General features: G+C 41.7%; 1 protein-coding gene across 1 annotated transcript; it reads left to right on the top strand.

Moving 5' to 3' along the window:
• The first annotated feature begins 26,580 nt into the window (after positions 1 to 26,580).
• Positions 26,581 to 47,730, top strand: yipf5 (Yip1 domain family, member 5). Its single transcript, XM_072263891.1, has 6 exons — positions 26,581 to 26,701; positions 31,590 to 31,711; positions 34,440 to 34,600; positions 38,788 to 38,933; positions 43,471 to 43,652; positions 46,786 to 47,730. Exons 2-6 carry the CDS (start codon positions 31,602 to 31,604, stop codon positions 46,946 to 46,948), a joined length of 762 nt encoding a protein of 253 aa, XP_072119992.1. The 5' UTR covers positions 26,581 to 26,701; positions 31,590 to 31,601; the 3' UTR covers positions 46,949 to 47,730.
• The last annotated feature ends 24,359 nt before the right edge of the window (positions 47,731 to 72,089 follow it).

Here is a 72,089-nt window from a genome sequence, read left to right on the forward strand (position 1 = left end):
CAGAGTGCATTAATATTCAGCAAGAAGAGGACAGGTGACACAGTAAAATCTTCTCACATCCTGTCATACAGATCCCCATTAATCTCTGAGTCATTGCTGTAATTACTTAAATGGTTCATTGCAACACCTTCTTATTCTGGCTTCTGCCTCTTCCTTTCCAGTCCTGATGAAGTGTCTCAGTCCTACGCATTGACCGTCTATGCCCTCTATAGATGCTGCCTGACTTGCTGAGTTCTCCCAGCATTTTGTTTGTGCTGCTCATTATAGCATTTTGTTATGTCCCAGAGAATGGCACTTCATTCATTAAACTCAGACTTCCTTATGAAGTCCATTTGTCAATGAGGTCTCCTGTTTGTAGGTCTCAATTATGTAAGATCATCTGACACATCTTATGCGTACATGAAATTTCTTCCAGCATTTCTCCACTAAATGACATTCTGGGATGAGAAGACTGTACCCATCAACTATTGGAGTCACATTATATGGGCTAGTATGTCTCCATGTTAACCTGCCATTTATCCAATTGACGAGGACATGCATGCCCCTCTGAGCAATTGTGGGCCCTTTATCCTTTTTATTTGCAAGCTCTGTTTCTTATGGAGAAGTCAGTATAAATATAGTTGCTGTGGGAAACATGCCTTAAAGGAATGCCACTCTTTTCTGCTTGCTTCACGAAGTCCAAAGTATATTTATTATCAAAGTATGTAAGTTATATACAACCTTGAGATTGTCTCCTTACAGGCAGCCACAAAATGAAGAAACCCAACAGAACCCACTAAAAAGAGAAGATTGTCAAACACCCAGTCTGCAAAAACCTGAAACAAATCATGCAAACAGTAAGTAAGCAAATAACCTTCAGAAATAAAGTTCAAGAAAGTGAATTCACAGCCACGAAGCCAGGCACAGCCAATCCAGGAGTCAATAGTTGCACAGGCCACAGCCTCAGCTCAGTGGAGAGTTGAGTAAACCTTGCTGTACACTGGCCCGACCATTGCCTCTGACTCTGACACCCTCACCTTTTCGAACTGGTCTGGTGCTTAAACTGGCCAAGCCTCAGCTTGTTCCTCACTCTCAGAGCCGGGACCTGCCACTTCGATACACTCTTTGGCCTGGGTCCCACTGCCTTGATTCAGCTCATACCCAACCACTCCAATCTGGTCCAGCGCTTCTGTCAGTGAGACAGCAGGCCATTCTTCACTCTCAGGCCCAGGCCCAGGCCCCACCACTTTGATTCGGCCTGAACGCACCACACTGCAACTGTTCTGCACCTTCCCATCACAAAAATGCCAGGTCGTACAGGTGGTTCAACAGTCCACCTCCGAAATGGAAGTTACAGGCTATTGGTTGTAGTGATTGTTTGCCAGAAAAAGTGTGATTAATAAAGTAGTTGGTAGTTTGGTTTGCTGCCCATATGTCATCGCTGTGTTTCACCAGAACCATCTTAAACTGGAAACAGTTTAATGACTCAAGAGAATCAGGAGCCATTTTGTCCCATTTCACAATGATTTGATGGGTGAAGCCCATTGGGTCATGCAGGTCCTGTTTTAGTCATTTTTGGGTAGAAATCATTTTATATTTGAATATTGTACAATACTAGATCTAAACACACTTGTCAGAACTTGTTCTTAACTTGAAAAGCTTCTCTTTTAACTCCACCCAATTTCTTCAAAACAAAGGTGTGCCCATGGGCCCAAGCTACACCCTAATCTACACCTATCTCTTCATGGGCTTCATGGAATAGCCCTTGTTCAGCATGACAGGGTGACAGTGGTGTAGCAGTTAGCAAAATGCTAATACAGTGCCAGCTGGAAGATCAGGGGTCAATTCCATCTGCCGTTTGTAAGGTGTATATTCTCCTCATGACTGCTAGGGTTTCCTCTAGGTGTTTTGGCATCTTCCCATATTCCAAAGATGTACGGTTTGAGTTAGTGAATTTTGAGCATGCTCTGTTTTCATGGCAACCCTTGTTGCGCTACCCAGCACAATCCTCGCTGATTGGATTTGACCATAAAAATATAGGCCCATCCATTTCACCATGGCTGATCCATTTTCCCTCTCAAAACTACTCTCCTGCCTTCTCCCTGTAACCTTTCATGCTCTGACTTATCAACGAACTATCAACCTCCCCCTTAAATACACCTAATGACCTGCCTCCATAGCCGCCTGCAGCAACAAATTCCACAGACTCACCACCTTCTGGCTAATAAAATTCCTCCTCATCTCCATTCTTAATGGATGTCCCTCTATTCTGAAGTTGAACACTCTGGTCCTAGAATCCCCCACCATAAGAAACATCCTCTCCACATCCAGTCTAGGCCTTTCAATGTTCCAGTAGGTTGCAATGAGATCCCCTCTTATTCTTCTAAGTTCCGGCAGGTACAGGCCCAGAGCCACCAAGCACTCCTCTGAACCCTCTCCAACATTCTTTCTTAGATAAGGGGTGCAAAACTACTCAAAATACTCCAAGGGAGGCCTCACCTGTGCCTTATAAAGCCTCAACATTATATCCTTGCTTTTATATTCCAGTCGTTTTGAAGTCACAAAAACTCCCGAGTCTTTTGCAACTCAAATTTTTAAATTTCCTACCTGTTAAGAAAATTGTCTACACTTTTGTTCCTTCTATCAAAGTGCATGACTGTACACTTCCCAACACTGTATTCTATCTGCCACCCCTTCGCCTTTTCTCCTCATCTGTCCAAGCCCTTCTGCAGATTCCCTGCTTCCTCAACCTTACCTGCTCCTCCACCTATCTTTGTATTGTCTGCAAAACTGGCTACAAAACCACCAATTCCATCATCCAAATCATTGACACATAACGTAAAAATAATCGGTCCCAACACTGACCCCTGCAGAACACCACTAGTCACGAGCAAGCCTCCCTTTATTCCCACTCTTTGCCTCCTGTCAATCAGCCAGTCCGCTCTCCATGCTAGTATCTTTCACAGTTCAAAATACATTTATTATCAAAGTATATATGCAGTATCCAATCCTCTGATTCATCTCCCCACAGACAGCCTCAAAACAAGGAAACACCATAGAACCCATTCAAAGAAAATATCAAACACCCATTATGCAAAAAAGGGAACAAATAGTGCAAATGGCAAAAAACATGCAAAAAAACACACAGCATATTAAACATTAATTTGTAGAGTCCTTGAAATAGTCTAGGAATGCTTGGAGTAGTTCAGTTCAGTTCAGCTTAGTGCTGTGTAGTTCATTGACTGCAGGCTGAAGAGACAGTTGAAGTGTTCTGATCAAAATTGCACAAAATAGCAAAAAAGATGTAACCAGAAACCAGAAACACATATAACATTAAACGCAGAGTCCTCAAAAATCAAGCCCAATCCACAAAGCATGCTTACCAAACCTTGCCCAAGACCCAAGATTCCTGTACCTTCCTCTGGCAGTGAGCAAGAGGAAGAAGGAGATTGGCCAAATGCAGGCACAGAACACATGCTTGCTTTTTGCTCACATACTCATTGATTTCAATCTTGCTCAACGCTTCAATCAGCAAGATCAGTGAATAAAATCCAAGAGCAGAACATCCACCTTTTGTCCATCCTGTCTGTTATTTCCTCAAAGAATTCTTCCAACAGATTTGTCAGTCAAGATATTCCCTTAAGGAAACCATGGCGAATTTGGCCTGATTTTATCATGTGCCTCCAAGTACCCTGAGACCTCATCCTTAACAATCAACTCCAACATCTTCCCAGCCACTGAGGCCAGGCTAATTGGCTTATATTTACCTTTCTTCTACCTTAGTCCCTCTTGAAGAGTGGAGTGACATTTGCAATATTCCAGTCCTCCAGAACCATGCCAGAATCTAGTGATTCTCGAAAGGTTATTTCCAATGCCTTCACAGTTTCATCAGTCACCTCTTTCAGAACCCTGGGTTGTAGTCCAAGTGGTCTATGTGACTTAATCACTTCCAGACCTTTCAGCTTCTCAAGCACCTTCTCCCTAGTAATGTCAATTGCATTCATTTCTGCCCCCTAACACTCTTGAATTTCTAGCATGCTGCTAGTGTCTTCCACAGTGAAGATGGGTGCAGAATACTTAATCAGTTTGTCCACCGTTTCCTTCTCCCCCATTACTACTTGTCTAGTATCATTTGCCAGCATTCTGATATCTACTCTTGCCTCTCTTTTACTCCTTATATATCTGAAAATAACTTTTGGTATCCTCTTTGTTATTATTGGCAAGCTTACTTCATATTTAATCTTTTCCTTCCTTATGGCTTTTTAACTTTCCTTCTGTTGATTTTTAAAAGTTTCCCAATCTTCTAATTTCTCACTGATTTCTGCTCTATTATATACCCATGCCCTCTCTTTTGCTTTTATGCTGTTTTTTGACTTCCTTTGTCAGCCATAGTTATGTCAATCTTCCCTTGGAATACATCTTCTTCTTTGGGATGTATCTATCTTGTGTCTTCTAAATTGTCCTCAAAAACTCTAGCCATTTCTGCTCTGCTGTCATCCCTGCTAGTGTCTCCTTCCATTCAATTTTGGCCAAGTCCTCTCTTGTTCCTCTGTAATTTCCTTTACTCTACTGTAATACTGATACATCTGACTTTAGCTTCTCTCTTTCAAATTGCAGGGTGAATTTTTATCATATTATGATCACTGCATCTTAAAGGTTCCTCTACCTTAAACTCCTTAATCTAATGCAGTTCATTAGAAAACACCCAATCCAGAATAGCCTTCCCCTAGTGAACTCAACCACAAGCTGATCTAAACTTTGTAAACATTCTACAAATTCTCCTTCTTGGGATCTAGCATCAATCTGATTTTCTTATCTACCTGCATATTGAAATCCCCCATGACTATGTTACATTGCCCTTTTATATGCATTTTCTATCTCCCTTTGTAATTTGTGGCCCACGTCCTGGCTACTGTTCAGAGGCCTATATATAACTCACATCAGGGTCTTTTTACTCTAGCAGTTTCTTAACTCTACCCATAAGGATTCTACATCTTCCAATCCTATGTCAACTCTTTCTAAGGATTTGATTTCATTTTTTTATCAATACAGACTACCTGCCTGTCCCTTCAATACGATGTGCATCCTTGGATGTTTATCTTTCAGCTACACTTCAGTGATGCCCACAGCATCATACCTACCAATCTCTGACTGCACTACAAGATCATCTACCTTATTCCATATACTGTGTGCAGTCAAATATAGCACCTTCAGTCCAGAATTTGTTCCCCTTTTAGACTTTGTCCTCATGTTACACTGCAACTCATCACACTGACAGCAATTTTGCCCTATCATCTGCCTTTTGTTCTTGACAATCTCACCACACACTGCATCTAGTTGTGTACCAACAGCCCCATTCTCAGCCCTGTAATTCTGGTTCCCAACCCGCTGCCAATTTAGTTTAAAACCTCCCCAGCAGCTCCAGTGAACCTGCCAGAAAGGATATTGGACCCCCTCAAGCTCAGGTGCAACCTATCCCTTTTGTACAGGTCATACCTTTCCGAGAATTGATCCCAATGATCCAGAGACCTGAAGCTGTACCCCAGCATCAGTTCCTTGGCTTTGTCAGCCAAATCCTCCTACTCTTACCCTCACTGGCATGTAACACAGGCAGCAATCTAGAGATTACTGCCTTGGAAGTACTGATTTTCAGCTTTCTAGCTAACTCCCTAAATTTTCTCTTCAGAACCTCCTCTCTTTCCCTACCTACTATGTCACTGGTGCCAATATGTACGAAGATTTCTGGCTGCTCACCCTTCCCCTTTAGAATTCCATGGACCCGATCTGAGACATCCCTGACCATGGCACCTGGGAGGCAACATACAAATGTTGCATTTCACTATATGTTTTGATGTATATGTGATTTAAAAAAGCTAATCAATGTTTTCTCTGTTACATCAATGACTGCTTCCTGTACCCATGTAGAACTCATCAACTTTATCACCCTCACTCTTAGGTTCCACCTTGCTCTCAAGTTCAGTTGGACCATTTCTGATGTTTCTCTCCATTTTCTGGATTTCTCAGTCTCCTTCCGAGGAGATATTTATTATCATTCCACTGACTCCCACAGGTTCCTAGATAAAAAAACTCTTCCAACCCTGTATCCTGTAAGGATTGCACCCCTCTTTCCCAGTTTCCCTGCCTCCATCCTATCTGCTCTCTAGATGAGGCTTTCCATTTCATAAATCCACGTGGCTTCTATTGTGGTTGATATCCTCTATTTCCCCAGCTTCTGTTTTCACTCTACCTCCCTCCAAACAGAACAGAGATCAAGTTTTCCACCACCTCACCTTTAACCCTGCTAGTCTCCACATCCAGCACATCATCCATTGTTGTTTCTGTGAGCTGCAACAAGATCCCACCACTAACCACATCTTCTTCCCAACCCTTTCTGCAGGGACCTGTACCCCTGGTGACTTCCTGGTCTGCTTATCCCTCCACATCTCTGATACTTTCACAGGAGGTGTAACCCTTGTTTTTACACCTCCTCCCCCAGGGTCGTAAATAGCCAAACATTTACATTCACCTCCTCCAACCTCATCTACTGCATTTGCTACTTCTGAGGTGGGCTCCTCTGCATCGGCGAGACCAATTGCAGACAAACTGGTCAATTTGCAGAGCACCTGTGATCTGCCTGCAGTGACCATCCTGAGCTCTCAGTTGTCTGTCTTTTCAACTCACCTTCATATTTCCATACCAGTCTGTCCACTTCCAGGGTGCAACCCAATGTGTACTAGAGGACCAACACTACATATTCTGCCTGGGTTTGCTACAACTTAATTTTCGGAACATTGCATTTTTCAGTTTACAGATATATTACCTCCTTCATTTCTTTCCCCTTTCCCCCCTCTCTCTCTCTGGAATCTCTTGGCAATCTGCCTATATATTGGCTTTACAGCAGTGAAGTAAGTGGCAGACAGCAGCTCCTCCTAGAATATGCACTGGCATTTTAACCATGTTAAGAACACTGCCAGCATCTAATTTAACTGGTTTTGCAAGTTTTACAGAGTGGGTTGATTCTCTGGACCATGAAAAATCCAGCATCTGATGAAATATAAAGCACTTTTGAGAGGGTGGAGGTGCTACATCAGCATACCTGCACAGCTAATAGGAGAAAAAAAAAATTCAAAGTTCAAAGTACATACACAGAATACAATTCTGAAATTCATTCTCCCGCAAGCTGCCACAAAACAAAGAAACTTCATGGAACCTGGATCCAGAAAACATCAAACACTCAACGTGCAAAGAAAAAGAACAAATTGCACAAATGGCAAACAGTGAGTGAACAACACATAGGATATCAATCATCAAACTAGGAGTTCAATAGTATTCAGTTTAGTTCAGTTCAGCATTGTGCCGCTAGCCAATGCAGTCCACAGGGACATTCTTCATCGAAACACCCCAGTCCACATCGATCATCCCGATCAAATGGCTCAAAAACAGTAAAAGAAAGAGTAACCAGAATCCAGGAACACATGCAACATCAACCTCAAGGTCCCCCAAACCAAGTCCACTGCCTGGCCGATCAATCCTGGTAAAGTGGATATCAAGACTCTTGCATTTTCCTCCAATAGCAGCTGGCAAGAGGGTGAGGAAGACTGATCGAATGCGGGCAGGTGACATCGAACATCTGCCTGTCCTCCGCTCTCATCCTCATCAACTGCAACCTTGCTCAATGCCTCGATTGGCAAGAATTTATCCACTTTTGAATTAGAAGTTCCACCCCACAATGGTTTTGTGGGTCTTAAAACCAGGAGCAGGTCATTTGGCTCCTCGTGCCTGCTCCAACATTGTATAAGTTCCTGGCTGCTCTGGTTGCAACTCACTGTCATATTCTATGGTTCCTTCTCAGCTGCTTGCATACTAAAAATCTGCTAAACTCTGCCTTAGATATTTTCAAACAATTTGTCTAAGATCCTTTGAGGAAGTGAGATTCAAAGATTCAGAGAGAAAGAAAATGCCTTGTTTCTGTCTTAAATGTGTGCCCTGAGACCACCCCTCCTCCAACCTTTGAGACAGGACTTCCAGGGACCTCAACCAGATGTCTACATATCAACAGTTGGAGCACCTGCAGGGTTTCAACATGGCATGTGGACAATTCTATCCAAAATCCTGAGCTCTACAAACATAGCCTAGTAAATATTGACAGCATCAACAATGTTTAATTGTAGAAGACATTAGCTGTGAGGGTTTGAGGTACTTGGAGACTAAAATAAATCAAAGTCAGCATGGTTTCTATGAAGGGAAATCTTGCCTGACAAATCTGTTGGGGTTCTTTGAGGAAGTAACAAGCAGAGTGGACAAGAGAGAGGCAGTAGATGTCATTAACTTGGATTTTTAAAAGGTGTTTGATAAGGTGCAACACATGAGGCTGCTTAACAAAATAAAATCCTATGGCTTCACAAGAAAGATACTGGCTGGAGAGTGGAACAGTTGACAGGCAGGAGGCAGCGGGTGGGAATAAAAGGGGCCTTTTCTGGTTGGCTGCCGGTGACTAGTGGTGTTCCACAGGGGTTAGTATTGGGACCGCAGCTTTTCACATTGTTTGTCCATGATAATGGAGTTGATGGCTTTGTGGCAAGGCTTGCGGATGATAAAAAGATAGGTGGAGGAGTAGGTAGTGCTGAGGAAGCAACGCGATTGTAGTAAGACTTCGACATTGGAAGAATGGGCAAAAAGTGGCAGATGGAACACAGTATTGGGATATGTAAGATAATGTATTTTGGTAAAAGGAACAATAATGTGGGCTATTTTCTAAATGGGAAGAAGGTTCAAACATCAGAGGTGCAGAGGGACTGAGGAATCCTTGTGCAAGACTCCCAGAGGGTTAATTTACAAGTTAAGTCTGTGGTAAAGAAGACAAATTCAATGTTGTCATTTATTTCAAGGGTGATAGAAAATAATAGCAAGGAGATAATGCTGAGCCTTTATAAGACACTAGTCAGGCTGCACTTGGAGTACTGTCAACAGCTTGGGGTCCTATAACTCAGAAAGGATGTGTTGTTATTGGAGAGAATCCAGAGAAGGTTTACAAGGACATTTCTGGGAATGAAGGTGTTAATATATGAGAAACGTTTGGCAGCTTTAGGCCTGCACTCACTGGAATTTAGAAGAATGCATGAGGATCTCATTGAAACCTACCGAATGTTGAAAGGACTAGACAGGGTGGATGTGGGGAGGATTATTTCTATGGTGGGAGGGATCCAGAACTAGAAAGCACAGTTTCAAAATTGAGGGTGCCTTTTTAGGACAGAGGTAAGGAGGAATTTTTTTAGCCAGAGAGTAGTAAATTGGTGGAATGCTCTACCACAGACTGCAGTGGAAACCAAGTCCTTAGGTATATCTAAGACGGAAGTTAATCATTTCCTGATCGGTCAGGACATCAAAGGATATGACAAGAAGGCAGATGTATGGGGTTGAGTGGGATTCAGGATCAGCCATGATAGAATGGCAGAGCAGACCCAGTGAGCTGAAGGGCCCATTTCTGCTCCTATGTCTTATGATCTTAAAGCCCCCTACCAGAAGGTGATGTTTTCCCCCATTGAATCACCCTAGAAAAATAAACAGTTAGTACTTTACCAAGTAGAGTTGAGTAGGGTCATAAAGCCCCAGCTGTCTAAAAGGAATGACAGGAATTCTAATAAGGAATGACATTTTGTAGTGTAATCATGTCCTGATTAGTACATTCAATAGAAACTGCCAGTAATGACCAAAAATGCAGCATTTCATTGTTATTTGCATACAGGGACTACAATAGCCATACACAGCAAGCTGGATACTTTCATCCAACTGGACCACAACAAATGTACACAGGACTGATCTATCAGCCAACACCAACCTTCACCCAAGCTCTTCACAGTCCATATATAGTAGCAGTTTTGAAGATGAGGCTCCATTATTGGAAGGTAAAAATGTGTTTTGCACTTATTGAGAACTGCCAAAGAGTTTTGGCCTGAAATGTCAACTATACTTTTTTCCCCATCAATGCTGCCTGGCTTGCTGAGTTCCTCTCTCCAGCATTTTATGTGTGTTTCTTGGATTTCCAGCATCTGCAGATTTTCTTGTTTGCTATTGAGTGTTAATCATTTCAACTGCAACAGGAGGTCTGCATAGAATACTGAAGTTAAGATTATAAATGTGTGTGCGTTTGTATTTCTGAACCTTTGTATTTAACTTAAGATGTTATCTTAATTAAATCTGAAGAGTAATGAACCTTAAGAAAATGAAAAGGAGGTCGTAGCCTTGCAGACACAATTTTTTTGGCTGAATAGTTTAAAAACATCTAAATGATTCCTAAAAATTATGCATATTTCCCTATCTACACACTTTTGATTTTTGGAGATGTATAAATCTGTGTCTTTGCCGTTGCCCACCCTGTCATTCTTTAAAGGCTAGGAAAGGAATTGTATCCATTAGTGTTTGTCACAGTTGGATGCCAACATAGTGTATGTTCGGGTGAGTTGAGTTTCAAAACCTAAGTAACACACTGAGCCAAAAGAATTGTGCACCAGAGCCAGGAATCAAACCTGTTACCTTCCATATTTTGTGGACCAGTAACGTAATAGCAGGGCCATTAACATTACCATTTGAAATCAGGTCTATTAATTCTCGACAAGCTTCAGGGAAAAATCTGGACATAAAGGATGTAAAATCAACATTTCAGAGACAAATGCTATGAATTGAATTGTAACGTACATTAATAATTTCCAAATCAAAATATGGAGCATGAAATCAACATAAGAAATATTTCCGTTCAGAACTTCCTTTTACAATATACGTACTGTCTTTTGAGGGAGTAGACAAATTATTTAGCAACTGTTTATAAATATTGCTGAATAGTAATTCAATACTTTCAATTCTCTGTAACTTTTTAGAACTGGATATTAACTTTGATCACATCTGGCAGAAGACACTAACTGTTCTCCATTCCTCAAAGCAGCAGATGGAACTGTTATGAATGAGACTGATCCGGCTGGACCCATGGTATTCTGCTTAGCGTTTGGAGCTACATTACTATTGGTATGTAATGTTGAATATTTTGCTAATATACCAATTTAAAATTGTCTATGTTTGGTTTCTGAATATATGAATTGCTGGTTGTCTGGTATCCATTACTGATGAAGAAAAATTGACTACATTTAGATGCCTGACCCACACTCTATGGGACATTCTGGATCTATCTCCCTGCCCTCAGACTAAAGCTAAACTATACTGTTCACAACCTATTCGGTATGCCCAGATTCTGAACTTGACCATGCTATCATTATAGGCCTCCATTTCTTCCAGCATGTGGCAATAGCAAAGACACTTGTTTTGTCTACTTCCATTGTCTTCGTCTCATACAGTTAGTTGTTTTGCAGGATTTTTAATTCCTTCATGGCCAATTGTGCCAGCTGACATCAATCTCATTAAACGCTCCATCTCCGCTCTTGTCTGCCAATGTCCAAAAATGTACCCATGCCACTGTTGCCTCGAGATTATCCTTTTGTAGTGCAACACCAACAGAAAATGTCTTTCACAAATTGAAAGGTCAAAATTTGACCATGTATTCTAGGTCCCACTATCCAATTTACCTAGCTGCTTAATCTAATTTGATACCTCATTTAAAATACAATGTATTAAAATAAAATTAGTCACAGGTTGTATTGAATAAATAGCACAACAATATAGAACACAGTGGATGCCTATCGTACCTATGGCATATTAACAGGGACTTAAGAAATTATTTTCAAAACTGCATAAGAAAAAGGAACAGAAGTAAGACATATGACCCATCAGCTCACTCTACCATCCATTATCATGGCTGACCGGTCCCTGGCCTTCAATTCTCAATTCTTTCCTGAAGTTGATTATCGTTTACTCCCTTACAATACAAAAATCTATCTCAGCCTCAGATAGAGTTATTGACTCAGTCTAAACAGCTCTTTGGGAAAGAACTCCAAATGTTCAAGATACTCAGGGAAAAAAATTCTCCTGTCTTAAATGGGAAAGCTCTAGGTCAGACTTTGCCCCCTTTGTTCTCTGTTCCCCACGCAGGGGAACTGAATCCACAGCATCTATTCTGTCAAACCATTTGCAAATTTTACTAATTAACTTGCACTGCTCTATTTAAAAATAAAAATGTGGAGATTCAGTTTTATCCTTTTTTGTCACTATTGCCCATTTTAGTCTCAAAAAGACCCAATGATGTGGTTTAATGATTGCTTCTTATTCCTCAATATCTTGTTGTTTCATGATCCCTTTGAAATGTAAACAATGTTTGCTTATGATTAATATCTAACATGGCTCTTGGAAACTAAGCTCATTGTCAGGGAAGCACAAACCTGGTCGTGTTGAGATGGGAGAAGTCTTGAAGGTCTTTCCCGTTATTAGAATCACTAATGAACATTACATGCTGATAACAGCTCGCCACACAGTTGTTGCAGTCGATTTAGATTATGAAGACATGCAGTCCTCTTTTATTGTCATTTAGTAATGCATGCATTAAGAAATGATACAATATTTCCTCTGGTGTGATATCACAAAACACAGGACAGACCAAGACTGAAAAAAACTAACAAAACCACATAATTATAACATATAGTTACAACAGTGCAACAATACCATAACTTGATGAAGAAGTTCATGAGCACAGTAAAAAGTTCAAAGTCTCTCAAATGTTCCACATCTCACGCAGACAGGAGAAGGAAGAAAAACTCTCCCTGCCATGCCGACCACAGTCAGACTCTGAGTCATCTGAAAACTTCCGAGCCTCCGATCAGCTCTCTGACACCCAGTACTGAGCGCCATCTCTGTCTGAATGATTCGACCTCAATCTCGGTCGCCAACAGCAGGCAAAGCCGGAGATTTTGAGGCCTTCCCTCTGGAAGTTTCCCGACCGTGCAGTAACAACAGCAGCGAACTGGCATTTCAGAAATTTCTCCAGATGTTCCTCTGTGCTTTCACGTCCATCTCCATCAAATCAGAATTGTCTACGGCTCCTATTTAACGGATACGATATCATTTTTCACCGGAGGGCTGCGCACGCGCAGCGCGCTGCTCTCTCTCCTCCCGTCTTATTATTGATACAAAGCAGAACTTAAGTTTGCAAGGCCTTATCCAGTCTAATCCAGGAATAACTGCCTCAACAAAATGAATTCACGTACCTTGATAAAGAATCTAAATAAACTTACATGCTGAATACTTAAACAAACCATTACAGTTTTGCAGCATTATTTTAATTCTGAGAACTTCCAGAAAAGAGAAAATCTGCAAATGCTGGAAATCAAAGTAATACACACAGGATGTTGGAGGAACTCAGGAGATCAGACAGCATCTATAAATGTTTCGGGCTGAGACCCTTCATCAGGACTGGAAAAAAAGAGATGAGAAGTCAGAGTAAGAAGTGGGGGGAGGGGGAGAGGGGAACGAAAACATACAAGGTAGTGGTGATAGGTGAAATGTGGTGAGGGGAAGGCATGAAGAGCCAGGAAGTTGATTGGAGAAAGAGATAAAGGGCTGAAGAAGGGAGGATCTAATAGGAGATGACAGAAGGCCATGGAAGCAAGAGAAGGGGGAGGAACATTAGAGGGAGGTGATGGGCAGGTAAGGAGATAAGGGGAGAGAGGGAAATGAGAATGGCAAAGGCTGGATGCGGCGGGGGGGGGGGGGGTCACAATTACCAGAGGTTTGAGAAATTGATGTTCATGCCATCAGGTTGGAGGCTACACAGACAGAATATAAGGTGTTGGTTCTCCAACCCGAGTGAGGTCCCATTGCAGCAGTAGATGAGGCTGGGTACTGACATGTTGGAATGGGAATGGGAAGTAGAATTGATATAGGTGGCCACCGGGAAATCCCTTTTTTTCTGGTGGGCTGAGAGTAGGTGCTTAGTGGGTCTCATCGATATACAGGAGGCCTCACCAGGAGCACCAGATGCAGTAGGTGACCCCATCAGACTTACATGTGAAGAGTCACCTCATCTGGAAGGACTGTTTGGGACCCTGAATGGTAGTAATTTATTTCATTAGTTTGGGACAGAATTCCAACAAGATACCAGTAAAATAACTGAAAGACAATTGCAGAGTACCTTTAATATAATAAAACTTCCAAAATGCCTTCCAGGAGAGTTAACAATATTTACATCCATCATCCAACAACCCCACCAGCTAGGCCATGCTCTCTTCTCACTATCATCCAGCAGGAAGAACAGAAGCCTTAGGTCCCACACTACCAGGTTCAGGAACAGTTATTACTCTACAACCTGAACCAGCATGGATAAGATCACTCACCGCAATTCTGGACAAATTCTCTGATCTACAGACTCACTTTTAAGGACTCTTTACAACTCATGTTCTTAGTATTTTTTTATTTGCAGTTGTTCTTCTTTTGCACATTAGTTGTTTGACAGGTTGGTGTACGCATGGATAGATTGCGAACATTTTCCTGGTTTCAGTGCTGGGCATCAGACCACAAATTCACACAGGGTAGAATGAGGCAAGCCAGCCAACAGATTGATGAAGTATTCTAGTCTACTGATGGATGATTTGTGCCACTCCGCGTTTTGTTGAGCAAGAGCTGCACCTTCATTCAACTTCTCCGGAAACATTAAGAAATTGCATCATTCCACTGCCAGAATGAATTACACTCACTGCATATAGATGGATGACATTGAACATTGAGAATATTTTGATGAGGTATAGATACCTCAAATCTCACTTATGCTTTCCAGCTCCGATGAATGAACAACCAAACTTGGTGGAGCCAGAATCCACAATGTTCCTTATTTTAACTATTTTTCATCTTTAGTCTTAATGAAGGCTGAACTATCAATTATTAATTTTCATCTATAGGTGCTGGCTGGCCTGTTGAGTTCCTACCAGCATTTTGTGTGAGCTCCAGATTTCCAGCATCTGCAGTCTCTCTTGAGTCAACATTTTTAACTGTTTGCTTTTGTTTTTCTTTTTCTTAATATAATCTTACTCTTTATTACATTTACCATACCAAATTTAATTCTAATTTATCAATTCCCATCTCCTATTTCTCTGCTTCTTTCCCCTCACACAATTTTCATTGGTCTAGAAGATAGTCTGTTGAGCCCAAAGTCCTAGATATTCTGTTAAAATGCAGCAGTTCCAGTAATTTGTGATGCAAAAATAAATGAAGCTGAAGGATCAGGCAAAACAGTCTTACAATCAGGTCATTAGTGAGTTGTCTCAGTCATTGAGAACTGAGCAATGCAAACTCGTGTCATGTGGTAAATTGCCAGAAGATGGCAGTGTAAGCGTGCACAGAGGAGCAGATAGGCTACAGTTTTGGACTGATTTTAGAGCACATTTTCTCAGTGCGAGGTTTTTGTATTCTTTCCCTCCTGAAGAGGATTGCTTATATAACTCCTTCAAGATCAAATCATGGCTGGAAATTCAAACAGGCATTTCCAGTTGAGATCCAGACATCTTCCAAGCAAAATGCTTTTGGGAACCTTGTGAGGGAAACTGTTTTTAGGCATTCCTAGGCACACAGAATTTCACAATCTGCTACAGAATTGGACCCTCTTTAAAACAAATCCAATTGTTTTGATCCCTTTACATTAAAAAAAGGCATTTGGAGAATTGTTCTATCCAGAGAGGCTAAATGGGTTGGGTTTGTATTCTTTGGAATTTAGAATAAGGAGTGATAGATGTTTTGATATTTTCATTCGTGGGAGAGTCTCAAATGAGGGAACACAGTTTCAAGTTAAAGAGTCAGTCATACAGTTAAAGAGTAATACAAAATGGAAGCATACCCTTTGGCTCAAACTGCCCATGTCAACCAAGATGACAATTTAAGATAGCTTTATTTGCCTATGTTTGACCCATATCCTACTGAACATTATCCATGTACCTTTTCGAGTGTCTTTGTACACCACTATAACACTCTTTCTCCTGTACTCCAATGAATAAAATCCTAGCCTGCTCAACCTCAATCATTTGAGTCCTTGCAATGCTCTTGTAAGTCTCCTTTGCGCTCTTTCCATCTTACTTAAAAGATCAGAAATCCTGATTCGGGTTTAGTTTGGAGAAGGAAGTCTGAGAATTGGAGTGGGAGTGTGGCAGAAGCCATTTTGATTTTTTATTTTTCTCATCGGAGTTAAGAGAGGCGGGACTGCACAGGCGTGTGACGTCGGGCAGTGAAGCGCGGAAGATTTAAAAAGTACACAGCCCTATACAGCGGGCAGCATCATTTTGCAGGCTGCGGAGTGAGCCGGGAGCAGAGTGAAGGCTTAAGGGCTTTGGCTCAACGGGCTTAGGCGGAAACGGGCGAGGCAAAGTAGGTTTGGTTTTCAATTTTCCCTGTTATTTGAGGAAAGGAGGAAGTATGAGTGTGAGGGCAGCTTGCTGTTCTCGGTGTTGGAAGTGGGAGGTCCTGAAGTCTACTTGCCTCCCGGACGTCCACATTTGTGCCAGGTGCACCGAGCTGCAGCTCCTAAAGGACCATGTTAGGGAACTGGAGCTGCAGCTCGATGACCTTCGTCTGGTCAGGGAGAGCGAGGAGTTGATAGAGAGGAGTTACAGGCAGGTGGTCACACCGGGGCCATGGGAGGCAGACAAGTGGGTCACGGTTAGGAGGGGGAAGGGGAAGTGTCAGGTACTAGAGAGTACCCTAGTGGCTGTGCCCCTTGACAATAAGTACTCCTGTTTGAGTACTGTTGGGGGGGGGGGCAGCTTACCTGGGGGAAGCAACAGTGGCCATGCTTCCAGCACAGAGTCCGGCCCTGTAGCTCAGAAGGGTAGAGAAAGGAAGAGGAGGGGAGTAGTAATAGGGGACTCTATACTGTAGTTAGGGGGTCAGATAGGCAATTCTGTGGACGCAGTCAGGAAACCCGGACGGCAGTTTGCCTCCCTGGTGCCAGGGTCTGGGATGCTTCTGATCATGTCCAAGATATCCTGAAGTGGGAGGGTGAGGAGCCAGAAGTTGTGGTACCTATAGGTACCAATGACATAGGTAGGAAAAGGGAAGAGGTCTTGAAAGGAGAATATAGTGAGTTAGGAAGGGAGTTCAGAAGGAGGACTGCAAAGGTAGTAATCTCAGGATTACTGCCTGTGCTACACGACAGTGAGAGTAGGAATGGAATGAGGTGGAGGATAAATGTGCAGCTGAGGGATTGGAGCGGGGGGCAGGGATTCAAGTTTCTGGATCATTGGGACCTCTTTTAGCACAGGTGTGACCTGTACAAAAAGGACGGGTTGCACTTGAATCCTAGGGGGACCAATATCCTGGCAGGGAGATTTGCGAAGGCTACTGGGGAGACTTTAAACTGGAATGGTTGGGGGGTGGGAATCAAATTGAAGAGACTAGGAGAGAGGAGGTTACTCCACAAATAGAGAAAGCTAGTAAACAGTGTGTGAGGGAGGATAGGCAGGGGACAGAGAACGGGAGCACTCAGTCCGAAGATGTAGGGGAGAAGGAAGAAAAAGATAACAAAGTTGTTTGCACCATCAGGCATAAACAGAGAATAAGAGGTGGAGAGTTTCTTAAATGCATCTATTTTAATGCTAGGAGCATTGTAAGAAAGGTGGATGAGCTTAGAGCATGGATTGATACCTGTAAATATGATGTTGTAGCTATTAGTGAAACATGATTGCAGGAGGAGTGTAATTGGCAACTAAATATTCCTGGATTTTATTGCTTCAGGTGTGATAGAATCGGAGGGGCAAGAGGGGGAGGTGTTGCATTGCTTGTCAGAGAAAATATTACAGTGGTGCTTTGGCAGGATAGATTAGAGGACTCGTCTAGGGAGGCTATTTGGGTGGAATTGAGGAATGGGAAAGGTGTAGTAACGCTTATAGGGGTGTATTATAGACCGCCTAATGGGGAACGAGAATTGGAAGAGCAAATTTGTAAGGAGATAGCAGAGCAAGCACAAGGTTGTGATTGTGGGAGATTTTAATTTTCCACACATAGACTGGGAAACCCATTCTGTAAAAGGGCTGGATGGTTTGGAGTTTGTAAAATGTGTGCAGGGTAGTTTTTTGCAGCAATATATAGAGGTACCAACTAGAGAAGGGGTAGTGTTGGATCTCCTGTTAGGGAATGAGATAGATCAGGTGACAGAGGTATGCGCTGGGGAGCACTTCGGGTCCAGTGATCACAATGCCATTAGTTTCAATATAATTATGGAGAAGGATAGGACTGGACCCAGGGTTGAGATTTTTGATTGGAGAAAGGTTAACTTTGAGGAGATGCGAAAGGATTTAGAAGGAGTGGATTGGGACAATTTGTTTTATGGGAAGGATGTAATAGAGAAATGAAGGTCATTTAAAGGTGAAATTTTGAGGGTACAGAATCTTTATGTTCCTGTTAGGTTGAAAGGAAAGGTTAAAAGTTTGAGAGAGCCATGGTTTTCAAGGGATATTGGAAACATGGTTTGGAAAAAGAGAGAGATCTACAATAAATATACAAACAACAGGAATTCTGCAGATGCTGGAAATTCAAGCAACACACATAAAAGCTGCTGGTGAACGCAGCAGGCCAGGCAGCATCTCTAGGAAGAGGTGCAGTCGACGTTTCAGGCCGAGACCCTTCTTCAGGACTAACTGAAGGAAGAGTGAGTAAGGGATTTGAAAGTTGGAGGGTGAGGGGGAGATCCAAAATGATAGAAGACAGGAGGGGGAGGGATGGAGCCAAGAGCTGGACAGGGGACTTGATAGAGGTTTTTATGAGGGGGATAGACAGAGTTGACGTGGATAGGCTTTTTCCATTGAGAGTGGGGGCGATTCAAACAAGAGGACATGAGTTGACAGTTAAAGGGCAAAAGTTTAGGGGTAACATGAGGGGGAACTTCTTTACTCAGAGAGTGGTAGCTGTGTGGAACCAGCTTTCAGCAGTAGTGGTTGAGGCAGGTTCGATGTTGTCATTTAAAGTTAAATTGGATAGCTATATGGACAGGAAAGGAATGGAGGGTTATGGGCTGAGTGCAGGTAGATGGGACTAGGTGAGAGTAAGCGTTCGGCACGGACTAGAAGGGCCGAGATGGCCTGTTTCCGTGCTGTAATTATTATATGGTTATATATATATATACCTTCCCCATAATAGGATAAGCAAAACTGTACACTACACTCCAGTTGCAGACTCATTGACGTACTGAATAACTGCAACAAAATGTTCCAACTCCTATATTGAGTGCCCTGAATGATGAAGGCCAGCTTGCTAAATGCCTTCTTCACCACTCTGTCTACCTGTGACATTCTACAATACCCCCAGGGCCCAGTCGCTCACTGTGAAAACCCTACTCTGGTTTGCCCTCCCAAACTGCCATTTGCTATTCCTCAGTCCATTTACCCAAAGATCAAGATCCCCTATAATTTTTGATAACCTGCTTCATTTAAAACTGAACTACATAGAAATTTCTCAGAAATCTCTGAAATTCTGTACCTCAGGGAGCTGTGAAGGTTAGGTCATTAGAAGTAATTCAAAAAGGCACAGATACATTGTTGAAACATCTGGCAGTGGAGGGCTTCACAAAGGAGGTGCTGAGGCTGTGGCACATCATTTTGAATGGCAAACATGCTTGAGAGGTCAAGCACTCTCGCTCCTATTTTCTTAATTTCTTATGAAACAACATCTGTCCTATACCTCCACAACCACCCTCCACACTCTGATCTTGCTCCCAATATCCCACAACAGCCACAGTCCATGATAGATGGCCAAGTCACTACCCTTCAACTTCTCCCACGCCACACTACCTGATAATAACTCCCAGCTATCTGACCATTAACTAATTGTCCTGAACCCCTATTTTGGCTTCAAGATTACACCATCCCCCAATCACCAGCAAGTTAACCAGTTTGATATATAATATGGAGCTCCAATCTTCAGACTGTAGTTGCAAGGCTTTTCTCCTACTTAATTATAGAAATAAACCCACTGGTGTGCTGCATCAATCTTTTACATTCTGTTCACTCCATTTCACACTTTCAGCACATCTATCCACTCCTTGCGATGGATTCTATTTGTCCCAACCATTTCAGATGCTAGTCAGTTACACATCCTGTGTAAATGAATTTTTCTTCATTTTCCTACTGGATTAATTAGGAGCTAGCTTGCATTTACCATGCTCAGTCTTAATTTTCAAGCACCCATCCTCATTTATCCGGGCCAACTCTTTCAGAAATTTAGACATATAACAGGTTTTTAAATATTGACTGCCAAGTACAAGTCATTCTGTAAGTCTTTCATCCATAATTATGATTCTATATCCTATTGACAGTAGGGAGACTAGAATGGTGCATTGCATTCCAAATGTAGTCTCATCTGCTTACATACAGCTTAGTTCTGCATTCTGAACCTCTGGAAATAAATTACATTATTTTAACACCTTTAGTTAATTTGCTAACCTACAATACTGATTTCAATACCATATATTCTCAGTCATCTAACAATCCATGGGGGATGAAGGTGCCAGTAGCATGAATTTGCCAATTGCATGAGAATTGTTCAAAACATTATTAAAAATCACACACACTAATATTCAACATATAAATTATTGAATAAATTCTACATCTTATCCTTTTAAATATTTTACACTGGATATTTTAAGAGTAAATCAGATTCAAGCTTATTCTCAATGTCTCATAAGATGTGAAATTTATGTACTGCAGCAGCAATACAGTGCAAAGGCATAACATTACTATAAATAAAATAAATAAATAAATAGTGCAAAAATTGATGAGGAAGTGTTCATGGATTGTTCAGAAGTCTGATGATGGAGGGTAAGAAGCTGGTGTAGTGGGGGTCCTTAGTGGTGGATGCCTTCTTAAGGCACTGCCTCTCAAAGGGGTCTCAGTAATGGGGAGGGTTGTGCCTGTGATGGAACTAGCCATCTACAACCTTCTGCAGCCTCTTGTGATCCTGTGGCTCTATATTTGGCTGTGAGGCAACTTGCCAGAATGCTCTCCACCTTACATAGAAACCTCCACGTCTTTGGTGAAACACCAAATCTCCTCAACTCTCAATGAAGTAGAGCCACTAGTATCCTTATTTGTGATTCCATCTATTTGTTAGACCTTGGAACTTTTGCTAGTTGCAAAAGAACTGTAGGTGGACAACAACCATATAAATGCATAAGAGTTTACTGTAATGTATTCAAATGCACATTCAATCACTTTCCTCTTTATCCCCATTCAGAAAATTACTTACTGAGGTGAAAGTGCTAATTCTTTTTCTAACCAAGTTGTATCATCACATTTTTCTGCAGCTTTTCTGTTTTATGCTATGTTCTTTCTCATATTTATGTATAGCTCCAAATTTATACTGTATCTGAATGTTGATGTATTTTACATCATACACTAGTATTCTATACATGCACAGTTTGTAAGATATTTATGTAAAATTGATTTCTTTGACCATAAATTCAAATTATTTACTAAATAATAGAGACCCAACTATTTAACCTCTCTGGACAGAATAATCCTCTCATTCTAGGAAATGAAATATGTAAGTTGTGGGTCCTGCATTGATTAGTTTGGAATTCTACATTATATTTTTATTTAATAAGTATTACTTTCCTTTACTTTTACTGACTTCAATTTGTTATTTATTGTTAACTGTCCCTGACTTAAAAAGCCCTAACCTTTATGAGACAATCATGCCGTACCCAACAAAGGTCTTTATAAAAAACAAAATTAAATGTCATGACCATGGTACTAATTTGTCCATTTTTTCTAATGCCTTTTAAAAGAAGGCTATCAGGTTAACAAAACCTAATATGTGGTTCAGAATCCATGTATTTTTTTTCATGGTTTTCTCCAATAACATGTTCTGTTAACAGTTCCCTCTATATAAATACTTCCCATGTATTTTTTTTTACTACCAATGCAGAGCCTGTGGTTCCATAACATTGTTATAGCTGGGGATGGTGGTGGGGATAAGCTCATACTATCTATTAAATGCTCTCAATGGCATGCCTCTCAAATAGCCTCTGATCCAAGTCCAGCTCCTGGCCTTCACGTATGGTTTAGCACTAAGCCTGGCCGAACAGTTTTTACTGACAGGAGAAGGGGCAAAGGTGGGTTACTGATGCCTTAAAACCAGTCATTTCAGGCAGAAGGGGCTTGTTAGCCATCGTTGGCAACTCATATAGGAAAAGAAAATCTCTAATCTAAAACCTCCCCGCTGTCTTGTAGCTATACCCACTCATGGGGAAGGCTATGGGAGTAAACTTCAAGGAAAAATCCAAAGGTGGAGTCTCTAAGGCAGTCCTGCTTTGAATCCAATGCCTGCTGGCAACTCCTGTGATGCTGCCGGTGCCAAATCGTATTGGCCTCTGCTGTTCCCTTGGATTCATTCGTTGCGTGGAGAGGTGGAGCCTACACATGGGAAACAGCTTGCCCTCCATATCATGCTACTCTGGCTTGTGTATCATGGCGATAGCTGGGATGCACATCCATTGTTGACCCCGACTAAAGGTGGGCCTGAAGGCATGAAACTTATTTAAAAGAACAGAAAAATGCTCTCAGTACTTTGGGAATAATAGAATGAAGCACATATAGAAATGCTGAGGAGTGGAGAGAGCAAAGTGGAAGCTTCTGATAGTGTAGAAACACAGTACTGAAAAAGGCTCGTGGCAGCTGAGATAGGGTGGTAAAAGCTTGAAATACATATTATTTGTCTGAAGTAGATTTTAAAACATGACCATAGCATTTATCTCTTCGAATGACATAAATCATTTCTCCCTGTCTACTCTCTTGGTTTCCATCAATATCTTACAATCTTCAGCTTAAATTTTTAACTTCCAGAGACTACAAGCCCTGATCTTGAGTCTCTCTTCAAAAGTTAATACTATGAGACCAAATCGTTCACCTGTGTATGTATAGATCACTTCTTCTTAGGCTTCACCCTTAAGGTGTGATGCCTAGAACAGCTCTCAGTACTTTAGGTATAGTTTCACCTGGACTTTGTAGTAGAGAGTGGCCATCAGTAGTGCAGTCAATTACTGTAACTGTACTTATATTGTGGAAATGATGCAACTTCCTCATAATACAACAAATTATCTAATGCTTGTTAATTGCACACATACGCTTTACCCCAGGGTCGTGACTGTTCAGTTCTACCAATTAAAACCAAAGCTTTGTTCCCCACATTCTTGTAAAGATTTTTTTCTCTGATCCCATAAAGGCAAAAAAAAAACCCTAACAGCCTCAACTTGATACTGTGAGCATCTGAACTAGTTTGATCTTTTACTCTAGTAGACAAATAGCTACCCAGGCTCACCTTCTAATTACTTACTTATTTACTATGACACAGGAGTTATTCAGCCCATCAGTTCTATGCTAGCTTCCAGCTGAGGAATAACCCTTCAATCACATTCCATGTACCTCAGTAACCTATTTGCTTTCACATGGCCATCAAGGTTCATTTGAGTCTTTTGCCATTACAGTAAGGGATAATTTACAGTAGCCAATTAATCCATCTGTTCATCTTTGGGAAGTGGGAGGAAATTTGACCACATGGGGAAAATGCATCATCACAGAGAGAACATGCAAACTCCACAAAGGAAGTACATAATCACAATCAGAATTAGGTTTAATATCACCAACACCTCATGAAATTTGTTAACTTTGTAGCAGCAGTACAATGCAATACACGATAAATATACAGAAAAAAAACTATTATAGTAAGTATATAGATGTATATTAAACAGTTAAATCCAGATAAGTAGTCCAAAACCTGAAATTAAAAATAAAAGTAGTGTGGTAGTGTTCATAGATTCAATGCCCATTTAGAAATCAGATAGCAGAGGGGAAGAAGCTGTTGCTGAATTGCTGAGAGTGTGCCTTCAGGCTTCTGTACCTCCTAGTTGATGGTAACAATGAGAAGAGGGCATGTCCTGGGTGGTGAGGGTTCCTGATGAATGGAAGCTGTTTTTCTGAGGTACCGCTCCTTGAAGATGTCTTGGATACAATGGATAGTACGTATTATGGAACTGACTAATTTTACAACTCTCTGCAGCTTACCGTGAACCCAGATTCCTACAGCTGCTAGGTGATAGCACTCACTGCTGTGCTACAGCACTGTCTCGTCATTGCACTCCAAAATCAGCCTCTCACTTGCCATCTGTCCTTTCCTCTGCCATTAATCAGCTTTGCAATGGAAGTTGAAAGCCATCTCGAAGGTTCAGTCCCAGTTCTCTTCATTCAACTAATTATCAGTGAAAATTCTATCATAGTGGAATATGAAATGACAAAGGCAGGATTAGCATTAGGACTGGAAATACCTAGACACTACTCCCAATGTTTACAATAACAATCTTGCTATTGATAAGGATTGCAGCAAAGTAAACTTTGAAAAATAAGTAAGAGAGCACTGGAAGAGGTAATGTTAAAGAAACTTAAAAAACCCCAAAGATCAGTCCTCCACTAAAATTTTGAGAAAAATTGGGTAACATAGATATGACAAGACAAACAATAATTATGTTTATTGAATATGATAAATAGTTACCCAAATTATCCCCTCAGTTTGGAACTTACTTCTGTATGGTGTATGAGATGCAAAAATACAGCGATCATTTAATACATAGAACAGAAATCTACAGTGCATTACATGCTCTTTGGCTCACAATGCCTGCCAACCACATAACCTACTCTAGAAGCTGCCTAGAATTACTCTACTGCATAGCCCTCTATTTTTCTAAGCTCCATGTACATATCTAAGAATCTCTTAAAAGATGCTATTGTATCCACCTCCACCACCGTCACCAGCAGTACATTCGAAGCACCCACCACTCTGTGTGAAAAACTTACCCTTGCCATCGCCTCTGTACCTACTTCCAAGCACCTTAAAACTGCGCCCTCTCCTGTTAGCCATTTCAGCCCTTGGAAAAAGCCTCTGGCTATCCAAACGATCAACGCCTCTCATCATCTTATACACCTCTATCAGGTCACCTCTCATCCTCTGTCACTCCAAGGAAAAAAGGCCAAGTTCACTCAACCTATTCTCATAAGGCATGCTCTCCAATCCAGGCAATATCCTCTGCACTCTTTCTATAGTATCCACATCCTTCCTGTAGTAAGGTGACCAGAACTGAACACAGTACTTTAAGTGGGGTCTGACCAAGGTCTTATATAGCTGTAAGATTACCTCACGGTTCTTGAACTCAATCTCACGGTTGATGAATGCCAACACACCATACACCTTCTTAACAACACTGTCAGCCTGCACAGCAGCTTTGAGTGTCCTATGGACACGGACCCCAAGATCTCTCTGATGCCAATGGCCTTACCATTAGTACTATATTCTGTCTTCAAATTTGACCTACCAAAATGAACCACTTCACACTTACCTGGGTTGAACTCAGCTCGGTTCTGCATCCTATCCATGTCCTGCTGTAACCTGACAACCCTCCAGATTATCCACAACACACCCCCGACTTTTGTGTCATCAGCAAACTTGCTAACCCACCCTTCTGCTTCTTCATTCAGCTCATTTATAAAAATCACAAAGATACATCTACCATTTGCTGACTGCCAGGGAAAGAAACAAAAGAGTTGGGGACATACTAAATAGATCAGGCAGTATTCATGGAAAAGGAATTCCAAGTAAATGATTCAGGACTATCATTAAGAATCTCCACAGAAGATGATGTTTAAGCAGCTGCGTATTTACAGTATTTAGAAATCTGGCATCTGAAGTTTTTCACTTTGATTTTATACTGCAAAGTTTGAGCAGGCCAAAAACATTAATCTATTTAAAAACAAATTTTATCCATAATAAAAATATACACAACTACAAAGTAAGTGCACAGTTCTACATTCCTGGCATCTTTCAGCCTATAGATACAGAGTTAATGGTTCTAAACATTAGTAATGCATGCGCCCGACTGCATAAATAACATCCAACAGTGGGGGCCCTCTCACCGCCAGTGACAGTCCCACCTGAACGGAAGGAGCCGACATTGGGGCCACTCTCACCGCCAGCGAAACGTCAATATCGTCAGAGTTAAGACTGTCTCGTCATGTCATCTTCACGTTACTACCATAGGGAGAAGGTACAGCTGCCTGAAAAACTTCCCCTCCACCAAGATTTCTGAACCCCTTCCATGTACACGAACTCATGATTAGTCTTTTGTTATTTAGATTTTGTAATTAGTTAGTAATTCTAATGTCTTACACCGTACTGTTGCCACAAAACAACACATTTCACGACATAATGTCAATGATAATGAACCTGATTCTGGGTGCTGGTTAGTAAAGTCTGGCGATGAAACATTCTGCCAGACTGTTTGGACGCAACACTCAGTTGGAAAATAGCATATCTGGAAACAGGCGTCAATTGGGTATTTTCAGTAAAATACTCCATAACTGCCCCCCTCCCCACGACCCTCCGGCCAGGCAAGGCCACATCATTCCCACCACGCCCACAGAGTCCTCTCTCCTGTCGGCACCTCAGCGCTCTGGGCCGCCCGCTCTTTTACTGTGTACCGGGAGGATATTTGAACCTGGAAGTCAAATCCACTTGAGGCCAAAAGTTTCTTCCCCCCATATCTCCCCGCCCCCGCCTCCCAAACTTCAGCCACCCGTTACTTCGCAACACGCTGCTCGAAGCTAACGTCCTTGGGCGGAGCTGCCACCTCCTGTGCGCAGGCGCGTGTACACGGAAGTGATGTGGTAGCCTTGGTGGCAGCGTTCGGTCGGCTTCCTGTCAGCTCCGACGCTTTGTGTCGGTTTGGGGGTCCGGAGCCTGAGCCCGAACCCGAACTCGAGCCCAGGTAGGAGATCCCTCTCGGCAGTAGGAACCGGTGTTTGGCCTGCTGGACCTCGGTGGCCGAGGCGACTGCTCCGTTGTTTCTGTCACCTTTCTGTCATTGGTGGCTGGCACTGAAATAGGCCTTTGGGGTCCACGTAGCTGGTTTTAATGGAAGACCAGCTGGTGTAGCCTCCCTTGCCCCCCCCTTCTCTCCTCCTCTCTTATTTCTCTTCTCCCCCTTATCTCCCTTCCTACCCCCTTCTTTCCCCTCCAGCACCTTCTCCCTACCCCACCACTCACAACTCTTCTCTTCTACCCCCTCTTCAACTGATCTCCTGTATGTGGGCACCTCAAGTCCTTGCAATGTTCACTATATCTTTTACTCTGCACATTCTTGTTTGCAAGTTTGATATGCTTAGATTTGCAAGACTGCCAATATAATGCAAGTACTGACTGCATTTGTAAATATGTCATGTTTCTCAGGTTTCAGACAGGCTATGCTACAGATGGTTTAAAAAATGTTCGTGTATAGGAAAATTGCGTAATGTGTTGTCTTCGTTTGTAAGGTGAACATGATATACTGTAATTTTATTGTATTCTATGCCATACTGTTTATTTCTGGAAGTTTTCCTCAATTTTATTTTCAGATGTACATTGAACTCGAAATTAAACTTAACTGTTGGGCGTGATGTACGTTGGGTGTGGTCATAATAGTTTACAGATAGAAGATGGCGACATAAGGTCCCCTTCTTCGATGGTGTACTACAATATGTGAATGTTAAAAATGAAGTTGAAGTATTCACAAACAAGAGAGAATCTGCAGATGCGGAAAATCCAAGCAATACACACAAAATGTTGGAACTCAGCAGGCCAAGCAACATCTATGTACAGTTAAGCAACACATCAAAGTTGCTGGTGAACGCAGCAGGCCAGGCAGCATCTCTAGGAAGAGGTACAGTCGATGTTTCAGGCCGAGACCCTTCATCAGGACTAACTGAAGTCCTGACGAAGGGTCTCGGCCTGAAATTTGACTGTACCTCTTCCTAGAGATGCTGCCTGGCCTGCTGCGTCACCAGCAACTTTGATGTGTGTTGCTTGAATTTCCAACATCTGCAGGATTCCTGTTGTTATCTATGTACAGTTGACGTTTCGGGCAGAGTCCTGGTCTCGACTGTACTTTTTTCCGTAGATGCTGCTGAGTTCCTCCAGCATTTTGTGTATTGTGCTTGAAGTATTCTCAACCATGTTCTGCCTGAAGCTTAGAAGAAATTATCCATCTTGGCTTTCTCCTGAGAAAAGCAGCATCTGAAGTTGGTCTCTAACCAATTTAGTGAAAACATTAGATGCAGCAAAGGCTTTGTGACCAGACAACATCCCATCTATAGTTGTATGGTACTACAGCACAAACAGGCCCCTTAGCCCATAGTTACTTGAATCCCAAAACTAGCTGTTGCTTCAGAAAAATTACAGTACTGGCATCTACCTGACAATGTGTAAAGTTGCCCAGGCAAATGCTATTCACAAATGGCAGGACAAATCCAGTCTAGCTAAATACCATCCAACTATCAGCAAAAGAATGGAAAATTCATAGCAAATGGCACCTACACACCAGTTACTTGCTTTGATGGCTCGTTTGGATTCTGCTAGGATCACTTGGCCCTAATGTGAAATAAAAAGTTGAACTTAACTAACCATGATTTTGAGGCATCATTTGACCTAGCATGGCATCGGGGAGTCCTATTAAACACACATTTATGGGAATCATACTTACAATTGATGTATCACATAAATTTATTTTGTGACAGCAGTACAGTGCAAATACACAGGCATCTATAAATTACATCAATATTGCAATAGTGTGCATTAGTTCATGGACCATTCAGAAGTCTGATGGAGGCAAAGATGTTTCTAAATTGTTGAGCGTATGTCTTTTAGAACAGAGGTAAGGAGGATTTTTTTTAAGCTAGAGTAGAATATTTGGCCACAGACTGCAGGGGAGGCCAAGTCCATGGGTATATTTAAGGCGGAAGTTGATAGTTTCCTGATCGATCCAGGCATCAAAGGATATTGGCAAGAAGGCAGGTGTATGGGGTTGAGTGGGATCCAGGATCAACCATGATAGATAGATAGATATACTTTATTAATCCCGAGGGAAATTTAGTTTTGTTAGAGCCGCACCAACCAAGAATAGAGCGTAAGTATAGGAATACAAAACCCCCCAACAATCAAACAACAAAATGCAAACTATGCCAGATGGAAAATAAGTCCAGTCCAGGAAAATAAGTCTATTGGCTCAGGGTGTCTTACCCTCCATGGGAGGAGCTGCACGTTCGATGGCCACAGGCAGGAACGACCTCCCGTGCTGCCAAGTGTTGTATCACGGTGTAATGTGGCCGAAGTCCAACAGTAAAAAGTTCAATATCCAGTCTGCAAACACATTCCTTGATCGTAATATGCCCCGGATTGCACCATCCGTTGTTAACCAGAACAGTAAGCACCGAACTCCTTTACGCTTACCACTCTCAGTGCACTTCCAGTCAGCCCCAACAGTATTACCCACCAAACTCCTATTCTCCAAAAGTCTCTGTTGTCTCGACCCGGTCCTCTTTCCTCGGCTTTGTGATCCCCCCCCGCATCCTCTGTTTTCCTCCGGATTTCAGCAGGGGTGTCCGCTGCTCTGTTCGCTAAACCGGCCAGTATTTGCTGTTCCGTGGAGTACACAATGCGACCTTGCTTCTGTCCCGCGTGTCGGGATGTAACCATTTCCAGCGCTAAAGAAAACCCAAATAAAACTCTCTCTACCAGCATGCTAGAGAGGGTGCAGCTTTGACGTGTTACCGTGAGAAAAAAAAATACAAAAAATAACGTAAATTAAAAAGTAAGAAGAAGAAAGTAAGAATAGATTGGAACGGCTGTACCAGGCTGCATGCACGACCGGCGCATGCGCACTAAGGAATGACGGAGCAGACTCGATGGGCTGAATGGCTTAATTCTGCTCCTATGTCTTATGGTCTTTAAACTTCTGTTCCTCCTGTTTGATAATAAAGAGAAGGGAGATATCCTTGATATTGAGGGTCCTTAATAATGGATGCTGCCTTCTTGTGGGGGAGGGTTTTGCCCACAATGTCCAGAACACTCTGCAGCTTCTTGCGATCCTGTACGTTAGAGGTTCTGTATCAGGCTGTGATGTAACCAGTCAAAATTGCTCCTCAACGGTATATTGAAATATGCAAGAGTCTTTGGTGACATACAAATATCCTCAAACTCCTAATGAAGTGGAGCTGCTGGTATGTCATCGTTGTGATTGTATCGATGTGTTTGGCCCAGGACAGATCCTCTTGAGATGTAATGCCTAGGAACTTAAAGCTGCTCACCATTTCTACTGCTGACCTCTTGGAGTTCTCCTGACTACTTTTTCCTGAAGTTCACAATCAGTTCCTTGGGCTTACTGACTGTGAGTATAAGGTTGATATAGCAACTCCACTCAATCTGTCTCAGCTTTGTCATCATCTGAGATTCTACCATCAACATTGGTGTCATTGGCAAATTTATAGAAGGTGTTTGAGCTGCTTTTAGCCACATAGTGTAGAAAGTGGAGCAGTGTGCTAGAGCTGTGCAAGGAAAGCATTCCGGTAATTTCATTATCGCTTGCAGGAAGGAAGATAATTTTAGTTGTTGGAGGTTAATCCCTGTGATACTATTGTTGGGTTTCATCAGACATTGTTCTCTGCCTGACTATCCTCAGTTGCTTTGTCAATTCTTTTCACTCAATCATAAGATCATAGGTGGGAAGATAGATTGATGACACAAATAATTAGTTCCACTCTCAACTTCTTAGCCAATGAAACAGGCCATACTTACATGCAGCAAGGCCTATACAAATCTAAACATGGGCTGGTAAGTGGTAGGTATTGTTTGTGCCAGTTTTTTATCATCTCACTACAGAGAGGCTAAGCCATCTACCCTTAACATTTTGTATTATTACTATCATGGAATCAGCTATCAATATCTTGAAGGCCATCTTTGACCACAAACTAAACTGGGCACAGATACTGTCAGTACAGAATTAGGTCAGTGGGTCAGTATATTGTAGTCAGTGACTTATGTTCTGACATACTGAGGAATGAAAGAACAAAGTACAAGTTAGGAATGTTGCAAAGTACTCTTTTTTTTTTCCCTGGTGACGCAGCTCCAAAAATACGTAAATGCTTGACTCCATCCAGGCCAAAGCAACCTGCTTGATGTGGGCTACCCCATTCACCATTCTTAAGCACTCATCCCTTCTCACCATTGCAAAGGGGCTTGACTGTTTACATCTACAAAATGCATCGCAAAAGTTCACCCCAGCCACCCTGACAGCATCTTTCAAAGATGTACTGCTATCAAGACCAGGGATAAAGGCAGTAGTTGTCTGACAGTAGTAGTACTGTCACCTGCAAGTTCCTCTCCAAGTACAGGTAATGTATTTTTAAAATCAGGGTGGTGCGAATCCTGTGAACTTCATTGTTGCTCGGCCCATGCCCTGGGATGTTTACTCCACAGCACTGTAGGAACCTTCACTAGAAGGACTGTCGCATTTCAGGAAGTCAGTTTACCATCATGTCAAGTGGATACGGGATGGGCAATAGATGCTGTCCTTTGCCAGTAATATTCCAGGCACCTGAAATTTTTTTTAAAAATTCGCTAACTCATCTCCAATTTATTAACTAAACCAGCATTGTTGAATCCTGTTTTATAAGTTCATGTAGTTTTGCAAGGTTTTTAATCACTTTAATCATTCAGGAGAAGATATTTCTTTGTTTTAAATTATCAAAATATTCTTTTATTGTTTTTATTCACAATTGAGAAGTTCTTGAGAGATATTGTGGAACTGTAGGATATTTTAAGATTTTGTTTTCTTTTTTTTACAGTAAATATATACAATGGCTGAGTTTAATAATTTCAACACAGATTTCTTCCAGTCAAGTTATAGCATTGATGACCAAGGGCAAACGTATGATTACAGTGCTGCAGGGGACCCCTATCAGAACAGGTGAGTAAGTGTATGGATTGACAGGCAGCTCAACACTCATGTATGACAGGATCGCTAAAGGTCATTGGATGTTTTTTATTGATTTACAATATGCTTTTGTAATATTCATGGCTGTATAAGTTATTGTGATTAGATTGCTGAAGGGAAATTCACATCTAAGTTATTTGCTACTAGTAGTCTAAGTTGTACAGCTGAGATATTTCATTGAAGAGGAGCAGCATGAATGTTTTGTAATGTGTACGTGGCAGCATTAGTTTGAAAACTTACTTTTTTTAATATCAATGTTAGGAAAAAATAGGGAAGGGAAAAGAAAAACTACCATCAATTGAGGGTAAAGTATCAGCAAGTTGATTTTACAAGTCCATCAGCTTCTTAAACTAAATTGCTGCAGAAATAATGGGTCCATTGGTTATGATCTTCCAACATTCCCTTGATTGTGGAAAAATCTCAGTAGATGGGAAAACTGAAAATATCATTGCCCTGTTTGTGAAAGAAACTAACATAGAGATAGGCTGAAGGTTAGGAAGGTAAAAAGAACATTGAAAGAAGGCTGGAGATTAGAAATAGCGAAATTTTGCTGCAGCTATACAATTAGTGAAACCACACCTAGAATGTTATGATAGTTTTTGTCTCAATTGTAGGAGGGATAAAGAAGGTCGACTTGGTTGATTTTTGGAAAGAGGAGGATTACCTTGCAAAGCTGTGTAATTAGGCCTGTGTATTCTGAAGTTCAGAAGAATAAGAGGTGATCAGCTTGTAAATTCTCAAACAGTTTGACAAGGTAGATGCTGTGGAGTTGTTTTGCCTCCGTGGGGAATATAGAACAAAGCGGGCAAAGTCTGAGAACGGGAGCTTTCCCATTTAAGACAGGATGTTTTTTTCTTGAGTATGTTGAACCTTTGGAATTCTCTCCCAAAATGCTGTTTAGACTGAGTCAATAACTGAGGCTGAGCTAGATTTTTGTACTGTTAAGTAGTCAGTGATTATGAACTTCAGAAAGGAAATGAGAATTGAAGGCCAGGAGCAGGTCAACTGTGATATTCAATGGCAGAGTGAGCTGGTGGGTCATATGACTTATTCCTGTTCCGATATGTTAAATAATTTTGAGAATAACTTTTTAAATCTGGTATAGATGTCATGGGCTGCTTTATCATCCACTGTGTTAATTGTAAGATATGCCCCATGACTATTTTTGTTTCAGTCACATTATATTTTACTATATTCTTGACTCATGCTCACAGTTTTATTTTCTAATTTCTGAAGATCTATTGCAAAAGTCAAAGGGACGGGTGACTTTTAAAGTGGCTCTGCCTAGTGGAAAAGAATAGTGAGGTACTGAAATAACAGAAACAGTCAAAAGTAATCTTATTGTGGAAATGAGATGTATGATTCTGAAAACAATAAGAATGTAAGAAATAGAAGCAGGAGTAGGCCATCTGGCCCATCGAGCCTGCTCTGCCACTCAATAAGACCTTGGCTGATCTAGTCATGACTCATCTCCATCTCCTTGCCTTTTCCCCATAATCCTCAATTCCCTTACTATGCAAAAATCTATTCAACCTTGTCTTAAGTATATTTAGACACGATAGCACGATGTAGTGTGGAAGGACACTGCTCAAGGTTGGTAGATCCATTCCTTTAGTCTCGCTTCTCTGTTCTTCCATTGAAGAGCATATCGAACTCCCATTGGAAGGTTATTATTGGATAGGTTTCCACCAGTGCAATCTAATCAAAGCAATTTGGTGTCTTAAATTTCCATATATCATCTCTTAATTGGTAATTAATTTAAATTCTTGTTTTCATGTTATTGACCCATTTTTCCACCAGAAATAATTTTTTATTATTAACTTTCAAAACGTTTCATGATTTTTATGCACTTCCATCAAATCTTCCCACATGGCAATTTTTAAAGGAGAATGATACTAGCTTCTCTAGATGGATAGATACTTTATTGATCACAGTAGCATTACAAGTGCACAGATATAAATATTAAACATTCCACCGAGATGCAGCACAGAGCGTCATAGGGAGACATTCCTGCCTGTGGCCATCAAACTCCTCCCTTGGAGGGTCAGACACCCTGAGCCAATAGGCTGGTCCTGGACTTATTTCCTGGCATAATTTACATATTACTATTTAATTATTTATGGTTCTATTACAGTTGCACCATAGATAATTAAATAGTAACGAAAACCAGTTTCCCCCGGGATCAATAAAGTATGACTATGACTATAACTATGACTAGAGGAGAAGTAGGAAGAATCAAAAATAAGTTATCACAACCAGTCTAACAGGAGGGGGTCATCGCTTCCCCGGCTATAGGTTGACTCATTATAGAGCCTGATGGCCGAGAGTAAGAATGACCTCATATAGCACTCTTTGGAGCAGCACAGCTGTCTTAGTCTATTACTAAAAGCGCTTTTCTGTTCAGCTGAGGTGGCATGCAGAGGGTGAGAAACATTGTCTGGAATTGCCAGGATTTTCCGTTAGGTCCTTGAGTCCTCGAGCCCAGTCTTTAATTCCCAGTAGCAATCCGCACTGAACTTTGCAAGATAGGAAGATTAAAAAAGTTTACTTGAGCACAAGGTGGAAAACTGCTGGAGTTGGGGCCCCAAATGTTTAATAAGGAATAAAGTTTTGTCGTGCAGTCGTATGCTGATAAATACATTAGACAGAAACTGAAAAGAAGGACCAAGAAGTATAATGTTTCATTATTTTTTGCATATAGGCACTATGATGGTCATACACAGCAAGCTGGGTATTTTCATCCAACAGGATCACAACAACCATACACAGGACAGATCTACCAGCCAACGCCAACCTTCACCCCAAGCTCCTCACAGTCCGTATATAGTAACAGTTTTGAAGATGAGGCTCCATTATTGGAAGGTAAAAATGTGCTTTGCACTTAGTGGGTGTTATTATTTTCAACTGCCACAGGTGGTCTGCATGGAATACTGAAGTTAAGATTCCAATCTGTTTAAAATATGTATGTACTTGTACTTCTGAAACTTTGTATAGCTTTAATTTAAGATGTTATCTCAATTAAATCCCAAGAGCAATGAACCTTAAGGGAATGAAAAGAAAATTGTTGCCCTGTTGATGCATTTTTTTGTGCTGAATAGTGTAATATCAATTAAATGATTCCTGAAAATCATGCATATTTCCTTATTTACCCACTTTTGATTTTTAGAGATGGAGAAATCTATGTTTTTGCCATTGCCCATCCTGTCATCCTTTAACAGCTAAGAAAGGAATTGCATCAGTTAGTGTTTGTCACAGTCCGGGTATCATTGTAGCGTGTGTTCAGTGGTATCTGGATGAGTTGAGTTTCAGAACCTAAGTAACACACTGAGCCAGAACAGTTGTGTACCAGAGCCAGGAATCAAATCCGTTGCCTTCCAGATTTTGTGGGCTAGTAATGTACAAGGCCATTAACATTACCATTTGAAATCAGGTCTATTTAATTCTTTATAAGCTTCAGGAAAAATATCTGGACATAAATTGTGTAAATTCCATATTGAATTGTAACGTTACAGACATAATTTCCAAAACAAAACATGAAATATTTTCATTCAGAAATTCCTTTTATAATATGTGTACTGTTTTAGACAGTCCTGAGTATGACTCTAAACTGCAACTGGTGATGAGGCTCTGATTGGGGACTTACAGAGTTTTGGGGAAAGTGGAGATACCCCTTAGTCATTTATTGTTCTCAGGGCCGCTCTGACCTGGAATGGTATCACCTGCAAGGGTTCCTGCTCAGGATACGAGCGAAGGCCAACGGCAGACCCGACAGGTTCAGTAACTGAACCTATGACGGACAAGGTGGATGAGCTCAGACCTCAAATGACAACGGCTATAGTACAGACGGATGAACATTTGGGAAGAGAAGTGGCAATTTCTTTAGTTCACCTAACGGAAGGCAATAGCAAACCACTGTTGTTAGATACTAGGTTTCCTAGAATCTATTTGCTAAGAAAACCAGGGTCAAAATCACAAAATGTATCACACGACATCTGCGTCAAGAGGATCTTCAAGACAATTCTGAAGATGCTTTGCCTGGTAAGGTTGATTCTGGGCAGCAGGGGATCCCCAACTGTCATCAAGCTACTGCTCATAACATTCAAGTAACACAAAAGAAAATTATTGCCACTTGGAATGTAAGAACCCTACATCAAGCAGGAAGATTGGACAATGTGATAAATGAAATGGGAAGACTAAAGATTAACATCATGGGAATTAGCGAAGTTCGTTGCATAGATGCTGAAACATGTCAGAATAGAAATAAAAGACTAACGTATTCTTGTGGAACATCCCATACTAATGGAGTAGGAATTCTTATGGGTGAAAACATGGCAAAAAGTGTTTTAGGACATTGGGCAATATCAGAAAGAGTGCTTCTTGTTAGATTCTGAGGACAACCATTTGATTTAGCAATTATACAGGTATATGCACCAACAACAGATGGAACAAATGAGGATATAGATAAATTCTATGAAGAGCTTGAACAAGCAAAGAATGGATGCAAATTCTCAAGATATTGTTATTGTCATGGGAGATCTAAATGCTAAAGTAGGACAAAGTGCTGATGGAAATACCATAGGAAAATTTGGACTAGGGGAAAGAAGTGAACGAGGTGAGAAATGGGTAGAATGGTGCAAGATGAATAATCAGGTCATTATGAATACCTACTTTAAAAACCATCCAAGATGCTTGTGGACCTGGAAAAGTCCAGGTGATAACACTAGAAATCAAATTCACTATTACTATAAACTAAAGATTTAGAAACTCAGTGACTCAATGCAAAAGATATCCAGGTACAGACCGTAATAGTGACCATAACCCAGTAGTATGTCATGTAAAAGTAAAACTTAAAAAACTAAAGAAGCAAAAACCTGAACAATCCCTTGACTACTTGCAATTAATTAAAGAAGAAAACTTCAGACAAAAATTTACAATTGAAGTAAGGAATAGATTTCAAAGTCTATAAATAGAATCTGTTGGAAGGTGATAGCAATCATGTAGAAATGAAATTTAACTCTCTAAAGGATGCCTTGGTAGAATCAGCAAAGTCAGTGATTCCTAAAAGAGAAAAAAGCACAAAGAATAAATGGATGACAGATGAAATCAAAAATCTACTGGAAGAAAAGAGACGGAAGAAAGCAAATCCTATAGAATATAAGTCCTTCGGTTAAAAAAGTTAAAAGCTTATGTCAAAAAGCCAAAGAAGAATGGTTAATCCAGGAATGTGAGCAAATAGAAAGAATCCCTATTACTGATCCAAAAAGGTTACATCAACAAATCAAGAATATCACTGGTAAAAAGCTCTTCTGTTCTTCAGGTGGATGTTTGAAAGCAAAGGACGGTACCATTATCATAGAAAAAGATGATATTGTGAACAGATGGACTGAGTATATTCAGGAATTGTTTGAAGACGATCGAGGCGAAAAACCAGAAATTAAGAAAAACATTGAAGGTCCAAGTATTTTAAAATCTGAAGTTCATAATGCAATAAGATGAAGAAAGGAAAGGCAGCAGGTCCGGATGAATTAGTAATAGAACAAATTCTCGCCCTTGAAGATTATGGAATTGAAAAACTTACTGATTTAATCAATGATATTTGAGACTTGAATAATACCAGAAGAGATGAAAACATCAGTATTTACCACTGTTCTTAAGAAACCTGGAGCAATAGAATGTCAATTACATAGGACCATAAGTTTAATGAGTCATGTGACCAAGATACTTCTAAGAGTTTTGATGACAAGAGCTAAAAGTAAGATACAAGCTGAAAAAGGCAAAGAACAATGTGGTTTTGTGAAAGACAAAGGTACAAGAAACGCAATATTGATGTTAAGGATACTATCAGAACGAGCTATTCAAGTACAAAAAGATTTGTTTGTTTTATCGACTACACAAAAGCATTTGATAAAGTGAAGCACAATAAGTTATTTGAAATATTACAGGAAGCTCTAGATTCAAAAGACCTCCGCTTAATCAGAAATCTGTACTGGGAACAAACTGCCGCTTTAAGAATAGATGGAGAAGTGAGTCAGTTTACGAAAATCAAGAGGCATTAGACAAGGGTGTGTTTTCTCCCCTGATTTATTTAATGTGTACAGTGAAACAATATTACAAAAAATAAGAGACATCTTGGGAATCAAAGTTGGCGGTGAAAACATCAGTAATTTCAGATATGCAGATGACACTGTGTTAATTGCAAGTACGGAGGAAGAACTACAAAACTTAATTGATATAATTGTTGAAGAAAGTACAAAAATGGGTCTATCTATCAATTGCAAAAAGACAGAATGTATGGTGATATCCAAAAAGAAGGAGAATCCTATCTGCAGGCTGAGAATAAATGGGAAAGACATAAAACAAGTACAGAACTTCTGCTACTTGGGAAGCTGGGTGACATCAGATGGCAGGTGCAAAATGGACATCAAAAGAAGAATAGGGATGGCAAAAGACACCCTTACGAGAATGAAGAATATACTGACTAATACTAAACTAGGCATGACAACCCGCCTCAGAGTACTGAAATGTTACGTTTATCCAGTTATGTTACATGGCTCAGAATGTTGGACAATATCTAGTAACATGAGGAAATGAATTGAAGCAGCAGAGATATGGATTTTGAGGAAGATGCAAAGAATATCATGGATGAAACGAATATCTAACAAGGATGTCATGAACAGAGCAAACACAAAAAGAGAAATAATGTATGAGATCATGAAAAGGCGACGTAACTTCATTGGACATGCAATTAGGAAAGAGGAGTTAGAATGCACGGTAATTATAGGTAAGATTGAAGGGAAGCAAGCAAGAGGAAGACAAAGATGAATGATGATGGAGACAGCAGCCAGAGAACTGGAAATGAATACCAGTGAATTGATCCACTTGACCTGAAACAGGAGTGTGTGGGCCAAAGCTTAAACTGGGCACTGCACCTGATGATGATGATGACTGTTTTAGAAGGAATAATCAATTTATTTGTTAACTGTATTATGAAATATTGCTGATTAGTAACAATATTTTTAATTCTCTTTAATTTTTCTGTAACTTTTTAGAACTGGGTATTAACTTCGATCACATCTGGCAGAAGACACTAACTGTCCTCCATCCACTCAAAGCAGCAGACGGAACCATTATGAATGAGACTGATCTGGCTGGACCCATGGTATTCTGTTTAGCATTTGGAGCCACATTACTATTGGTATGTAACATCCAATATTTTTCTGATATACCAATTTAACGTCGTCTTGGTTTGGTTTCTGAATATATGAAATATTGGTTGCCATCCATTATTTGATAAAGAAAAATTGACTACATTTAGATGTGTGAACACAGCCTTTCAGGCTTGACCCACTACTCTAAACTGTGGACCAATCTGTTACTATTTCTCTGTCCTCAGAATAAAGCTGAACGATACTTTTCACAACCTATTTGATGTGCCCATATTCTGATGTTGTCCATGTCATCTTTGTAGGTTGACCTTTATCTTAGATAAATAACCTTAGGAATCTTAATTTAAAACATAATTTATTGTGCCAATACAAATATACATATAAACTTAGTTTCATAAATGCTGTTGTTCCTTTTGTATCAGTGCTCACCCAGACCCTTGGTGCTTTTTATAACACCACGATAAGGATTGTCTGTTGGCCAAATGACTGCTGCTTCTTCCCCCTGCCCCAGTCATGGAAGTTTTTCATGTGATGGGTAGTCTGCAGTGTTGTCACTGCTTTACATCCAAAATTCTTCATCATTATTCTTTTTTATCAGTCTGTGCCATTTAACTTTGATTCCATTGTTTCTGGCTTATCTGGCAAACCTGTGCCATTGGCTCTGGCCCAAGGCTACAGGTAGCATTATCTCATTGCTCTTCACCTAAGTAAGGATAGTCTCTGATGTCATTCCCTTGCTTTTCTCGAGTTAGGCCTTTTTAAACCACTTACAGCCAATCCATGCCAGAAACTGGGTTCAGGTTACTTCAGATCACAGACTGCTCAGCGCTGCAGATTATCAGTAGGGACTCCATTATATCCATTTTCAAATGCTTGAATCTAGCAAGAATTAGTTTGGGAAACCATTCACAAAGTAGTGGTCACAAAATTGTTGCCTGCATTTCTTCCACCATGTGGCAACAGCAAAGACATTTGTTTTACTTGCTTTCACTGTCCTTATCTCATACAGTTAGCTGTTTTGTAGGATTTTTAATTCCTTCATGGCCAACTGTGCCAGCTGATATAAATCCCATGAAGTGCTTCATCTCTGTTCTTGTCTCCCTGCTGCCAAAAACATACCAATGCATTGTTGCCTCAAGATCCCCCTTTTAATGCTACACCAGTGGAAACTCATCTTTCACAAACTTGAAAGGCCAAAATTTGGCCACATATTCAAGGTCCCACTGTCTAATTTATCTAGTTGCTTGACATAACTTAATACCTCATTTTCAGTACACTGGATGAACTCAGCAGATCGGGCAGCATCAGTCAGAAACGATGAGTTGACATTTCGAGCTGGAATCCTTCGTCAGGACTGAAGAATGAAAGATGGGGAAGGATTTGAAGAATGCTTGTAGCTTCAGTTGAAAGACCAGTAATTTGAAAGACAAAGGGGTGGGGGAGGGGAAGCATTGACGTCATAGCCCTGAAAACAATGGGTAGTAGAAGAAGGAGGCGGAACCATGAGGGAGCTGGGGGAGGGGGTAGAGTGAAATGGGGATAGAGGAAGGGAGGGGGGAGGGAATTACTGGAAATTGGAGAATTATATGCTCATACCAAGGGGCTGGAGACTACCTAGACGATATATGAGGTGTTGCTCCTCCAACCTGAGTTTAGCCTCATGGCAGTAGAGGAGGCCATATATGGATATATCTGAATGGGAATGGGAAGCAGAGTTGAACTGGGTGACTACCGGGAGATCCTGTCTGTTGTGGCGGACGGAGTGGAGGTGCTCGATGTAGCGGTCCCCCAACCTGCGTCAGGTTTCACCGATGTAGAGGAGGCCGCACCGGGAGCACCGGATGCAATAGATGACCCCAACAGACTCACAAGTGAAGTGTTGTCTCACCTGGAAGGACTGTTTGGGGCCCTGAATGGTTGCAAGAGGTGAGGTGTAGGGACAGGTGTAGCACTTACGCTTACAGGGATAAGTGCCGGGTGGGAGATCAATGGGGATGGACGTGTGGATAAGGGAGTCGCGGAGAGACGGATCCTTGCGGAAAGCGGAGAGGGGTGGAGAGGGAAAGATGTGCTTAGTGGTGGGGTCCTGTTGAAGGTCCTCTCCACCCCGCTCCACTTTCCGCAAGGATCTCATATACCGTCTAGGTAGTCTCCAGCCCCTGGGTATGAACATAGAACTCTCCAACTTACGGTGATTCCCTCCCCCTCCCTTCCTCTATCCCTATTTCACTCTACCCCCTTCCCCAGCTCGCTCGTGGTTCCGCCTCCTTCTTCTACCACCCATTGTTTTCAGGGCTATGACATCAATGCTTCCCCTCCCCCACCCCTTTGTCTTTCAAATTACTGGTCTTTCAACTGAAGCTACAAGCATTCTTCAAATCCTTCCCCATCTTTCATTCTTCAGTCCTGACGAAGCATTCCAGCCTGAAACGTCGACTCATCGTTTCTGACTGATGCGCCCGACCTGCTGAGTTCATCCAGCGTACTGAAAGTGTTGCTTTGATCACAGCATCTGCAGATTATTTTGTGTTTAATACCTCATTTACAATGCATTGATTTTAATAATCTCATCTTGTATTTTCAAATCCTTCCATGGCCTTGGTCCTCTCCCTTCTAGTCTCCTTTTATGCTTTACAATTGGCATGCTTTTATGCATCTACCAAATTTATTATAATTTTTATATTTATTGCTCTTCTGAATCATTTGCTGCATAGGGACAATATTTTATAATTCTTTTCTTTAACCCTGCTTCTGTCTCCATAAAGTATGATCATTTTGTATGAGTTTCTCAAATCACCTTTTCCTGTTTAGTAGTATAGTTGAAAATTTTGCTTGAATTCATTCCTGTGTTGTGCTGTGAAATGCCGTGTTATGTTAAAAGTACAAGTTAATTAAGGGTACTGTTTATATTGCTGCATTGATAGAAATAGTTTTTACAAAGCTAATAAAAAAATGAAGGTGCCTCATTTGAAGTACAGATTTATTCAGATTTATTTATTGAAGCATACAGTGAAATGCATCATTTGCATTAACAATTAATTCATTCAGCAATATGCTGGAGGCAGCCACATATTCCAGCACCAGTATAACATGCCTACAATGTTCAGCAGAACAAAATAAACATTAATAACGACAACAAAACAAGCCCCTTTCCCACCCTCCTATCCACCCACTCACAAACACAGGCAGGCCTCCAGCCCCAAGACAAGGCATCCAATCTTTTGAATTGGAGAGCAGAAGTGGCTTTTTGATAAAGGATCTGGTGCTTTCCCGGCGCATATGAAAAATAAACTCTTCTCGGGCTTTCACCCAGGTACAGGTGTCAATTATAACTGACATTTCAATGACAAACTCTGTCATCTTCTTCAGGGATGACGTCGAGGCATGTCTAGTCGGATAACATTTATACCCCTTTCATCTGTCTCTCCTGATTGGTTAGTCGTCATCTCCTACCTTGTTTACAAGTGAATTCCAGTTCTTATTTAGAGTGAGACCTTCCTGTTTGTTAACATTCTTTTCCTCTAGTTTTATTTCAAAGGCTTCTGTCACCAGATGTACCTCCTGTACTCCTTGATGCACGTTTCCAGCATGTGTACTGTCTGGCTAATATATGCCACCCCACATTCACAGGGAATCCTGTAATTGCCAGCTGACATGAGTCCCAGGTCATCTTTGACCCACATAAGCTGTGACTTGAACTTCCTTATTGGTTTGTGGATAGTATTAATCCGATATTTCTTCGGGATCCTGGTGATCCTTCCAGAAGTCATGGACCCATAGGGAAGAAGGGCAGTACCGATGGGTTCCTCCTCGATTGTAAACAAGGTGGGAGAGTGGAAACCTGATTGGATGGGGACTAACCAATCAGGAGGGACGGAACAAAGGGGTACCACCAGACTAGACATGCCCAGATATTATCCCTGAAGAAGATGGCAGAGTTTACCATCGAAACGTCAGTTATAATCGATACCTGTACCTGGCTAAAAGCCTGAGAAGAGTTTATTCATGGTTTTTTGATGTTACTAATAATTTTATGCATGTCTTAAGCTTTCAAGGTAATAAAGTGTTACTGTTTGCTATGCTTAAAATGAGTATCTGTCAATGTCAGTTCTTTGGTATTAATTTACTTATAGTATGATGCAGCTATGTATAGAAATAATATCAAACTTCAGACACTTTACAAATGGAATGGAAAATACTTCTGAACCATGTTTGAACCTACATTGTGCAGGAAGTGTAATTTACTATAAAATTATTTTCAGCAAATTTTACAAGATAGTGCACTAGAAATTCATGCACTTTGATAAATGGTCTGGATTTGCTGCAATCTTTTTGTACTTAGATGAGACATGGCAGCATTAAGACTAAAATATCCTCAGAAAATACAAATTTGTGAAATTTTGAAATACTGATTTTTCATATGTTTTGTACAGGATGTTGCAGTATTTTACCACTGTTCTTGAAAATGTTTATGTTATATCAAAATCACATAGCAATTTTCTGTGTGGTGTGGTAGTTATCAAATATATTTCTGTACCTGGAAAATCTTTTGCTTTTTCATCCTAGGTTGGAAAAATCCAGTTTGGTTATGTGTATGGTATCAGTGCCATTGGGTGCCTTGGTATGTACTGTCTTTTGAACTTGATGAGTATGACCGGTGTCTCCTTTGGCTGTGTAGCCAGCGTCCTTGGATACTGTCTTCTTCCAATGATTATCCTGTCAAGCTTTGCTGCAGTTTTCTCCTTGCAGTAAGTACCATTCTGATTTAAGTGTAGACATTTTAATAGAACCTGTCTATATAAAGTGTTCAATTGATTTTGGTACCAGCTTAAATTATTGAATTATTTTGAAAAACATTATTGTGCAAGTTCTACATCAATTTTCTCATGATTACTGATATGTGTGTTTTATTATTTACAGTCGTGCTAGAAAGTTTGTGAACCCTGTAAATTTTTCTCTATTTCTGCATAAACTTGACCTAAAATGTGATCAGATCTTCATGCAATTCCTAAGACTAGATAAAGAGAATCCAATTAAATAAATAACACAAAAACATTATCCTTGTTCATTTATTTATTGAGAAAAGTGATCCAATATTACATGTATTTGTTGGAAAAAGCATGTGAGCATTTACTTTCAGTAACTGGTGTGACCCTGTTGTACAGCAATAACTTCAACCAAATGTTTCTGCTAACTGTTGATCAGTCCTGCACGTCGGCTTGGAGGAATTTTAGGCCATTCCTCCTTACAAAACTGCTTCAGCCCTGGGATGTTAGTGGGCTTCCTTGCATGAACTGCCTGCTTCAGGTCCTTCCACAACATTTCTACAGGACTAAAATCAGGACTTTGACTCAGCCATTCCAAAACACGAACTTTCTTCTTTTTAAACCATTCTGTTGATTTATTCTTGTCTTTTGGATCATTGTCTTGTTTCATCAGCCAACTTCTATTAAGCTTCAGGTTATGGACTGATACTCGGACATTTTCCTGTAAAATGTCTTGATACAATTTTGAATTCATTGTTCCCTCAACAATTGCAAGCTGTCCAGGTCCTGAGGCAGCAAAGCAACTCCAAACCATGATGCTCCTTCCACCATTCTTCACAGTTGGGATGAGGTTTTGGTGTTGGTGTGCAATGCTCTTGTTCCTCCAAACATAGCAACGTAAGTTTCTGCCAGAAAGTTCAACTTCTGTCTCATTTGTCCGCAAAACATTGTCTCAGAAGCATTGTAGAACATCTGTGTGGTCTTTTAAAAATTTGAGACGTGCAAAAATTTTTTTTCAGAGAGCTACGGTGTCCATCCTTCTTTGAACACCATTCTTATTCAGTGTGTTTCTTATAGTGGGCACATGAAAAGAGATCTTAGCAAGTTCTAGAGATTTCTGCAGGAATGTCGCTGTTACCCTTGGGTTCTTTTTCACCTCCTTCAGCATTGTATTTTGTTCTCTGGTGTGATCTTTACAGGATGCCCACTCCTAAGGAGAGTAGCAACAGTACTCTCCATTTGTGGACAAATTCTCTTAAAACTGATAACACTCAGATCTTTAGCAATGCTTTTGTAGCCTTTTCCAGCTTTATGCATCTCTACAATTCTTCTAAGGTCCTCAGAGTTGTTTTGATCAAGGCATGGTGCACATAAAGGATCTTTCTTGAGAAGAGCAGGTTCTATCAGTAACCTGACTTCTTGTCTCTTTTTTTATTGGGCAGGGCAGCTCTGCAATCCACACCTCCAATCTCATCTCCTTGATTGAAACACCTGACTCCAAATAGCTTTTGTAGAAGGCTTTACCCCAGAGGTTCACATACTTTTTCCAATAAATACATTTAATATTGGATTGTTTTTCTAAATAAATAAATGAACAAGTATATTTTTGTGTTCTTTATTTCATTGAGTTCTCTTTATCTAATTTTAGGACTTGTGTGAAGATCTGATCACATTTTGGGTAATATGCAGAAATAGAGAAAATTCTACATGATTCACAAACTTTCTAGTACCACTGTATAATATCCTTTTGTAAATTTAATATTACATATTTGTTAAATACAAAACATGACTGCCTTATGTGAGCCAAACTAGTAAATACTTCTGTATTTGCATTACTATATGTTAAAGCTGTTTACTTGCATAGTGTTAGCAACTGTGGATATTCCAGATTGAGTGGGCTATGAAAGTGGGAGAACCTTTATAGAAACACACCATGATATCTTACACAAATTTCGATTGTTATTGTGGGTGAATTAAAATATTCAGAATGACTTGGCTTAGGTGGTACTTTGGGATATTTAAGTACTCATGGAGAAGATAAAAGATGCAATAAGGAAATTGTAGAACAGATTTAAATACTGGAGTTTTAATTCTGTTTGTAGTTTATGTCTGGCATTGCAACAGGTGTAGGAAATTAAACACAGATTAACACTGTAAAGTTAGGAAGCCCTGACTATTTATTTAATATGTGGCTTACACCTCAAAAAAATGTTTTGTGTGATATGGTGCACCAAAAGAAAAGTCTAACCATGCATACTTGGCCTTCAGCCTTGCATAGTGGATCATGGTTGCCTTAGTTGTGTAGATGTGTAGAGTAGACATCTAGATAGCAGGTGCATAAAATTCATTGAGCCAGCTCTTACAGTACAGTAGCACAGTAGAGAGATTGAGACTAGAGGCAAGAGGATTAGATGATTCACAACTCCTAATTGTACAGCTATTGTTTCGTAAGGCTCTTAATATCTGTGAACCAAACTGGCTGGCTAGTCGTGTGCAATTTTCTAGTGTTCAAAATGTCTTCAGTGGCACAAAAGAGGTGGTATAAAATGGACTGCTATTATATACAGCACATTATATTTAATTAACTGCTGCAAAAGTAAATTAAGTAATGCATATAAAGAATGATTAATCTGATAGTAGCAAATTTGTACCCAACAGATTAAAGGTTTTAATTACATAATCATAAATTGTAATTAATGAATTGATATGAGAGTCAGCCTTGTGTTTGTGTATCCTGGTTAAAGCACAACAGGTGCATGAAGCATTTTATATATCAGCATTTTGGTGGCTAAGATTTTATTGTCATTATTTTGATTTTTTTAAGAAGTTGTATTATACCTGTTAGCTCATCTCTTGAAGTCTTGATTTTTATTGTAGTCTAAATGAAAAGAATCTCTTCTTCTCCATAGCATAATTGTACTGCCCCCTTCTGGGTTTAGACTACACTGCATAACATACCTGAGTTGAATTGTCCAAGTTGTTCACTTTTACTACACTTAACATATTGGATAGAAATATATATTTAGTGTTCTTAATAAGACCCTTGCCCAAATCAGGAAGCATTTACTGAAAAATAGTATCAAATCCTAATATTAATGTTTTCTTTCTCCTTTAGGGGTATGATGGGCATAATCATTGCTGCTGTCATTATCGGCTGGTGCAGTTTGTCAGCATCTAAAATCTTTATCTCTGCCTTGGCAATGGAGGGGCAGCAATTACTGGTAGCATATCCTTGTGCTTTATTGTATGGAGTTTTTGCTCTCATCTCTGTTTTCTAAGGAATTTTGTGAATGGAATGTGGCTTCATATTCTGAATTCAAACAGAAGCAGATACAAATCCCTGGCATTCAAATGGTTTAAAGACTTTGGCTTCCTGCCACCAAAGTAATTATGACTCTTCTGATTCCAAGATTTGGGGAGTAGTTGAAGCACATTCCTAAATTACTGCTTTTTTGCTGCCCAATTCAGAGGCTGAAAATGCTAATTCAGGTTGGAAATCATTTTTGACAACAGATTTTGCTGATTGGCATAATCGTATGAAGAAGTTTTGTCTTTGTAATGCAGTTTCACCATAATGTGTGGAAGAATGATGTTTTTGTGAGATGGGATGTCAGGACCCAGAAAGTATTTCGTCAAGAAGATGTAAATAGAGAGTAGAGTGCAATGCTGAAAAAACAAATTCCATTCTTAATTCATATTCAAAATTCTGTCATGCAATTCGTGCACCCTCTGGACCAAAATGCTTTTGTTCTCCTTCAGGAGTCAGAATTTAATCCTGGGGTGGAAGGAGTTTCAAAATATGTTATGCAAGCTCTATAATAATTGTTTTCAAGGAAATATCCCAGTCCAAAATTTCTTGCTATGCAGCATAAATTGTTTAGTTTGCAAATTAGTTATTATTGGATAACCGTGTTTATTTGGCCTATGGGAAAGGTAACAATATATATTTCCAGCTCCATTATAAACCAGTTTTTTTAAAGTTGCCTGTTTTTTTTCCCCCTGTTTATGCAACTTTCCCTATCCTGGACATTTGTAATAAATTGATTAATTTCTGGTTCAAGGTGTGTCTTGTTTTTATTTATTTATTTATTGATTGATTGAGATACGTCGCAGAATAGATCCTTCCAGCCCTTTGAGCTACACTGCCCAGCAATCTCCTGGTTTAACCCTAGTCTAATCACAGGACAGTTTACAACGACCAATTAACTTACCAACCAGTATGTCTTTAGAATGTAGGAGGAAACCGGAGCACCTGGAGGAAACCCAGGCGATCGTGGGCTGAACATACAAGCTCCTTACAGACAGCAGCAGGAATTGAACCCAGGTCGCTGGTACTGTAAAGTGTTGTGCTCACCACTAAGCTACTGTACCATGTTTTTCATCTTGCCAGTTGTCGTAAACTATCAGATGTACAGGTTGAGTTTTTTTTAAAGTACTAGCATGCCGTCACAAATGGAAAATTCCACAAGGTACGGAGAAGGTTCCGAGGTCTTTGCACACCACAGACAGACAGTTCAGAGAAGTGAGCTCACATATATCATGAACAGAAGTTAATGAAAAATAGAAAATCACTGCACAAGGTGAAAAATTGAGATCTTGATTGTGGATTTGTGAGCATTGGAGTAAACATATGTTGGTTATGCTGATCATGAAACATGGAAAGTTCTATTAAATGAACTGAAAATTGAAGGTAATTGTGAGGCTGGCTGGTAGCAGGAAATTTAAGAAAAGGTACAGCGTTACATTTTTAAATATTTGTGGTGGTAAATCATCTGCTGATCATAAAGCAGCAGAGAAATTCATTGATGAGTTTTCCAAGATCATCACTGATGAAAATCTTAACACACTGAATGGCTGCATCAGTATGTATGTGTGGAGAACAAGTGTAAGACAAAGACTACTTACTGGTAGCACATTAATTTAGAATTGGAAATGATGGTGACTCCAAGCTATCTCATTATCTTTTCCAAAATCCCCCAAAAATCTGAAATACTTCCAACTCCAAGCATTTCGGATAAGGGATACTCAACCTGTACAAGAATTTTACTGTGAAAATACTAGGGGCGGATAACAGCATAACAGCATTTCTGTCAAATGATTCAGAATTGAATTTCTGGATTTTAAAGCCTTTATAAAGTTAATATTGAAGGTAGAATTTGTGCTCAAGACAGGGCTTTGCTCTAATGAAAAGTTCATTAATGAAGAAGAGAGAGATGTATGACATGTATAGGAAATGGAGCAAATAAGGTGCTTGAGGAGTATAAAAAGTGCAAAAAATACTTAAAGAAATCAGGTGGGCTAAAAGAAGACATGTGGTTGCTTTGGCAGTCAAGGTGAAGGATAGTCCAAAGAGCTTCTACAGGTATATTAAGAGCAAAAGAATAGTAAGGGATAAAATTGGTCCTCTTGAAGATCAGAGTGGTCGGCAATGTATGGAACCAAAAGAAATGGGGGAGATCTTAAATAGGTTTTTTGTGTCTGTATTTACTAAGGAAACTGGCGTAGAGTCAATGGAAATAAGGCAAACAAGTAGTGAGGTCAGGGAACCTATACAGATTGAGGAGGAGGAGGAGGAGGAGGAGGTACTTGCTATCTTGAGGCAAATCAGAGTAGATAATTCCCCAGGACCTGACAGGGTATTCCCTCGGACCTTGAACGAGACTAGTGTTGAAATTGCAGGGGCCCTGGCAGATATATTTAAAATGTCGGTATCTACGGGTGAGGTGCTGGAGGATTGGAGGATAGCTCATGTTGTTCTGTTATTTAAAAAAGGCTCTAAAAGTAATCCGGGAAATTATAGACCAGTAAGTTTGATGTGGGTAGTAGGTAAATTATTGAAAGGAGTACTAAGAGATAGGATCTACAAGTATTTGGATAGACAGGGACTTATTAGGGAGAGTTAACATGGATTTGTGCATGGCAGGTCATGTTTAACAAATCTATTAGCATTTTTCGAGGTGGTTATCAGGAAAGTGGATGAAGGGAAGGCAGTAGATGTTGTCTACATGGACTTCAGTAAGGCCTTTGACAAGGTTCTGCATGGGAGGTTGGTTAGGAAGGTTCAGGCGCTAGGTATACTTGGAGAGGTAGTAAATTGGATTAGGCATTGGCTCAATGGAAGAAGCCAGAGAGTGCTAGTAGAAAATTGCTTCTCTGAGTGGAAGCCTGTGACTAGTGGTGTGCCACAGGGGTCAGTGCTGGGTCCATTGTTATTTGTCATCTATATCAATGATCTGGATGATAATGTGGTAAATTGGATCAGCAAATTTGCTGATGATATGAAGATTGGAGGTGTAGTGGACAGTGAGGAAGGTTTTCAGAGCCTGCAGAGGGTCTTGGACCAGCTGGAAAAATGGGCTGAAAAATGGCAGATGGAGTTTAATACAGACAAGTGTGAGGTATTGCACGTTGGAAGGACAAACCAAGGTGGAACATACAAGGTAAATAGGGCACTGAGGAGTGCAGTAGAACAGAGGGATCTGGGAATACAGATACAAAATTCCCTAAAAGTAGCATCACAGGTAGATAGGGTCGTAAAGAGAGCTTTTGGTACATTGGCCTTTATTAATCAAAGTATTGAGCATAGAAGTTGGAATATTATGGTGAGGTTGTATAAGGCATTGGTAAGGCCAAATTTGGAGTATTGTGTACAGTTTTGATCACCAAATTACAGGAAGGATATTAATAAGGTTGAAAGAGTGCAGAGAAGGTTTACAAGGATGTTGCCGGGACTTGAGAAACTCAGTTACAGAGAAAGGTTGAATAGGTTAGGACTTTATTCCCTGGAGCGTAGAAGAATGAGGGGAGATTTGATAGAGGTATATAAAATTATGATAGGTATAGACAGAGTGAATGCAAGCAGGCTTTTTCCATTGAGTCTGGGGAGAAAAAAAAAACAGAGGACATGGGTTAAGGGTGAAGGGGGAAAAGTTTAAAGGGAACATGGGGGGGCGCTTCTTCACACAGAGAGTGGTGGGAGTGCGGAATGAGCTGCCAGATGAAGTGGTAAGTGTGGGCTCACCTTTAACATTTAAGAAAAACTTGGACAGGTACGGAAGGATATGGTCCAGGTGCAGGTCAGTGGGACTAGGCAGAAAAATGCTTCGGCACAGCCAAGAAGGGCCAAAAGTCCTGTTTCAGTGCTGTAATGTTCTATGGTTCAATAAAAGTTTACAGGTGCTAAGTTTGAGAAGGTTTGCTAGAGCCTTCAATTAATCATGTTGGGGAAGACGGCTAATGGATGTGCATACCAAAATGGTTGCTGCAGTGGAAAGCCAGCATTGGATGTCAACCGCATGCAATCTGGCCACAATTTGGCACAGGGCATTGAACAGAGCTTAGATGTCATTCATTCTTGTGCAAGCATGTGCAATTCCATTTGTGGACAGGTACAGCTCGGCTTCTGGCTGATACAGCACAAACAGCAGCCAACACAAATTATCTTCAGTGTCACACTGCTGTCCCATCAGCTCAGTGTGCCATTTTTCTAGCAATCGATTAGTTGTGCAGGTGGCCCTGGAAGATCTAGCAGCAGTACAGCAATCTGTGCTCAGGGCTACTGAGATAAAATACAGCCACCAACTTCCCCTTCCCTCGCCTCCATTCAGTTTACTCTCCAGTGAATACTATTAGCTTTGTGATATACTACTTTGGTGTATTTTCCAAGGGAGATTCCATGTGTTCCACACACCCTCCCCACCACTTCTGCCTGCTGGTACCCTCATCATGACACTAGCTAGCCTGGATTGCACTACCCATGATTGAATGGTGCAGTCCACAGCTCGATTTTCACATTCTAAGCTAGATGAGGCTGTTTTCCAAGGTCCAGCAGCGATCTTCAGAACAGAGGTAACCAGTCAAAATGCAGCAGTCACTGAGGTGCCCCTCCATTGGAAAACAGGCACTAAAGGAATATACAAATATTAAATGATTTGATTCATTAAGAATCATAGTTGTATTGCATAAGGCAGGGCTTTTGATTCACCATATTGACCATCAAACACCTCTATATTAATCCCATTTTCTAGCAATAGGTATATAGCCTACTGTGCCAGCAATTCAAGTATAGTCGATTCCGGTTAATTGGGACAAATCGGGACCAGCACATTTTGGCCCAGTTAAGTGGCTGCACCAATTAGCGGAACTTGCATGGAAATAGTCAAGAAGGTATAAAAAAGATAAACTGAGTATAAAATTATGTATTCAATTGAAATACAGAACAAATTAGAACATTACTAATAGTGATACAGTACTATAAAACTCTGCATTTGTTCCTAATACTCATTAATGGAGGAATTCATCCTGTGTATGCAATGAAGAAGAATCAGTGGAGACACCTAGTGCAGATAATGGATTGTCTCCACACAATGCTATTGATGATTGCATCCTCCAATTCTTCAGTTTCATTTTCACATTTAAAGTGTTTGTCAATACTTACAGTAAGACCTACTGCTTATCAGGGAAAGTGAAGAGGTGATAGACAGGAGCTACAGGGAGGTAGTCATCCCTAGGCTACAGGGGTCAGAAAACTGGGTGACTGTCAGGAGAGGGAAGGAAAATGCCCGGATAGTGGAGAGCACACCTGTGGCTGTCCCCCTCAGCAACAAATATCTTGTTCTGGATGCTGTTGAGGGAGATGACCTGACAGGGGACGCCCACGGTGACCGGGTCTCTGGCACTGAGCCTGGCGCTGTTGTGCAGGAGCAAAGGAGGGAGAAGAGGAATGTGGTAGTCATAGGGGATTTCATAGTCAGGGGAACAGACAGGAGATTCTGTGAGCCTGATACAGATACCCGCATGGTGTGTTGCCTCCCAGGTGCCAGAATACAGGATGTCTTGGATTGGGTCCAGAATATTCTGAAGGGAGAGGGCGAGCAGCCAGCTGTCTTGGTACATGTTGATACCAATGACATAGACAGGACAAGGGAAGAGGTCCTGAAGAGAGATTTCTGGGAGTTAGGAAGGAAGCCAAGAAGCAGGACCTCCAGGGTAGTAATCTTGGGATTGCTATCTGTGCCACGTGCTAGCGAGGGCAAAAATAGTAGGATCAGGCAGATGAATGCATGGCTGAGAGACTGGTGCAGGGGGCAGGGCTTCAGATTCTTCGATCATTGGGATCTCTTCTGGGGGAAATATGACCTGTTCAAAATGGACAGGTTACACCTGAACCCGAAGGGGACCAATATCCTGGCGGGAAGGTTTAATAGAGCTGTTAGGGAGGGTTTAAACTAATTTGGCAGGGGGATGGGAACCAGAATGATAGAGTGGAGGAAGGGGAAAACTGAAATAAATCTAAGATAGTGAGCAATAAAGATGTCAGGAAAGACAGGCAGGTGACGGGGCAAATTTGTAGCCATTGGGATGAGTTGCAGTGCAATGAAGTTGCAGTGAAATCAAAGCAAAAAGTACCAAATACTGGTCTTAAGGTGTTATACTTAAATGCACACATCATAAGGAATAAGGTGGATGATCTTGTCGTACAGCTACAGATTGGCAGGTATGATATTGTGGCCATCACTGAGACGTGGCTAAAGGATGCATGTCTCTGGGAGCTGAACGTCCAAGGATACACGGTGTATCAGAAGGATAGGAAGGTAGGCAGAGGAGGAGGCGTGGCTTTATTGGTAAGAAATGATATTAAATCATTAGAAAGAGGTGATAGAGGATCGGAAGGTGCAGAATCTTTATGGGTTGAGCTAAGAAATCGCAGGGGTAAAAGGACCCTGATGGCAGTTATTTATAGGCCTCCAAACAGCTGCAGTAATGTGGACTACAAATTACAACAGTAAATAGAAAAGGCTTGTCAGAAGGGCAGTGTTATGATAATTGTGGGGGATTTTAACACGCGAGTAGATTGGGAAAATCAGGTCAGCACTGGATCTCAAGAGAGAGAATTTGTAGAATGTCTGCGAGATGGCTTTTTAGAACAGCTTGTTGTTGAGCCCACTAGGGGATTGGCTGTACTGGATTGGGTATTGTGTAATGAACTGGAGGTGATTGGAGAGATTGAGGTGAAGGAACCCTTAGGAGACAGTGATTATAACATGATTAAGTTCACTGTGAAATTTGAAACAGAGAAGCCGAAATCTGATGTGTCAGTATTTCAGTGGAGTAAAGGAAATTATAGTGGCATGAGAGAGGATCTGGCTAAAGTTGAGTGGAAAGGGACACTGGCGGGAAGGACGGCAGAGTAGCAGTGGCTGGAGTTTATGCGAGAAGTGAGGAAGGTGCAAGACAGGTACAAGGAAGCAAAAAGTAGTGGGAAGACAGAGGATTGGCAAGTTTTTAAAAGCTTACAAAAAGAAACTAAGAAGGTCATTAAGAGGGAAAAGACTAACTATGAAAAGAAGCTAGCAAATAATATCAAAATGGATACTAAAAGCTTTTTCAAGTATATAAAGTGTAAAAGACAGGTGAGAGTAGATATAGGACCGATAGAAAATGATGCTGGAGAAATTGTAATGGGATATAAGGAGATGGCGAAGGAGCTGAACGAGTATTTTGCATCATTCTTCACTGAGGAAGACAGCAGTATACCGGACACTCAAGGATGGCAGGGAAGAGAAGTGTGCGCAGTCAGAATCACGACAGGGAAAGTACTCAGAAAGCTGAATAGTCTAAAGGTAGATAAATCTCCCAGACCAGATGGAATGCACCCTCGTGTTCTGAAGGAAGTAGCTGTGGAGATTGCGGAGGCATTAGCGATGATCTTTCAAAAGTCAATAGATTTTGGCATGGTTCCAGAGGACTGGAAGATTACAAATGTCACTCCGCTATTTAAGAAGGGGGCAAGGAAGCAAAAAGGAAATTATAGACCTGTTAGCTTGACATCGGTGGTTGGGAAGTTGTTGGAGTGGATTGTCAGGGATGAGGTTACAGAGTAGCTGGAAGCATATGACAAGATAGGCAGAACTCAGCATGGATCCCTTAAAGGAAAATCCTGCCTGTCAGACCTATTACAATATTTTGAGGAAATTACTAGGCTAGACAAGGGAGATGCAGTGGATGTTGTATATTTGGATTTTCAGAAGGCCTTTGGCAAGGTGCCACACATGAGGCTGCTTAACAAGATAAAAGCCCATGGAATTATGGGAAAGTTACATACGTGGATAGAGCATTGGCTGATTGGCAGGAAACAGAGAGTGGGAATAAAGGGATCCTATCCTGGTTGGCTGCCAGTTACCAGTGGTGTTCCACAGGGATCTGTGTTGGGGCCGCTTCTTTTTACATTGTACAAAGTACATCAACGATTTGGATTACGGAATAGATGGTTTTGTGGCTAAGTTTGCTGACGATACGAAGATAGGTGGAGGGGCCGGTAGTGCTGAGGAAACAGAGAGTCTGCAGAGAGACTTGGATAGATTGGAAGAATGGGCAAAGAAGTGGCAAATGAAATACAATGTTGGAAAGTGTATGGTTATGCACTTTGGCAGAAGAAATAAACTGGCAGACTATTATTTAAATGGGGAGAGAATTCAAAGTTCTGAGATGCAATGGGAGTTGGGAGTCCTCGTGCAGGATACCCTAACCCCCAGGTTGAGTCGGTGGTGAAGAAGGCGAATGCAATGTTGGCATTCATTTCTAGAGGAATAGAGCATAGGAGCAGGGTTGTGATGTTGAGGTTCTATAAGGCGCTGGTGAGACCTCACTTGGAGTACTGTGGACAGTTTTGGTCTCCTTATTTAAGAAAGGATGTGCTGACATTGGAGAGGGTACAGAGAAGATTCACTAGAATGATTCCGGGAATGAGAGGGTTAACATATGAGGAATGTTTATCCGCTCTTGGACTGTATTCCTTGGAGTTTAGAAGAATGAGGGGAGACCTCATAGAAACATTTCAAATGTTGAAAGGCGTGGACAGAGTGGATGTGGGAAAGTTGTTTCCCATGATAGGGGAGTCTAGTACGAGAGGGCATAACTTAAGGATTGAAGGGCGCCCATTCAGAACAGAAATGCGAAGAAATTTTTTTAGCCAGAGGGTGGTGAATCTATGGAATTCGTTGCCACGGGCGGCAGTGGAGGCCAAGTCATTGGGTGTCTTTAAGGCAGAGATTGATAGGTATCCAAGTAGCCAGGGCATCAAAGGTTATGGTGAGAAGGCCGGGGATTGGGACTAAATGGGAGAATGGATCAGCTCATGATAAAATGGCGGAGCAGACTTGATGGGCCGAATGGCCGACTTCTGCTTCTTTGTCTTATGACCTTATGGTTTTATCAAATTATTTTCATTCATCGCTATTTTTTGCACTTCCAAGCCTAAATGCTTGAATCTGCAGTGAGCAAAATAGTTCTAAATTGTCATATTGCTCATTTCTCACAAACTATTGGTGACAGAAAGGCAACACATCATTCTCTGTAACTTCCACCATCTCCAAAGGGATCTTACCACCAAATTTATCTTTACCTCCCCTTCCCTCCACTTTCCACAGGAATCGGTTGCTCCCTGATTCCCTTGTCCATTTGGCCTTCCCCACAAATCGCCATCTTGGCATTCATTCCTGCAAGTGGCCAAAGTACTACACCTGCCCATTCACCTCCTTGCTCACCTCCATTCACAGCCCCAAACCTTCCAGGTGAGGCAACACTTCACCTCACCTGCGAATCTGCTGTGGCCACATTGGTAAGAATTGTCATAAATCGGGAGACTGCTTCATCCACCAAAAGCAGAACTTCCCAGTGGCCAAACATTTTAATTTTGATTCTTATTGCCATTCTGACATGTTGGTCCATGGCCTTCTGTCGTGCCACAATGATGCCATCCTCATGATGGAGAAGCAACACCTTATATTCTGTCTGGATAGCCTCCAACCTGATGGGATGAATATCAATTTCTCCTGGTGAGAAAAACTTCCTTCCCCCTCCCCTTTTCTTCCCCAATCTGGCCTTTTACCTCTTCTCACTTGCCTATCACTACCCCCTGAGTCCCCTCCCCCACCCCTTTCTCCTATGATCCATTTTCATCTCTCAGGTTCCTTCCTCTCCAGCTCTTTACCTTTCCTACCTACCTTTCCTACCCACCTGGCTTCACCTATAACCTCGTAGCTATCCACCTCCGCCTCCCCCAACTTTTATATTCTGGCATTTATCCCCCTTCCTTTCCAGTTGTGAAGAAGGGTCACAGGCCTAAAATGTCAACTGTTTGTTCATTTCTGTAGACGCTGCCTGACCTGCTGAGTTCCGACATCATTTTGTGTGTGTTGCTTAGTGACAAAAGTCACTGCTTTTTGAACATAAACACAAGCAACAAACTATTTAAAAACTGGAAAAAATCTTCAGATGCTGGAAATCAAAGTAATAACAAAAAATGCTGGAGGAACTCAGCAGGCCAGTCAACATCTATGGAAAAGAGTAAACGGTCGACATTTCGGGCCAAAATCCTTCATCAGTCCTGTGTACTACTATTTAAAAAATGTTTACTCTAGGTATGGTGTAGCATCTAACAGCCACACAAGTGCTTGCGACTGACGCTAGTTAGAGCCTGTTCAGCAACAGTCTGTTGTCCTATTAAGCAGCATAGTGTCACAAACAAATGAAGTGAATACTGTTTTTTCCTTGATTAGGTTTTGTTCTTTAAGAGTTGTCCCAAATAAGCAGCAGTCCCTGATTAACCCTGGCCCAATTAATTGGAATCCACTCTATTTGTAAATTAGATTTGAATTATCTTGTGTTGGTTCTTTGCATTCGGACCAAATAGACATTGTGGTAACCAAGAATGGGATAGATGGTGAATAAAGTATTTGGGTATGACACAGATGAAGTATCACACTTTGGAAGAAAGTAGCTTCTTCTGTCCATCTGCTGCTTGCTATAGAATTGATGGTGGCATTGTTCCACTTTGATGGTGAAACTGGAATAATATGTACCGGCTTGGACTTCCTCTCCAAGCAAGAATATACTTGTGATAGAGAGAATATAACAGGTTTACCAGTTTAATCTGTAGGATGGGGGGTTTGATTTGAGAAGAGGGTATAAATGATCTTGGGTTTCGAATGAGAGGTGATCTCACTGAAACATACTGAATTTTAACAGGTTAGGTCAGTAATGATACTTCCTTCGGCTTGTGATGTCTAAATTAGTAATTTTGTGACTAGAACAAATTCTTGTTTTATTTCTCCTACTTCAAGGTTATGGTAGGGTACAGGAACCGTGGTGTAGAAAGGCTGTAATAAATCTAGTACAGGAACGGTGGTGTACCCCAAGCTACAGTGGGAGGCAAGGGAGGAGGTTGTTGAGCCTCTGGTGGTGATCTTTGCATCATCAATGGGGATGAGAGAGGTTCCGGAGGACTGGAGGGTTGCGGATATTGTTCCTTTATTCAAGAAAGGGAGTAGAGATAGCCCAGGAAATTATAGACTAGTGAGTCTTACTTCAGTGGTTGGTAAGTTGATGGAGAATATCCTGAGAGGCAGGATTTATGAACATTTGGAGAGGCATAATATAATTAGGAATAGTTAGCATGGCTTTGTCAAAGGCAGGTCGTGCCTTACGAGCCTGATTGAATTTTTGAGGATGTGAGTAAACACATTGATGATGGTAGAGCAGTAGTGTATATGGATTTCAGCAAGGCACTTGATAAGGTACCCCATGCAAGGCTTATTGAGAAAGTAAGGAGGCACGGGATCCAAGGGGACATTGCTTTGTGGATCCAGAACTGGTTTGCCCACAGAAGGCAAAGAGTAGTTGTAGATGGGTCATGTTCTGCATGGAGGTCGGTGACCAGTGGTGCGCCTCGGGGATCTATTCTGGGACCCTTACTCCTTGTGATTTTTATAATGACCTGGATGAGGAAGTGGAGGGATGGGTTAGTAAGTTTGTTGATGACACAAAGGTTGGGGGTGTTGTGGATAGTGTGGAGGACTGTCAGAGGTTACAGCGGGACATGGATAGGATGCAAAACTGGGCTGAGAAGTGGCAGATGGAGTTCAACCTGGATAAGTGTGAGATGGTTCATTTTGGTAGGTCAAATATGATGGCAGAATATAGTATTAATGGTAAGACTATTGGCAGTGTGGAGGATCAGAGGGATCTTGAGGTCCGAGTCCATAGGATGCTCAAAGCAGCTGCGGAGGTTGATTTTGTGGTTAAGAAGGCATATGGTGTATTGGTCTTCATCAATCGTGGAATGGAATTTAGGAGCCAAGAGGTAATGTTGCAGCTATATAGGACACTGGTCAGACCCCACTTGGAGTACTGTGCTCAGTTCTGGTCGCCTCACTACAGGAAGGATGTGGAAACTATAGAAAGGGTGCAGAGGAGATTTACAAGGATGTTGCCCAGATTGGGGAGCTTGCTTTATGGAAACAGGTTGAGTGAACTCAGCCTTTTCTCCTTGGAGCGACGGAGGATGAGAGGTGACCTGATAGAGGTGTATAAGGTGATGAGAGGCATTGATTGTGTGGATAGTCAGAGGCTTTTTCCCAGGGGTGAAATAGCTGCCACAAGAGGGCACAGGCTTAAGGTGCTTGGGAGTAGGTACAGAGGAGATGTCATGGGTAAGTTTTTTTACGCAGAGAGTGGTGAGTGCGTGGAATGGGCTGCCGGCAATGGTGGTGGAGGCGGATATGATAGGGTCTTTTAAGAGACTTTTGAATAGGTACAAGGAGTTTAGAAAAATAGAGGGCTATAGGTAACCCCAGTAATTTCTAAGGCAGGGACATGTTCGGCACAACTTTGTGGGCCGAAGGGCTGTATTATGCTGTAGGGTTTCTATGTTATTGAATCTTTGAAATTCTGGACTTGACTGCAGTGGAGGCTCAATTGATGACTATATATATATAAAAGAGTAATTAATTTATTTAGAGATACAGCATGAAATAGGCCCTTCCAGCCCAGTGAAAGCATTGCTCAGCAACCCACCTATTTAATCCTAGCCTAGCACAGGACAATTTACAATGGCTAAGTAGCCCACTAACCAATATGTCTTTGGACTGTGGGATGAAACCTGAGCACCGGGGGGTGGGGGTGGGGGAATCTCAAGCACTCACGGGTAGGATGTACAAACTTCTCACAGATGGCATCAGAATTGAACTCCGAATTCCGATGCCCCAAGCTGTAATGGCATCGCGCTAACCTCGATGTTGCCATGGCGTCCCACAGTATAATAGGTATTAATGTGATTTTGGATGTTAAGAGAATTGAGGGGTATAAGTTACTCTTTGATTACAGTAGTGCTCAGATATAGCTTGATATATTAATTGTAAGATTGATACCAGGTATATAACATACCTCATGCTTAACTAGCCTATAGTCACATACCTGTGAGAAGCTGAGGGAATAAGAGCCTTTCGTTTTGTTGCAGGGAAATGATACATATGCAATCATAACCATCCTGTAATAAGCAAGCCTGCAATTCCTATAAAGTTTCATGCCTTCCCTGCTTTCCGGTATTAGGCAATAGAAAAGATAATGTAATTGCTTCTTAATGTAATTGAATCGAGCACCTCAGTGAGCTGTCTTGAGCAACAGTGGAAAGCAAACTCCCAAAGTGTTGTCGTTATTTTAGGTTTAGAAGATAGATGTATTAAAATTGATTGCTGAGGTCATTTTTACAGCCGTTGGCAATGCAGCCCTTGCAGATTCTGATAGGATAATTGCATTCTGAATAACGTTGATGGATATAACCTTCTGAAGTCTGCTCCCCATCCTGCAGCAGCCAAGTATATCGTCTGAAGAAGGAGCATGTTCTACTGTTAACAATGTGGCTGATCAGTGTGTAACTATAACTCTGCATTTCTGCTACTCCTTGTATCATTATTCACACTTATCAATAATTTTTCTTGCTCTTCCTTTAAAAATATTCAAAGACTACTTCTACGTAATGCTTTGAGGGGAGTTACAAAGGCACTCAGTCCTCCAGCAGGAGAAAGTAATGCCTCCGTTCTGCCTTACATGGGTGACCTCTGAATTTTGTAGTGACCTCTGGTTCTAGACTTTCTCAGAAGTGTCTTCTCTGTGTCCACCCTGTCAGCACCACTCCAGGTCTCATGTTTCAATCAGCTTTCCTATCTAAACTCCAGCAATACAGACTGGGTCTATTCAATCTTTCCCCAAAGGACTATTCCAGATATTAATGTAGTAAACTTCTGAAGTGCTTCCAGTGACTTTACCTCCTTTTATTAATGAAACCATCATTGCCAAAGTGATCACACAATTGCCATACATAGGGAGGGAATGTCAACTCAGACCATGAGAGGCCTGCATCGGACATTTTCATGCCTTACAAGGCGTAGATTGGAAGTCTGTGTGGGGCGCCACTCCTCGCACAGACACTAGAGCAATGTGTGGTTAACTGCCTTGCTCAAGGACGCAAACACACTGCCACAGCTGAGGCTCGAAGTAGCGACCTTCAGATCACTAGACGAACGCCATAAATAACAGAAGCATAACTTTCCATTTTATGCTCCCCCTCACAAACAATAACATTGTTTGCTTTGTGACCTATTTTCTTTGCACTCGTACCTCTTGCAGATCATGTTCTAAGATAAACAGATCCCAATGTGGTCCTGTAAGTCGGATCCCTGCAATCTCTTGCCAGTTAGGTGAAATGCTTTTTGTGCACTATCTGCTCATTCTTCCACTGCTGTACCCATATCCAGTTTCTGTTGTACACTTGAGGATAGAAAAAGAATTCTGAAACCCTTGTCTCAACACTCCCTGTGGACTTTAGCAATTTTACAATTACAGTAGACTTGTAGGATTGTAGCAGCAGCTAGCAAGAGAATCAACCAGCAAATAGTCTGTGGATATGTATGGTGACTTTTAAATATCATACTTAAACAAAGCATGAATTTTGTAAAGTGTGATTAAGAAGCTCAAATTTATTTAAAAAAAACATTACTAATCATACAGATAAAAGATAAGGGCATTGATCTTTCTCCCATCAGATTTTTGTCAATCATGTGATATTTGATAGTGTAGGATTGCAATTTGTGAAGTAAAAATGTAATTGAGTGTATATATAGTTCTCCACACCAGCAGAGGTCATGGGGTTTTGGTGACCCGTTAGAGTTTTGATCTCCACAAGAGCCATGCTTCCAGATGTGTACTCAGCAGGCTTGAAAAAAGAATTTCCTCAGCCTCCATCTTTTTTGGCATATTAACATATAATTGTATCTTCCTCCAAAAAATAGTATTATCCTGCTTCTTGTTTGGTTTGTAGTGAGCAATGGCCCGTGTCATTGATGAGAATTCATCCTTCTGCCCAAACTGTAATTATTATCTTATTGTATAGTGTTAACAACTTTGTTTCACATGTTAGTAAATGCAGGAGAGAAATGTTGCAAAATCATTAGGTGCTCTTCAGGCCGGTGTCAATCTTGTGGGAAAGGAGGAGGAAAAGAGAAAAGCAATGAAGAGATGCAAATAAGAAAATAGATGCTTGGGCAATAATGCAGAGAAGTGAGAACCAAAGTAGTGACAAAATAGTTGAGAGTCAAAATAATTAAACACTTTCAAAGATCTTTTTTAAAAAATGAATGCTTCTGAAACCCCCTTTTTTTACTGGGCTTCACTAGACATGCGGCTCGTTAGCCCCTTGCTGACAGCTACTGGACTCAGCAGTGAGAAAACCACCTTTCTCAAATTCTGTACTTTAGGGTCAAGTGTGGGCACGTGGCCAAGTGGCTAAGGCATTGGACTAGCTACCTGAAGGTCGTGAGTTCGAGCCCCAGCCGAGGGACCGTGTTGTGTCCTTGAGCAAGGCACTTAATCACACATTGCTCTGCGACGACACTGGTGCCAAGCTGTATGGGTCCTAACGCCCTTCCCTTGGACAACATTAGTGTCGTGGAGAGGGGAGACTTGCAATATGAGCAACTGCTGGTCTTCCATACAACCTTGGCCAGGCCTGCAACCTGGAGAGTGAAGACTTTCCAGGCGCAGATCCATGGTCTCGCAAGACTAACGGATGCCTTTAAAGGGTCAATATGACTTGGGTCCCACCAAAGCCGGGTGTTTGGGATGCCTCGCCCACCTGAACCCTGATCTCTGTGAATACTGTATAATTACTGTCCCCATGTAATCATTCGGCAGCAGGAAGTAACAGACCGTACACTGCATAGAATTATAAAGAAAGTGTATTTACAAATTTCAGCTTTATCGAACAGTTAGTAGGACAAAGAAAAGAAAATGAATTTTAAAAAGGCCTATTACAGTTAACCCAGACCATATGTGCATGTAAGTTGGAGCTCACTTTGAAATTGTCTTTAACTCACATGCTGAACCCACTGCACACACCACCTTCTGAAAGTCACTCAAAATCCATCTCGAACAAATGGGTTCCCTCGTGGGAGTATTGGTCCTTCCTCCTCGAAGCCATTCATCCTCAGCCAACATCCTTCCTGTCTTCTCCCAGCTTCCGCAATAAAGACCATGACCCACACCAGCGTTCGTCACAAAAACCTCTCCACCCAGTGGTCACTAGAACTTTTTCCTAATTCTATCATCCTGATTAGATGACACTACATTCCTAAGCATGAACATCAACCCCTTATCTTTAGCTCAAACCCAAACATGCTGAAAGCAGAGCAGACTGTTCTTGCAGAACTTCTAAAATGAAATACCTACAGCATAGTAGTAAAAATCTTAACCAGGGTGTTAAACTTCTAATTCATAAAACTATAAATTTATGACACAGTAAACACAAGGAATTCTGCAGATGCTGGAAATTCAAGCAACACACATCAAAGTTGCTGGTGAACACAGCAGGCCAGGCAGCATCTCTAGGAAGAGGTACAGTCGACGTTTCGGGCCGAGACCCTTCGTCTGGACTAACTGAAAGAAGAGATAGTAAGAGATTTGAAAGTGGGAGGGGGAGGGGGAGATCCAAAATGATAGGAGAAGACAGGAGGGGGAGGGATGGAGCCAAGAGCTGGACAGGTGATTGGCAAAACGGATATGAGAGGATCATGGGACAGGAGGCCTAGGGAGAAGGAAAAGGGGTGGGGGGAAAACCCAGAGGATGGGCAAGGGATATAGTCAGAGGGACAGAGGGAGAAAAAGGAGAGAGAGAGAAAGATAAATAAATGTGTATATAAATAAATAACGGATGGGGTATGAGGGGGAGGTGGGGCATTAGCAGTCAATGTTCATGCCATCAGGTTGGAGGCTACCCAGACGGAATATAAGGTGTTCCTCCAACCTGAGTGTGGCTTCATCTTGACAGTAGAGAAGGCCGTGGATAGACATATCAGAATGGGAATGGGATGTGGAATGAAAATGTGTGGCCACTGGGAGATCCTGCTTTCTCTGGCGGACAGAGCGTAGGTGTTCAGCAAAACGATCTCCCAGTCTGCGTCGGGTCTCGCCAATATATAGAAGGCCACATTGGGAGCACCGGACGCAGTATATCACCCCAGCTGACTCACAGGTGAGTCTCCGAGCCTACTTCTTCGGCAAGGACTCTCCCACTCCCACCGATGACCCCTTCTCCCATCTTCAACCCTCCTCCTCTTCATGGACACCCCGCTCTGGTCTTCTGCCTGCTCTGGATCTCTCTATTGCTAACTGCTGACGGGACATCAACCGTCTTGACTTCACCGCACCTTGTTCCAATTCCAACCTCACTCCTTCTGAACGCTCTGCTCTCCACTCCCTCTGCACTAATCCTAGCCTTACTATAAAATCCGCCGATAAGGGGGGTGCTGTTGTAGTCTGGCGTACTGACCTCTACCTTGCTGAGGCACAGCGACAACTCGTGGATACCTCCTCTCATTTACCCCTCGATCGTGAACCCACGAAGGAGCACCAGGCCACTGTCTCCCACACCATCACTGACTTTATCCGCTCAGGGGATCTCCCATCCACTGCTACCAACCATATAGTTCCCACACCTCGTACTTCCCGTTTCCACCTCCTACCCAAGATCCACAAACCTGCCTGTCCTGGCAGACCTATTGTCTCAGCTTGCTCCTGCCCCACCGAATTCGTTTCTGCATACCTCTACACGGTTTTATCCCCCCTTGTTCAATCCCTTCCTACCTATGTTTGTGACACTTCTCATGCTCTTAAACTTTTCGATGATTTTAAGTTCCCTGGCCCCCACCGCTTTACTTTCACCATGGATGTCCAGTCCCTATATACTTCCATCCCCTATCAGGAAGGTCTTAAGGCTCTCCGCTACTTTTTGGATTCCAGACCTCTAGTTCCCCTCTACCTCCACTCTGCTCCGTCTAGCGGAATTAGTCCTTACTCCTAATAATTTCTCCTTTGGCTCCTCCCACTTCCTCCAAACTAAAGGTGTAGCTATGGGCACCCGTATGGGTCCTAGCTATGCCTGTCTTTTTGTTGGCTTTGTGGAACAGTCTATGTTCTGTGACTATTCTGGTATCTGTCCCCCACTTTTCCTTCGCTGCATCGACGACTGCATTGGCGCTGCTTCCTGCACGCATCCTGAGCTCATTGACTTCATTAACTTTGCCTCCAACTTTCAACCTGCCCTCAAGTTTACCTGGTCCATTTCCGACACCTCCCTCCCCTTTCTAGATCTTTCTGTCTCTATTTCTGGAGACAGCTTATCTACTGATGTCTACTATAAGCCTACTGACTCTCACAGCTATCTGGACGATTCCTCTTCTCACCCTGTCTCTTGCAAAAATGCCACCCCCTTCTCACAATTCCTCTGTCTCCGCCGTATCTGCTCTCAGGATGAGGCTTTTCATTCCAGGACGAGGGAGATGTCCTCCTTTTTTAAAGAAAGGGGCTTCCCTTCCTTCACTATCAACTCTGCTCTCAAACGCATCTCCCCCATTTCACACACATCTGCTCTCACTCCATCCTCCCATCACCCCACTAGGAATAGGGTTCCCCTGGTCCTCACCTACCACCCCACCAGCATCTGGGCCCAACATATTATTCTCCGTAACTTCCGCCACCTCCAACGGGATCCCACCACTAAGCACATCTTTCCCACCCCCACCTCTGCTTTCTGCAGGGATCGCTCCCTACGCGACTCCCTTGTCCATTCGTCCCCCCCATCCCTCCCCACTGATCTCCCTCCTGGCACTTATCCTTGTAAGCGGAACAAGTGCTACACATGCCCTTACATTTCCTCCCTTACCACCATTCAGGGCCCCAAACAGTCCTTCCAGGTGAGGCGACACTTCACTTGTGAGTCGGCTGGGGTGATATACTGCGTCCAGTGCTCCCGATTTGGCCTTCTATATATTGGCGAGACCCGACGCAGACTGGGAGACCGCTTTGCTGAACACCTACGCTCTGTCTGCCAGAGAAAGCAGGATCTCCCAGTGGCCACACATTTTAATTCCACATCCCATTCCCATTCTGACAAGTCTATCCATGGCCTCCTCTTCTGTAAAGATGAAGCCACACTCAGGTTGGAGGAACAACACCTTATATTCCGTCTGGATAGCCTCCAACCTGATGGCATGAACATTGACTTCTCTAACTTCCGCTAATGCCCCACCTCCCCCTCGTACCCCATCTGTTACTTATTTTTATACACACATTCTTTCTCTCTCACTCTCCTTTTTCTCCCTCTGTCCCTCTGACTATACCCCTTGCCCATCCTCTGGGTTTTTTTCCCCTCCTCCTTTTTCTTCTCCCTGGGGCTCCTGTCCCATGATCCTCTCATATCCCTTTTGCCAATCACCTGTCCAGCTCTTGGCTCCATCCCTTCCCCTCCTGTCTTCTCCTATCATTTTGGATCTCCCCCTCCCCCTCCCACTTTCAAATCTCTTACTAGCTCTTCCTTCAGTTAGTCCTGACGAAGGGTCTCGGCCCGAAACATTAACTGTACCTAGAGATGCTGCCTGGCCTGCTGCGTTCACCAGCAACTTTGATGTGTGTTGCTACTTATGACACAGGAAGCCTTTGTGTGGCTGTGTCAGTTGGAATAAATGCTACCCAGTCTACTCGCATCTTTCTGTACCAGTTAGAAGTTACAGTATGCCTCCTGTTAGTTAAACACTTTGCTAAAAGAAATTGCTCATTCCTGTATCTAAGCCCCTCTTACAAGGGGTGATTGATAAGTTTGTGGCCTAAGGTAGGAGATGAGTTATTAACTTCAAACTTTCTGCATAATCACTCAAAGAGTTGAACTGCATGTGCATGTAATGAGAGCATTTTGGACCTCCAGGTGGTCGACAGCAGGGGTGATTGATAAGTATGTGGCCAAATGTAGAAGGAAATGAGTTATACAGCTCTTGTTACATGCACGTGCAGTTCAACTCTTTGACTGAAGATGCAGAAAGTTTGAAGTTAATAACTCAACTCCGTCTACCTTAGGCCACAAACTTATCAATCACCCCTGCTGTGGACCACTTTCTGGAGGTCCAAGACGCTGACTTCTACAAAGAAGGGATCTGTATGCTCCAAGACCGCTGGACTAAGTGTGTAAATGTAGGAAAAATAGATGTGCTAGGTTTTCTAAAGTTGATTCCTTCTCCCTTAGGCCATGAACTTATCAATCTCCCCTCATAATTTTATCTTGTTATTTGTTATTAAGGATGGAGGATGGATCTGAATTTGTGGAGTTTGAGGAGGTCAATGCAAGCCTCCCCTGATGGACAGCAGGTGTCTGACAGGGCAGTGGGTGGTTATTTTGTAAGATGGTATATTTTACCTGCAGCGTTTCTGTTTACTCCCAATGAATGTACATATTTGAGGTTCTCAGTGCAATTCTGAATGCTTCAAAGTAAATTTATTATCAAAGTACCTAGCTGTCACCATATAATACTCTGAGATTCATCTTCCTGTAGGCATTCTTTGTAGAACAAAGAATACTCAGAAGAATCAATGAATAAAACGACACACAGACAAAAACTGACGAAGTGCAAATACAATAAACAAATGAATAAATAATACTGAGTGCATGAGTTGTGAAGTCCTAGAAAGTGAGTCCATAGGTTGTGAAATCAGTTCAGTGTTGAGGTGAGTGAAGTTATCCATGCTTGTTGATGAGCCTGAAGGTTGTAAAGTAGTAACTGTTCCTGAACCTAAGACACCTGTATCTCCTTCCCAATGGCAGCAGTGAGAAGAAAGCACGGCCTGGATGATGAGGCTCCCTGATGATGGATGCTGCTTTTTTTTGTGGCATGCTGTCAGGACCAGAGATCATCAGCAGTCAATGGAAATGCTGCATTGCTGCAAGAAGGCTTTGAACATATCCTTGGATGTCATCTTTTGAGGACCTGGTAATCTCTTGCAGGTATTTGTGTCAGGACTGTGAATGATATGGCCTGCTCAATGAAAAAGACTTGGTGTAACCTGGGTCTCAAAGTCGGGAGTGCTTAAACCCTAAAACTGGGTTGTGTTTTAGCTTCCCATGGAATACTTGCTCACATTAATTATCTTCTGAAAAATACCCATATTATAATTGCCTGTACAGATAGAAGATAGAACATAGACCAGTACAGCACAAGAACAGGCCCTTTGGCCCACAATGCTGTTCCAAACCTATTAAATTACTAAATTAGTAATCAGATGGCCAATCTAATCCCCACTGCCCACACAATGTCCAGATCCTTCCATTTTCTTCCCATTCAAACATTTAAATGTTTAACAGGAGAGCTTTGCAGTTGCTGAATGTCATTTTAGTGACCCAATCAGCAGCGGGCGCCGCGCATAGCGAGTAAGTTACTCACAGGGCAGCGGCATTTTTTTTAAAAAAAGGAGAGCTTCATGGACGTTTGTTGTCATTTTGGTGGCCCAATCAGTGCGGGAGCAGTGCAGAGAGGATTAAATAGAAGTACAGAAGAGACAAGCAGCGTGGTCATTGTTGGAGTGGGCGAGTGGTGAGAGTGAGAGCGTTGGGCTTGGGTTCAAAGGAGGCTTCAGATCAGAAGTGGCGTTGGCTCTGGGTAGGTTGTCCAGGTAAATTTCTGTTAAGTTTCCCTTTTTTCTTCCTGTGTCAGGGGTAATTAATGTAGTTTAACTGGCCCTTGTATGTTCTTCATTCCGGTTGTTGGTGTTCTCCCAGGGAACTATATTTGTGTGAAGTGCATCCGGCTGCTGTTCCTTGAAGACCATGTTAGGGATCTGGAGCAGCAGCTGGATGACTTTCGGCTTATATGGGAGAGTGAGGAGATCATCAATCGGATTTACAGGGAAGTAGTCACCCCGAAGCTGCAGGAGCCGAGTAGCTGAGTGACTGTCAGGAGAAATGGAAATGTGAATAGGCAGTTAGCGCAGAGCACCCATGGCCATTCCCCTCAATAATAACTATACCATTTTAGATGGTTTTGCGGGGAATGACCTCCCAGGGAAATGTCACGAGGACCAGGTTACTGGCACTGAGCACGGGTCCTTGGTGCAGAAGGGAAAGAGGAAGAAGAGGGGAACAGTAGTGATAAGGGACTCAATAGTCGGATGAACAGACAGGAGATCCTGTGGACATGAACAGGACACCAAGAGGGTATATTGCCAGGGTCAGGTATGTCTCAGATCGTGTCCACAGCATTTTGGAGGGGGAGGGGGAGCAGCCAGATGTCTTGGTACATATTGGTACCAATGACATAGGAAGGAAAAGCAATGAGGTCCTGAAAAGAGAATTTAGAGAGGTAAGAAAAAAACTGAAAAGCAGGACCTCCAGGGTAGTAATTCCAGGATTGCTAACCATGTTGCGCTCCAGTGGGGGTAGAAAATTTGCAGATAAATGCATGGCTGAGAGACTGGTGCTGGGGGCAGGGCGTCAGATTCTTGGATCATTGAGATCTCTTCTGGGGGAGATACGACCTATTCAAAAGTGATGGGTTGCACCTGAACCCAAGCGACCAATAATCTTGTGGGAAGGTTTGTTAGAGCTGTTGGGGAGGGCGTAAACTAATTTGACAGAGGGGTGGGAACTGGAGTGAAGGAACTCAGGGTAAGATGGATAGTAAAAAAAGCAAAGATAGCATGCAGTCAGACTGTCTGGAATGGCAGGTCGTTGATAGGATAAAATTGCAGCCAACAGAGTGAGTATCAGTGCATTAGGGATGTAGAATCTAAAAAGGTAGCAAATACAGTACTCAAAGTGTTATATCTCAGTGCACAGAGTATAAGAAATAAAGTGGATGATCTTGTTGCACTTTTACAGATTGTCGGGTATGATGGTGTGGCCATCAGTGAATGGTGGCTGAAGGATGGTTGTAGTTGGGAACTGAATGTCCAAGGTTACACATTGTATTGGAGGGATAGGAAGGTAGGCAGAGGGGGTGGCGTGTCTCTGCTGGTAAAGAATGACATCAAATCATTAGAAAGATGTGACATCAGATCAGAAGATTTTGAATCCTTGTGGGCTGAGTTAAGAAACTGCAAGGGTAAAAGGACCCTGATGGCAGTTAGTCTCCAAACAGTAGCTGGGATGTAGACTACAGATTACAATGGGAAATGGAAAAGGCATGTCAAAAGGGCAATGTTATTATAGTTGTGGGAGATTTTAACATGGGAATGGGAAAATCAGGTTGATAATGAATCTCAAGAGAGTGAATTTGTTGAATGCCTATGAGATTTGTTTTAGAGCAGTTTGTCATTGAGCCTACTAGGGGATCAGCTATACTGCATTCGGTGTCGTGTAATGAACCAGAGGCGATTAGGGAGCTGAAGGTAAAGGAACCCTTAGGAGACAGTGATCACAATATGACTGAGGTCAACTTGAAATTTAATAGGGAGAAGGTAAAGTCTGATGTAGCAATATTTCAGTGGAGTAAAAGAAATGACAGTTGTCTGAGAGAGGAATTGGCCAAAGTAAATTGGAAGGAGATGCTGGCAGGGATGACAGCAGAGCAGCAATGGCTTGAATTCCTGAGAAAAATGAGGAAGGTGCAGAATAGATGTATTCCAAAAGTAATCTGCAAAATAGTACAACCATGGCTGACAATGGAAGTCAAAGCTGAGTGTGGCTTCATCTTTACAGTAGAGGAGGCTGTGGATAGACATGTCAGAATGGGAATGGGATGTGGAATTAAAATGTGTACAGTAGAGGAGGCTGTGGATAGATGAAGCCACACTCAGGTTGGAGGAACAACACCTTATATTCCGTCTGCGTAGCCTCCAACCTGATGGGATGAACATCGACTTCTCTAACTTCTGCTAATGCCCCACCTCCCCCTCGTACCCCATCTGTTACTTATTTTTATACACACATTCTTTCTCTCTCACTCTCCTTTTTCTCCCTCTGTCCCTCTGACTATACCCCTTGCCCATCCTCTGGGTTTTTTTCCCCTCCTCCTTTTTCTTCTCCCTGGGGCTCCTGTCCCATGATCCTCTCATATCCCTTTTGCCAATCACCTGTCCAGCTCTTGGCTCCATCCCTTCCCCTCCTGTCTTCTCCTATCATTTTGGATCTCCCCCTCCCCCTCCCACTTTCAAATCTCTTACTAGCTCTTCCTTCAGTTAGTCCTGACGAAGGGTCTCGGCCCGAAACATTAACTGTACCTAGAGATGCTGCCTGGCCTGCTGCGTTCACCAGCAACTTTGATGTGTGTTGCTACTTATGACACAGGAAGCCTTTGTGTGGCTGTGTCAGTTGGAATAAATGCTACCCAGTCTACTCGCATCTTTCTGTACCAGTTAGAAGTTACAGTATGCCTCCTGTTAGTTAAACACTTTGCTAAAAGAAATTGCTCATTCCTGTATCTAAGCCCCTCTTACAAGGGGTGATTGATAAGTTTGTGGCCTAAGGTAGGAGATGAGTTATTAACTTCAAACTTTCTGCATAATCACTCAAAGAGTTGAACTGCATGTGCATGTAATGAGAGCATTTTGGACCTCCAGGTGGTCGACAGCAGGGGTGATTGATAAGTATGTGGCCAAATGTAGAAGGAAATGAGTTATACAGCTCTTGTTACATGCACGTGCAGTTCAACTCTTTGACTGAAGATGCAGAAAGTTTGAAGTTAATAACTCAACTCCGTCTACCTTAGGCCACAAACTTATCAATCACCCCTGCTGTGGACCACTTTCTGGAGGTCCAAGACGCTGACTTCTACAAAGAAGGGATCTGTATGCTCCAAGACCGCTGGACTAAGTGTGTAAATGTAGGAAAAATAGATGTGCTAGGTTTTCTAAAGTTGATTCCTTCTCCCTTAGGCCATGAACTTATCAATCTCCCCTCATAATTTTATCTTGTTATTTGTTATTAAGGATGGAGGATGGATCTGAATTTGTGGAGTTTGAGGAGGTCAATGCAAGCCTCCCCTGATGGACAGCAGGTGTCTGACAGGGCAGTGGGTGGTTATTTTGTAAGATGGTATATTTTACCTGCAGCGTTTCTGTTTACTCCCAATGAATGTACATATTTGAGGTTCTCAGTGCAATTCTGAATGCTTCAAAGTAAATTTATTATCAAAGTACCTAGCTGTCACCATATAATACTCTGAGATTCATCTTCCTGTAGGCATTCTTTGTAGAACAAAGAATACTCAGAAGAATCAATGAATAAAACGACACACAGACAAAAACTGACGAAGTGCAAATACAATA

Source organism: Mobula birostris, chromosome 7 (genome assembly GCF_030028105.1).
Source record: "Mobula birostris isolate sMobBir1 chromosome 7, sMobBir1.hap1, whole genome shotgun sequence".
Classification (NCBI taxonomy): Eukaryota; Metazoa; Chordata; class Chondrichthyes; order Myliobatiformes; family Myliobatidae; genus Mobula; species Mobula birostris.

Bases quoted from the DNA above. Each gene is read 5' to 3' on its own strand.
- yipf5 (XM_072263891.1), top strand. From the start codon at position 31,602: ATGGCTGAGTTTAATAATTTCAACACAGATTTCTTCCAGTCAAGTTAT. The intron at 34,601-38,787 runs GTAAAAATGTGC...GTAACTTTTTAG, and splicing joins TGAGGCTCCATTATTGGAAG to AACTGGGTATTAACTTCGAT. The intron at 38,934-43,470 runs GTATGTAACATC...TTTTCATCCTAG, and splicing joins TTGGAGCCACATTACTATTG to GTTGGAAAAATCCAGTTTGG.